The 50,603-nt window shown below is 39.5% G+C and overlaps 1 protein-coding gene across 2 annotated transcripts; it reads right to left on the bottom strand.

Annotated features, from left to right (window-relative positions):
• Nucleotides 1–4,720: 4,720 nt before the first annotated feature.
• Nucleotides 4,721–50,264, bottom strand: LOC124120183 (transmembrane protein 145-like). 2 transcript variants are annotated; one of them, XM_046482934.2, is made up of 14 exons: nucleotides 50,079–50,264; nucleotides 45,122–45,196; nucleotides 39,247–39,321; nucleotides 33,240–33,455; nucleotides 30,284–30,295; nucleotides 16,025–16,115; nucleotides 15,528–15,599; nucleotides 14,800–14,949; nucleotides 13,431–13,603; nucleotides 12,482–12,654; nucleotides 11,610–11,730; nucleotides 9,842–9,901; nucleotides 6,457–6,633; nucleotides 4,721–5,378 (listed from the first exon to the last, which is right to left on the bottom strand). In XM_046482934.2, exons 1-14 carry the CDS (start codon nucleotides 50,175–50,177, stop codon nucleotides 5,220–5,222), a joined length of 1,653 nt encoding a protein of 550 aa, XP_046338890.1. In that variant the 5' UTR covers nucleotides 50,178–50,264; the 3' UTR covers nucleotides 4,721–5,219. The 2 variants fall into 2 exon arrangements, with proteins under 2 accessions (XP_046338890.1, XP_046338891.1); XM_046482935.2 differs by lacking the exon at nucleotides 30,284–30,295 and having other exon boundaries at nucleotides 50,079–50,263.
• Nucleotides 50,265–50,603: the final 339 nt, after the last annotated feature.

Here is a 50,603-nt window from a genome sequence, read left to right on the forward strand (position 1 = left end):
TGTTTTTTGTTTTTTTCCTTGAAATTTCAACTTATTATCTTATAAATTCAACTAATGGATCTTGAAATTTCAACTTCGCATCTTGAAATTTCAACATCAATTATAATAAAATAATTAAAAAATCAAATGGCCCTAAAAGGCTGCCATAGTTTATAACACAGCTTTCATAAATCTGTTACAGCCAATTTTTCACATTTCTGACATGGTCAGAGCCAACTTAGGGAATGGTCATTATTACAGAGGAGGGTGGTCCAGAGGATTCTGATGCATTAAAGCACTGAAAATAATGACCCTTCCCTAATACTCGTCATATTTTTGGATGACCTCCCAATAGCCTTGTAAATGTTTTCATGACCCTCCGTGAAAATAAAATATGCAAAAGAACTTTATATTTTATCATAAAATGTGCATTTCTACACGACCCTCCCCAACAAGGTGTATTATTTCTGATCCTCCCCTAGAGATTAAGGTCTAAATGACCAGTCCTTTATATCGTCACAATTACGGACTTGGATATATCCCACTTTTCCCTACTTCTGACCTTGCTACAGTTTTGTTACATGTGACGTCATTGTATCTTCTCCTATCTGTATGATGTATGTATGATCATTTAACCCAACCATGATGTTAACCCTGTTGAAGGTCTCCCAAAGCATGTACGAAAAGATTAGCAAAAACCCCTTCCATGAAGCAGATGTATTGTCAAATGCATCAGTTAAGCAAAAATAACATTAAAAAAAAGTCATCTTACAAAGTGTACATCACACATTGAAATAAATGTGTAAGAGCAGAACCACCTGACTTCAAAATAATTTTGGACGGGAATAAAACAATCACAAATTGCTTAAGAAGATGTAAAAAAGCTCGAATATATGAAAAACTGCAAAAAGGACGGTTAAATTCACATATTAAAACCTGGACGGAATTCATAAAAGTGTTTTACATTTACAGAAACATTAAAAAAGTAAAATACTTTCATTCAGCTTTTTAATTGAAATTAAAAACTGCCGTCAGCCATGATTGAGACGACACCTGACCTTAAACCTGATAATATTTTGATTGAGTTATCATCACATATAATCAGTATTGCCTACTTTTATACTTATCATGCTTACATATCACATGCATCTCATCACATATATATGCTCATTATATTCACATCAAAGAGCACTTAAAGTTTAAAAATATTTCCATATATTCAGCATATGAAAATGTCATATAAAAATTCAATATAAGAAAAATAATGATATTCATATTTACAGATAAATACACAATAATCACTAACAACCTTTTGAGAGGATCCCTCGTGCACTCATGTCTATCAGTGTATGAGTGAGTGAGTGAGGTGGGTTTAAAGCCGCTTTGAATAGTATACCTGTTACATCACAGTGTGTCAGCTTGATGTTGAAGGAAAGACCGAAGCAAATGAGGCCTAAGCCGTTTACCAATTTGGTAAAACCCATTTGCCTTCAACTCTTCTCACAAGAACTCCTGATAACTCTTACTGGTACTCCAGTTACAATACTCTTTGTAAGATCATGTGGCAGCCGACCTGTGAAGATCCGGGGTACGATAGGTCTTCAACAACCCATGCTTGCCATAAGGCCACTATGCTTGTCGTAAAAGGCGACTATGCTTGTCCTAAGAGGCGACTAATGGGATCAGGTGGTCAGGCTCGCTGACTTGGTTGATGTATGTCATCGATCCCAATAGCATGGATTGATGCTCATGATGTCAATCATTGGATTGTGAGGTCCAGACTCGATAATATACAGATCGTCGTCATATAGCTTGAATATTGCTGAGTGCGGCATTAAACATACAAACAAACAAACAAACAAACAAACACTGATGCGGGAGAAAAGCCCAAAGTGATGCAGGTCACAGATGTTACAGCTTTGGTGAAACCCACGAGCACGGGAATGGTGCTGACAAACCAAGGATCATATTCAATCCGAATCTGGGATTCGAACCAATGATTACAGGATCCTGGCACACCAAAGGGACACAACTCTGCACAGGGTCATTATCAGGACCGACCTGGATATAAACCCAAACTGTCTTCAGTTAAGCTGATCATGTTAAATGAAGCATATATATCTACAATGATCACACTAGTATACCCCCGGACCATCACATAAAACTCTTTATATACAGCAGAAAACTTAACAAGCAAATACCGGAACAAACAAAGCCTACTTCTAGCGCTGCTGGAGATTTTATGAGTGCTTCAAGCTAATACTGATTTCGAACAAGGAAATCACAGTCATAATTATGTTGATTATTATGCATGTTACTACCCTATAAATAACCAACATGGTGGAACAGTCATTAATTATATAACATTATTGTAAAAAGAAAATATTGAGATTTCACAAACATGTAACAACTGTTAGTATAATTTTTTGGGCAATAAATATTTCAAGGTTATCATAAGAGTGTTTCAAAGTAATAAAGTATGATTTAAAAAAAATGAGGTTTCCAAAAATGACAAGAAATTGATTAGAGATCTAGTGGGATTAAGAAGAGCCATTTCCCTCTTAGTCGCCCGTTGGGATTCTGGGTAAGAATATACCCCCCCCCCCATATGCTGGTTGCACAAGGCGACTAACGGGATCGGGTGGTCAGACTCGCCGACATGGCTGATGCATGTCATCATATCCCAACTGCGTGGATTGATGCTCATGATGTCAATCACAGGATTGTCCGTTCCAGATTCTGTTATTTACAGACCACCATCACATAGCTTGAATATTGAGTGTGGCTCTACAAAAATAATTAAAAATCTAAGAATTATTAAAAAAAATAATGAACCTCTTTGTAAGTTTCAGTCAACAGTATATGAACTAACACCACTACACAACCCATTTCCACACACACATAGTGTATATAGTTACTAGCAGTTCAGTTCAACCTTGTTGCCTGTGTACATCATGCATATATACAGCAAGTTCAAACTTCAAACAACTTGTTACAAAATAACATCTACAGTAAAGTCATTATAGAAAATAGGGCTGGCACGAGTCCAAATTTACTACCCGGGTACCCTCCACTTTATTACCCGACCCTACCCGGGTACCGGCTGTAGATATTTAGAGATAGGTACAAACTGTCCGATTTGGAAAAGTTTGACCGTAGCCATGGCAAAATGTATTTAGATACACGTGTAAAACAATCTGGTCATGCATACACTGAAGTTTACTGCATGAAGTTTTATCTTTATTCAAACATATAAAAGTCTGAAGGGATGGGTGGATTATCAGAAAGAAATGGGAACATTAGTGACTTATAGTGTAACCACAGAGTTTTTGTCATTAAAGAATATATCACATGACTAACCACGGGTCCGGGTAGTCCTGTGTACCCGGGTCCTACTCAGGAGCAACCCGACCCGAGTACCCGAGTTACCCGTCCCAGCCTTAATAGAAAACTAAACACACGTTAAAAGCGAGGACAAATATTTTCTCAAAACTCACCTGCATCTAAACAAGCAGGGAAGGTGTAGTTTGAGTGAGTGAGTGAGTGAGTGAGTGAGTGAGTGAGTGAGTGAGTGAGTTTTGTTTAACGCCGCTTTTAACAGTATTCCAGTTATATCACAGCGTGTCAGCTTGATGTGGGAGGAAATCCCGAAGTGATGCAGGTCTCAGACCTTTACCACTTCAGTGAAACCCACGAGCACGGGTATGGTGCTGACAAACCTAGAAACATAATCGGGGCGAACCGGGATTCAAACCCACAATCATAGGTTTCTGGCGTACCCAAGGGACGCAACTCTGCACAGCGAATCGTGATGCCTTAGACGACTGGGCCACCCGTGCCCCCTGGTGTAGTTTGAACTTCCAACTCACCTAAAAATACTTTCCCATTAGGTTATTGCTTATTTTCCCCAAATTAGTGAACATTTCAAGATCATAAAAAAAATGAAATAATGTTTTAGATGCATATAACTGATCTAAATATTTCGGCTTGAGTTGGGAAAGTAAATTAGCTCATAATTGTGTTTCGGAAATTAGCTCCTATGCACGCATGCTGACAAAGCTTCACTGGGTATTAACGCAAGCTGTTTTTATACATTTGAGTATTTCATTTAATGCATGTATTTCTGTACGCAAGTAAATTGAAAGTAATTCCGTTTCTGTAGCTCTGATATTGTAAATCATCATGCCCAGTAAGCTCTTATCTCAATATTTACATTTACAGTGACGTATGTTATCTCCTTGTTAGTTGACGATTTGGTGCACTTTTTGACCGCACGTTATACGAGTGCGCAGTTTTTCCTGAAACTTGTACCCAAGAGTGACTGAGTGGTTTTGCAACACATTTAGCAATATTCCAGCAATATCATGGCAGGAGACACCAGAAATGGGCTTCACACATTGTACCCATGTCGGGAATCGAACCCGGGTCCTCGGTGAACACTTTAACCGCTAGACTACCCACCGCCCCCGTACCCAAAAGGGGTGCACTTAACACTCCAGGAGCACATGAAACACATCAAAATTGTAAAACGGACATTTGCATCCATAATCTGAAAACAAGAAGGCACAGGACAGAGGACACAAGTACACAAGGATCAACGGACCCGTGAAGATTCCGGGGTAGAATAGGTCTTCAGCAATCCATGCTTGCCATAAAAGGTGACTATGCTTGTCGTAAAAGGCGACTGACGGGATCGGGTGGTCAGGCTCGCTGACTTGGTTGATGCATGTCATCGATTCCAATTGCGTGGATCGATGCTCATGATATCAATCACTGGATTGTCTGGTCCGGACTCGATTATTTACAGACCGCCGTCATATAGCTGGAATATTGCTGAGTGCGGCGTTAAACAACAAACCAACAAGGATCAACGTGTGAACAGTTGAAACTCTCCTCAATCACATCATTGCTTCGGCTTACACCGACCAAATGTTTGGGCTTACACTGACCAAATATCCTTCCAGGAACTGATATTAAAACATCATTATCCTTACATGCATTATTTCCAAACACCAAAATTGAGGGCGAAAATACCAAAAAATATAATCCCACCTTATTCGGAAACATTTCTCAATCAAGACTTCGCTTATCGTAGTATCACATTATTCACATCAGCATTTAAAACCATTTGTTGTACATAAAAAATAAAATTTCAATTGTTCAACAAAATACTGATAATTCATAAGAACTTTTGAATAAATATTCAAAATATATGATCAAAACATAGCCAGATCACACAATTATGCATTTTTGGCCGTGAAGAGGGCTTCGTAGGAAGGTGGCGCGGATGGTGTGTTTTGTTCACTTTGTATTGGCGGCAAAGTTTCATTTCTGCCAAGGTTGCTTCCAAGAGGAGGCAAAGATTTTGCATCAGCAGCCAGGGGTGGTAGATGTCCATTCTGAAATGAAACGAGGAAAGTGTAATAATTAATAAAGCATTTGTTGGGGAAAACAGAAGTATTACTATAACAAATCTCATTAAAATCAGATCTTAGTTCTCGCTGCCGCTTAACAAAGATCTGAGGTTATCCCATTACGGGTCACGTCAGACCGACCTTTCGCGAACTCTGACTGACCAATGGAATTACTGACAAGAAGTCGACATTAGCCAATCAGAAGGGAGCTTTCCTGGCTTTACGGCACTAATTTCAAATTGGCGACTACGCTTCGAAACATATTTTGACAAATTCTTGCTTAAAAATTTGAAACCTGAACAAAAGAACATTCTCGAATGGCTAATATATGTTCTAGATTGCATAGATTCAGTCGTTAAGCCCGTAACTATTGTTCGGAATACCCGGTTTTAAAGTTTTCAAGGCTGCATGATGAGAAATCACATTCCGAGTGTCACTTTCATGAACTGGTAAGCGACGCTCTGATTGGTCGGATGAAAGGTCGTTCTGCCATGGGATGTCCTCAGATCTTTGTTTAGCGGTAGCGACAACTAAGATCTGATTTTAAATGAGATTGTACTACAACGGAATATTTGTTCTTATTTTCCCATATAAGGAGATGAAACCTTTCACAGTAGAACAAGATAACCTGTAGATTTAACCATGCTAAATTGAATCTGGTACTGAGTGCACAGTTCTGCATTTTGTAACCTATAATTGTATTCATAATTATATAAATAATATCTGTGTATAAAATATTAGCTTCCAGTGATGCGACAGTCAAATCGTCTGTTTCAACCACAGCTGGGCCCCGTTCCTCAAAGCGATCTTAGCGCTACGATGATCGTAAGCCTATGTTAAAGAATGAGACTTATGATCACCTTAGCGCTAAGATCGCTTCGGGGAACAGGGCCCAGGTTCTTGTGATTTGATACCACTGATTGACCATAAGAATCAGAATTTCCAATATATATTAAGGTGAATGGGTGTATATGAAAACCTTTTTAGTTTTCTTAATGGTAATTTGTAAGATGAAAAAAAATACAAAAAATACAGATGGACAAAATTGTGATGCAATACTGACCCTCTTCTCTGTGTGAGTTTGTGACACAATGAAAAGTCCAGAGAAGTCTGGCGCCGTGCCATTGTAGGAGGACGTGGTTGCATAGGGGAATCCACCCCCCATATTGTCTGTGTCCCCCATTGCCACGCCCCCCTGTCCAGAGTCTGTCTCTCCCTCTTCCCCGGTCAAGATCCCAATCTGGAGGTAGACGATGGTTTGAGCACATTTAGATTTCCAGAAGCTTCAGAATCCAGAGAGAAAGGTTTACCATTTCCAATAATAATTAATTTTAGCTAAAATGGATAGAATTATCATTAAACATTTAGATTTTCAGAAGCTTCAGAATCCAGAGAGAAAAGTTTACCATTTCCAATAATAATTAATTTTAGCTAAAATGGATAGAATTATCATTAAACATTTAGATTTCCAGAAGCTTCAGAATCCAGAGAGAAAAGTTTACCATTTCCAATAATAATTAATTTTAGCTAAAATGGATAGAATTATCATTAAACATTTAGATTTCCAGAAGCTTCAGAATCCAGAGAGAAAAGTTTACCATTTCCAATGATAATTAATTTTAGCTAAAATGGATAGAATTATAATTAAACATTTAGATTTCCAGAAGCTTCAGAATCCAGAGAGAAAAGTTTACCATTCCCAATAATAATTAATTTGAGCTAAAATGGATAGAATTATCATTAAACATTTAGATTTCCAGAAGCTTCAGAATCCAGAGAGAAAAGTTTACCATTTCCAATAATAATTAATTTTAGCTAAAATGGATAGAATTATCATTAAACATTTAGATTTCCAGAAGCTTCAGAATCCAGAGAGAAAAGTTTACCATTTCCAATAATAATTAATTTTAGCTAAAATGGATAGAATTATCATTAAACCGCCCGCATGTTATCAGAAATGAGCGGGCCACTGTAACTTGATTATGCTCTCATATTGCTTGACGACGGGCCATTATCATTAGGTGACGTCATAGGGTAGGGAAAGTGATGTCACGTTCAATAGTGACGCCATCTGGTTTGTTTTATAACGTTTCCATATTTGTAAAAGTGGGTCAGTGACATTCTTGTTGATGGCAGTAAATGTTTCAAAACCGATATTGTTGTTTCTTTTTATTTGATAACAAATTCCATCCATTTTAGCTAAAATAACAGTAACGCTATTTTTCAGGGCATTATCATTTGCAGCAGCCCTCGGTCTTTTCAACTGCCCTCCTTCATCGGGCAGTTAATGGAAGACCTCGGGCTTGGGTTGTGAATAATAAAATCTGGACCAGTCAAACCAGTGAGTTAGTATGGTTTTACGACGCTTTTAGCAATACTCCAGCAATATCACGGCGGGGGACACCAGAAATGGGCATCACACATTGTACCCATGTCGGGAATCGAACCCGGGTCTTCAGCGTGACGAGCGAACGCTTTAACCACTGGGCTACCCAACTGCCCCCGCTGCTTTTAGAAATATTCTAGCAATACGATGGTAGGGTACACCAGAAATGGGCTTCACACAATGTACCCATGTGGGGAATCGAACCTAGGTCTTCGGCGTGATGAGCAAACGCTTTAACCACTAGGCTACCCCACCACCCCACATTTCATCAGTGATCATCCCACGAGACAGGAACCCAGGTCATCGGCTTGACAAGCAAACGCTTTAACCATTAGGCTACCCCACCACTCCACATTTCATCAGTGATCATCCCACGAGACAGGAACCCAGGTCATCGGCGTGACAAGCAAACACTTTAACCACTAGGCTACCCCACCACCCCACATTTCATCAGAGATCATCCCACGAGACAGGAACCCAGGTCATCGGCGTGACAAGCAAACGCTTTAACCACTAGGCTACCCCACCGCCCCACATTTCATCAGTGATCATACCACGAGACAGGAACCCAGGAACTGTTTTGTTTTTGTTTGTTTAACGCCGCACTCAGCAATATGACGGCGGTCTGTAAATAATCGAGTCTGGACCAGTCAATCCCCTGATTAATATCATGAGCATCGATCCACGCAATTGGGATACGATGACATGCATCAACCAAGTCAGCGAGCCAGCAGTCCCGTTAGTCGCCTCTTACGGCAAGCATAGTCGCCTGATACGGCAAGCATGGGTTGCTGAAGACCTATTCTACCCCGGATCTTCACAGGGTCCCCGGGAACTGATACATTTTATACTTTACTACTCCTCACTTGCTAGGGTCATTTCAATCTTCCCATGATACACCGAACTAGTTCACATAATATGTCAGGTGTATTCTTAAGTAGAGTAAACTACGTATGTAACGAACACGCTCAGTGTTCCTGTTTACCGGTAATTACCAGTTTTTACCGGTAAAATTAGTCTTGGACCGGTAATTCATGTGACTGCCAGTCCCTGTGGACTGGCAAATAAAGTTTTTTATAAATCTGTGATATTCATATAAGTATTTATTTTGGAGCAAAGTCAGCTTGTCTGTTACCATCAGATTTTCCCCCCTTGTCGGGTTTTAGTGCAAGGAAATAACATTTGCTTCGAGGTTATAAGTATATTTGTAGTGACTTCGTCTTGAAATATTAAAAAAAAAGAGAATATTATGACTGAACTTTGTAAGAATGATGTGTAGATCTAACTAAGTATTCTTCAGAGATGACGTCATTGCATTGAACATGATGTTGAAAGAATTATAACAAGGTTTTTTTCATACGCTTTTATATTTGTTGAAGTTGTGACTGATAAAAGTTAGGGGGGACTGGTAGTTGTTAGAGTGGCCAGTCCACCAGGACTAGCAGTTTCAAAAGCCAGCGGGGACACTGCAGGCTTATAACAAACTTGCGAATATAATGAACCAGTTGTTTGGTCCCAGCCATTTACTGTATATATGCTGTATATATGTTTATAATGAGTCCAGGTGAAATTGGGTTTAACATTGCGTCCAAGATTATTACACTTATATAGCGACGTGCATGCACATGTGTGTGTGTGTGTGTGTGTGTCTGTGTGTGTGTCTGTGTCTGCTTGTACTAGTCCGGACTGATGCCGATTTATAGTGCTAGCTCACTAAGATACCATGCCGCAGTTTAACATGAATACCCCACTCAGACACAGTATACTGACTCCGAGCCGACCAGTCCTTGTTTTAGCCCCTTAATGCCGAGCGCCAGACAGGGTAACAACAAGTACCATCTTTTAACGTCTTTTGTATGACGCGGCCGGGGTTAGAACCCCGGACCTTCCGCTCTCCGGGCGGACGCTCTACCACTAGACCACGGAGGCAGTCTGTTTATAATGAACTAAAACTAGCGGTCCCTTCAAGTCTGTTATAACCGTAGTTTACTGTACATGTATATCTGACATGTTTCATTATCCCTATCTTACCTTGAGTAGTATACTTTAATCTGTTGCTTACCTGGGATGTTCTGATGTGGTAGGGGAAATTGGTATTGGCTGCCGAGGGACGAGTCAGTATCTGGAAACATGATTCATGTGTTGTGATTATCAAGTAATTAATATTAAAGCAATGAAATTGTTAAACTCAAATTTTCATCAACTGACATGTTTATCTCACTGAGACATCCATTTGATTTCTATGGGGTGGGGGAGGCTCTGGGGGTGGGGTTTGGGGGTGGAGGAAAAGATTTTTAAAATGAACACTTTGTTCTGAAATAGTTTGTTGACAGCGGTGAAAAAAAGGAAAACGAGAGTGCTCCCCCGCATGAATTTTTTTAATGAGTTTATATTTTCTTTGTATTTTATGAAATAACAACAGTAGATGGCACTGCATTTGAAACAAACTGTGCAGAACATTTTGTTGTGAGTAATCCAGTCTGAATGCTAATGCCATAAGGATGTAGCTCAGCCACAAAAGCTTTATACAAGGAAATCAACTCCTCCTACAGTTAAAATGTGCACATGTTTAATATATCCATATCACAGTCACGTTTCATTTCTTTTCATGTTGAGAGAGTTACTGCCCTTGGTTTATGAAGCTCTATTTGCACAACTGTGAGAGAGGGTACTGGTTTTGGGGAATATCCCTGACGCTCAAATGAAGCTCCGTAAAACAGGGGCAGTAACTCTGTCAAAATTTGTCAAAATTAAACGGGACTGCGATATGCGTTTCATCAACATGTCGACATCTTGTGTGTAGAGTGTCAGGGATATTCTCTAAAAGCTGGAGGAGGAGTTGATTTCACAAGCATAGTACCTCTCTCACAAATAGGCAAATGAAGCTCTGTAAAACAGGGGCAGTAACTCGAAATGAAACGGGACTGCGATATGCGTATCATCAACATGTTGACATGTCGACAGACAGACAGACAGACGGACAGACTGCGCCACTACATAATCCCCCTACGTCCATTCTGGCCCGGCGGGGGATAAAAAGGAAGAGTTTGTCTTCTTAAAACTACGTAAACATGAAAAACGTAAATCGATTGTTTGATGCTGCTCAGTAAATAAAAAGTCTCTTGGATACAGTTGGGAAAAAAGAAGACTGTTCTCCGAAAAAATCCCACCCATCCCAAACAAATCACATTGAGGCTCTCTAGGTTAATATTCAACAGGATGAAATAGAATCTATATTTGATGAGAAAGGCTAGAGTGAAATATGATTGTATTTTCAAATATAATATTTTCAAACTTAAAACATGGCATAAGAAGGACATTAACATGTTTTTCACTTTTCAAGGACAATCTACGTAAGATTACAACTGAATCATACCAAACTTAATTTTTCAGTCAACAAATTTATCATATTCCAGTATAAATCCATTAAGCTTATGCTGACTTTTCAGTACTTGCAGTAAGGACTCTACTAACGCAATGTCCTTTTAAAATGATCAGCCATCCTAAGTTCCAGAAATGTTTACTTTTATTTATTCTGGTCATTGTCTACTATTAACTATCAATGCCATGTTAAAACCCTATAAACAAGACATGTAGCCATGTGCAACCCTGTTCAAAAATGGATAAAAATAAAAAAACACAACATATAACATCATAATACTATTTTGAACATTTTCAACAAGTTGCTGTTAATATTTGCCCCAAAATGGACAAATTCATCAAAACACCAAAACTTGAATAACAAAATTCACTTAGTTGTACCACAATGTCAATGTGAGACGGAATCTTGACATGAAGTTACTGTACAATACTATCAATGGACTGCCTACCAAGAAGAAGAGATGGCCGACGAGCGACACAAACTGCTCGACACCGTTCACCGTCTTTTCTCGAGTCCACTGTTTCATCACATGCATTGCGATGAGGATCACGATTGGTCCAGCCCAGAACCTGAAACAACCAATAGAATGTCAGCATCTCCGAACGGTATAATGAGGACGATGATTGGCCAAGCTGATGATCAGAAACAACTAATGGTTTGTTTGTCTGTTTGTTGTTTAACGCCGCACTCAACAATAATCCAGCTGTAAGACGATGGTCTGTAAATAATCGAATCTGGACCACACAATCCTGTGATTGATATCATGAACATCAACGCAATTAGGATACGATGACATGCATCAACTAAGTCAATGAGCCTGACCACCCGATCCCGTAAGTAGCTCTTACGACAAGCATAGTTGCCTTTAACAGCAAGCATGGGTTTCTGAAGACCTATTCTAACCCAGATCTTCACGGGGAGAGTAATATATAGAATGACCTCCTCAAAACTCAGAATTATGGAAATCTGTCCCTCAGCACTGAGTGCTGTAAGTCCCTCGCCAAGGACTTGGGATGAGTGAGTGAGGGAGTATGGTTTTAGGCCGCTTTTAGCAATAATCCAGCAATATCAGGGCGGGGGACACCAGAAATGGGCTTCACACATTGTACCCATGTCGGGAATCGAACCCGGGTCTTCGGCGTGACTAGCTAACGCTTTAACCACTAGGCTACCCGACCGCCCCGACTAGGGATTAACTCTGTTCTTTCACTCGGGAAAGATCATCCATAATTCCTCGCAGCTCGTGGTTATTCTGTTCATGTGTGGCGGCCATTGTGACCACTAAATCCACCTACAAGAGTCAAGGATTCTTATTCTCACCACAATGTGAAGAAAATGAAGAAAGGGTAGAAGAATGCCCCTTTGGCGGGATGGTTCTTCAGCGTGAAGAAAATGGAGTACAGGAACCAGACCCATCCAATCAGACGCATAGCAACCAGACCGTATCCAGGGGGGCTCTCATAGATGTACAGAACCAGTCCGGGGTCAAAGAACTGGAACAAGATGAGAACGGAATCTAGTGACATGAAATCATTTTGAAATATTATAATACTGCTACGCACTTTCTTCTTAATATACCTCTGTGTGAGGTGAGGTGAGGTGAGGTGAGGTGAGGTGAGGTGAGGTGAGGTGAGGTGAGGTGAGTGAGTGAGTGAGGTGAGTGAGGTGAGTGAGTGAGTGAGTGAGTGAGTGAGTGAGTGAGTGAGTGAGTGAGTATGGTTCACGCCGCTTCTAGCAATATTCCAGCAATATCACGGCGGGGGACACCAGAAATGGGCTTCACACATTGTACCCATGTCGGGAATCGAACCCGGGTCTTCGGCGTGACTAGCTAACGCTTTAACCACTAGGGTACCAGACCGCCACAGTAATAACTTTAATACAGAGCTTTGACCACGCTTCAGGGTGTGGATTTGCTGTATTATCAAATTGTTCATTATCATTATCACTTACTTCACAAAATACACAATATTAATTGTAATAAAATAATGTTGAAAATGTATGAGTACTGTGAAAAAGGAACCGTTGTGGGAACATGACGATATTGGTATAAAAAGGAACTGTTGTGGGAACATGACAATATTGGGATAAAAAGGAACCGTTGTGGGAACATGACAATATTGGGATAAAAAGGAACTGTTGTGGGAACATGACAATATTGGGAAAAAAAGGAACTGTTGCTGAGTGGTGTCATTCTTACAGCTGCATCTCTATATATTGATAAAGTCACATGTACTTTTTCAAAACAAAACATGTTGAGAAGACCTACGTTAGCTTCCCAAACCAGGAGAACGGAGTACACGACACCGTAGATGCAGACGAAGACGGTGAGCTTGATGGTTCCGGACGTGCTGAGTCTGCCGCGGGTGATGGTGAAGCCTTTGGCCATCAAGATCAGCATCAGCAGGTAGATGATGTCACTGGCCGACGAGAACACTCGCGCTGCAGAAACACGTAACATAGTGTTGGAGACAACAATGTATATTGCTATGTTAATTGTGTTTGAAACCATGATTTTTGTACCAAAATATTATTTTGTGGTGAAATGTAGACCTACAACTGATTGTAATAAACAGGAACATGTTGCCATAATGTCAAAATAGTGAAAATAGTAGAATGAACATATCTCAATTCCTGCCAGAACTTCTACCCCAACAAGACCTCCAAAACCAACTATACAACCTAGACAAAACACGCCACCAACAGACCTTCCACACCTACCAGACCTCCCAAACCCACTATACAACCCAGCCGGACAAGACACCCCACCATCAGACCTCAAACAACCATCAGACCTCTCAAACCCACTGCACCCACTGACTGAAACCATGTTAAGGTTGATGTATAGTTTCTCTATAATTTTGCCTAATGACCTATAGTTGAGTCAGTTTTGTTAAGGTTGATGTATAGTTTCTCTATAATTTTGCCTAATGACCTATAGTTGAGTCAGTTTTACTTGTTTCAAATGCACGTTCAGAATGACCAATTTGTTTGTTTGTTTGTTGTTTAAACAATATTCAGCAATATTCCAGCTATATGACAGCGGTCTGTAAATAATCGAGTCTGGACCAGACAATCCAGTGATTGACATCATGAGCATCGATCCACGCAATTGGGATACGATGACATGCATCAACCAAGTCAGCGAGCCTGACCACCCTATCCTGTTAGTCGCCTCTTACGACAAGCATAGTCGCCTTTTAAGACAAGCATAGTTTGCTGAAGACCTATTCTACCCCGGATCTTCACGGGCTCAGAATGACCAGTAAATTCCTGGCTCAGAATCAACTACAAGAACAACAGCATCATCATAATGGTTTAAACTGTAGAAAGTCGACCACTGACAAGTGGAACTTTAAGTGTAAACCCGAAAAAATAAATAAATAAAAAATCACAACAACAAAAATATTGATAAAAATAAAAATAAAAAATAAATCAGAAAAAAAAAAAAATAATTAGAAAAAAATAAACAAATAAATAATAAATCAGAAAAAAACACATCTATTTTGACAATTTCATTATTCAAACAGCCTTCCTTTTTCAATAAGGGCTTGCAGCGTAAACTATCTGCATCCAGTCTCAATTTGTATTCACCCAGAACACAATATTTTTGTAAAACAACTGTTACTGAAGCTCACCTGTCACCTTGGTGCCCCTCTCCTCCCGGCCGGTGTCGGAGTACTTCCCGTAAGCAATACACATGAGGAACACATGGAACGTCCACAGGGCCACCGCCACCATGTACATCTTGTAGGTGGTGTGAAACAGCTGACGGTTCCGCAGCACGACTGTCAACATAGTCAAAACAGGATTAGGATGCTATCAATTCCCTCTGAAAGAGGGTCTACGCTCCTAGCCACTTGAATAGAATCACACGATTATTAATTAAGTAACGAATGCTGCATGTGTTCTAATACTTATATTCAGGTTACCATGTAACTATGTAACATGCTCATAACGAACTTACGGATATAACGTTTAAAATCAACATGCTTATAACGAACTTACGAAAAAAAACAACTATTTCTCGGTCCCATTCATTTGCTGTATATATGCCGTACTAATGCTTATAAAGAACTCAGTAATAACAAACTAAACTTAGCGGTCCCTTGAGTTTGTTATAACCGCAGTTTACTGTTGTTCAAACAAGCAGATAGCTCGAGATTGTAAATAGAGTGACCTCCCTTTCCTGGAACGCAGCACAGGCAATGAAAATGTGGAACCTGCACAAATGAATGCTTTAACCACTATGCTACCCTACCGCCCCCACCCTGAAAGAAGGACTTGATCTGGCAAATTGGGCATTTATCATCATTACCTGGACTTATCATGATTAAATAAAACAAAACAAAAATGCATGGCTTACCCGCACACACAATGGAGACAAACAGTAGGCACATGTACGCCAGGAGGAATGCAATGTTGATTGGCAGAATATCTGGAACAGATCATCATCATCATCATCATCATAGTGATCATCATCATCATCATAGTGATCATCATCATCATCATAGTGATCATCATCATCATCATAGTGATCATCATCATCATCATAGTGATCATCATCATCATCATCATCATCATCCTCATAGTGATCATCATCATCGTTGATGATAAACATAATAATTAATCGCACAGGTAAAAACATGTTGCAACAATATAACATAAATTTGAAATCCACCATATTGTCTTTGTCTAGAAATAGACATCCACATATATAGCAATCCTCATGACGCTCAAGGGGATTGAACCCCCGACCATCCACTCTCCGGGCAGACACTTCATCCACTAAGCCACGGAGACGGTCTTTAGGTTTGGAAGACTGTTACAAGCAATAGGAACATCATGGCGACGACTACTTACAGAACTCATCAGCAGAAAACTCATACGTCAACTTGTCTTCAGGCTCTCCGTTCGTCATGTGCATGGAATACTCCAGTTTCATTCCCTCCACCTGCAACCCACAATGCATCTGTTACTGACAAGGGTCCTGATGGGGTCTATCAGTGTTTAAAATACCCGCCTGCCCGACTGTCCGAGACTGACAGAAGATCAGTTTTTAAACGTTACACACCCGATGGTTGGTAGTTACAGTGACAAAGTTGACAATCCACCAGTTTTTTACCTTCTAAGGACTAACATAAAACAGTACTATTCTTATGTTTACCCTTTTGTTACTGTTGTTTGTTAGTTGAGAACATTCTGGACTGGCAACATTTCATCTGGGCCCACTTGCACAAAGCGATCTTAGCGCTAAGACTATTGTAAGCCTATGTTGAAGTATGGGAGTTACGATCATCTTAGCGCTAAGACTATTGTAAGCCTATGTTGAAGTATGGGAGTTACGATCATCTTAGCGCTAAGACTATTGTAAGCCTATGTTGAAGTATGGGAGTTACGATCATCTTAGCGCTAAGACTATTGTAAGCCTATGTTGAAGTATGGGAGTTACGATCATCTTAGCGCTAAGATCGCTTTGTGCAAGTTGGCCCTAGTCTGGTCCGGTTGTCTGACTGAAATTTTGGGGAATCTAATACCCTGGGTATACTTTTTAGCAAAAAAAACTAAAAAAGACAACTATTGTAGTGTAGCGTGAGTGAAATATTTTATCGTAAATTAATGTAAAATGTCCATAACTTAATACTATATCATAATCATTTTAAAATATCATAAAAGTCGTATATAATGTATCTAATGACACAACAAAACCATTCTGTGTTCGTGTTTAGTCGAACCAGTAGTCCTCATTCACTCCAGTGAGGTGAGGTGAAATGGGGTTTAACATCGCGTCCTAGATTATTGGACTTATATAGTGATGTGTGAGTGTGAGTGTGAGTGTGAGTGTGTGTGTGTGTGTGTGTACTAGACTGGACTGATGCCGATTTCTAGTGCTAACCCAATGAGATACCATACTGCAGTTTAACATGAATACCCCAATTAAAGGTACACAAATTAAAATAAATGTAATTTTCACATAATATTCATGATTGTTGCTTTTAGCTCGTGTCAATCGAATCAGGAAAAACAAAACAATTTAAAAAAAAGTGATTTCTTAGACAAATTAGTGAAAGGAGGTATTGAGTAAGCTTGTCTCCTTTGTCTTCAGTGACTTTCTTGTCTTATAAACTGACGGGCAAAAGAAAGACCTGCTCCTGACTGAATGTGTCTTCAAATATTTTCAGCTCGCTAAAGCTTGATCAACTAGCAGTAACATGTGAGATATGCTGTTATTTCAAATCCACACTTGATGTTTTCACTGCAGCTTAAAACCAAACATCTGAAGAATGGTAAACCTGGTTTCTTTTTATTGTTTGTTTGTTGTTGAGCAATATTCTAACTATATAAAGTGACCAGTAAATAATCCAGTCTGGACCACACAATCCAGTGACTGATATAATGAGAAAACTATGAACCAAGTCATCGAAATATATCACAACTGTGTGTGTCAACAAAAAAGAAGCAGTTCCATTTTTCCAAATATTTTTTTTTTATATAAATTTGAATATTAATATTATTATCTCGGGACTGGCAATTTATTATAGGGAGGATACACTCCCACCTCCCACCCCATTCGCTGTGACCAGTTCCTGAATTCAATGTACATTTGGCGCTAAAGAAACCTATCAATTACGCAATAACTGCAAGATCTGAGTAATCAGTATCAGCGATTGAAATCTATTGATTTTGTATTCTCTGTCAACCAATCGATATCTTCTGTCAACATGTCAGCACAATAACACTACACTTGCACTCAAGACATCGACTGGCCAACTTGTCCAGGGCTGACTGTTCAGCTAGGATTGATGAGGTGCACAGTCTCAGAGGAATAAGCAGTAAAATTATCAATATTCTCTGGTAAAATTACCAAAATTCCAAAAAAATACAAAATTGCCAAAATTCCGGAAAAATACAAAATTACCAAAATTCGAGGTACAAAGATAACCATTTCCCAAAATTTTCAAAATGTTAATCTCTTGCATTTCTGGTTAGATGTAAACAAAGTTTATGTGGTAATTATACAACAATTTACAAATATTTATTTCAAATTTACTTTTATTGTAGGATTAATATTACCGTATTCGATGTAATAAGCGCCTAGGGCGCTCTCAAAATTAGAAATAGGGGGCTCTTATTAGAATGTTATTTTGGTGAAAAAAACAGAGTTGAACGATAAATTTTGTGGTTTATGCTGACAGTCTGAAATGTTTATGTACGACAGATATATTTTTCCAGAATTTAATTGCCCATAATTAAGGGTGCATATAACACACGAGTGTGTATTATATGCGAATAAATAAGTCTTGTGTACATTGATCAGTTGGAAGGGGTGCTAATTGGGATTGTTCACTAGCCAATATCTTAGCAAATGTCGCCGTGGGCGCTTATTAGAGCGGGGCGCTTATTAAGTCGAATACGGTATGTATGTTAGAATCGCATAGTAAATGTTTGGGCATCATTCGAGTCTTTTGATAGAAAAGGTTAGAAATAATTAAATTAGTGTACTGATTGATTAAAAGAAAGGCAAATTCCATGATTTTTCTGCAATTCTGTGATAAGTTCCATTTTCTGCAGAATTCAAATACTATATGTCCGAGGTCCATGCTACAATTGTGTATTATCGTGTATACTCATGTATTATAACTCCCACACAATGAAAACACATACTCAAGTTATCAAGCATCTGACATGCTGTGTTTTTGTGCTTAAGTCCATCTCGAAACACATCAAATGAGATTTGAACCCAAACGACAACACTGTTGTTTGATTACATCATGCAAATACACAAAACAACTTAATTTGATTCCTGAGGTCAGTTCACAAAATTTGAGGATGAATTTTTGAAGTGTCTCAATGTTTTTTGGACTTGGCACCTTTTAATAGTTCACTGGGGGGGAGTAGGGGATATTTTGTTTGCGAAATACTTTTTTGGTCAGTATGTCAAAACTTTCAGGAAATCTAGAATGTCCAGTGAACATTTTGTTTCAAGGTGAATTGTGTTTAAACAAACGGATTTGGGGAATAGAAATTCTAGTGCCGCAATTTAAACCAGCAATACTGAACATGATGTCTTGTGGAAAGGTCTGCATGGCATTGACAATGATGACCCTAGATGATCTGATACTGTAACCCAACCCTGGATGAAGACAAGTCCCTGGCCAAGGTGCATCTTGCTGCAGAAGGTGAGCTAGTAGTTGTCTCTTGTCATATACTATAAGTATCATATACTATTTTCTTGCCACAAAAAAACTTGTGTGTGCATTCTCAATCTCATCAACTGAAACATGTTTGATTGATTGATTGTTTGTTGTTTAACGCCGCACTCAGCAATATTCCAGCTTTTTGACGGCAGTCTGTAAATAATCGAGTCTGGATCACACAATCCCGTGATTGACATCATGAGCATTGATCCACGCAATAGGGATACGATGACATGCATCAACCAAGTCAGCAAGCCTGACCACCCGATCCTGTTAGTCACCTCTTACGACAAGCGTAGTGGCCTTTTACGGCAAGCTGGGTTGCTGAAGACCTATTGTACCCCAGATCTTCACGGGTATTGTAGGTATTTTGGTGTCTCATAATAACCTTGGGTGAGGTACTACATGTACTTCAAGTGAGACCTACTGAGTAGGACCTGCTTTGATGTTTTACACTTGGAATCATATTTACAGCCTTAAATATGCACCTAATGTTCATTTTTGACGGGTTAAAATTCACAATTGTTTAAACTTCCATGACATGAATTGAACGAGCAATGAAACATATCATGTTTAGTAAAACCCACTGTTTTCCCACTGAACCACTGCGGCAGGTGATGAAAGGGTGTTCAATCTAACATGTCATGACTTCAGTTGTGCGCATGCTGCACATGATCCTTCTCTCTCCCGGTGTCATTTAATTCGTTTTATACCCCAGCTATGTATATTTTCGGTCACAGCATGGAAACATATTAAGGATAACGGGGCAGTCTAGTGGTTAAAGTGTTTGCTTGTCACACCAAAATCCAAAGTTTGATTCCCCAGATATTGCTGGAATATTGCCTAAAGCAGCGTAAAACCATGGTTACTTATTCAAAACATGACAGTATTTGTTTCTCTTAAGGAAGTTCCTACAGTGTTTTGTTCTTTTGTTGTTTTAGTTCCCATTCACCAGTCATCAAAGAGATCAAATAAATGGAACAGCAATTTGAAACACGCTTATCCCAAGAAAGCATCATTGATTCCAAACACAAGGATTCTGATTCCTAAACAGAATAATCAGCATTGTTTGGAAATAATCAATGAAGATTTTATGCCAGGCGTCTCTGTCAACATGATGGGAGGAACTATCGACCAGTGATATATATTTGCCACGCCATCTATCTAGAAATTCATCATCTGCAGGTAAGCGAGGACAGATCTTTTGCCCACAAGACAATGTCGGTTGGCAAGATGGATTTGTCATGTAGCAACATTTGTTCATCGAGCACAGACATGGGTTTCCAGGAGTCGGAAGATGGAGGAGAAGCTTGATCCATTGATCTCTGGCTGTTTGTCCGACGTGGACCAGGTGACGTTTGTTTCAACAGGGTTTTCTTATAGCTCATTGACAATCTTTGGTTGTCATGGCAGAGACGCAACTTTGTGTCATGCAGTTCACAAGCGCGAAAGATAGAATTAAAGAAAGCCAGTAAAGAAGTGACACGTACAGACAGACAGACAGACAGACAGACAGATGAAGATGAACCCAATAGACTTTATAAAAAATTAAAATTTAAAATTGTCAACAACTATAAACAAATACAAATTTTGATTCTGCATAGCAATTTCTGTTCTGTACACAACTTACAGTGAAATGTCTGTTTATTTACATGACCAATTCCAGATGAACCACAGTTTCAAGGGGGCGGTCGGGTAGCCTAGTGGTTAAAGCGTTCGCTCGTCACGCCGTAGACCCGGGTTCGATTCCCGACATGGGTACAATGTGTGAAGCCCATTTCTGGTGTCCCCCGCTGTGATATTGCTGGAATATTGCTAAAAGCGGCGTAAAACCAAACTCACTCACTCACAGTTTCAAGGGGACATCAACTGACTTTCTTGTTTGACCCACATACACATCAAAATGTCCACACTTGTTTATCTTGACATGTGGTCTGTAGTTAACACAGTTGGGTTCAAAGACTGATCAATTTGTCAAGCCATCAAGGTCACACAATCATTGGTTTAACCATATTCGGCGTAATAAGCGTCCCACTCTAATAAGCGCCCACGGCGATATTTGCTAATATATTGGCTAGTGAACAAACCCAATTAGCACCCCTTCCGACTGATCAATGTACACAAGACTTATTTATTCGTGTATAATACGCACTTGTGTGTTATATGCCCTTAATTATGGGCGATTAAATTCTTGAAAATATATCTGTCGTGTATAATACGCACAGACTTTTCCTTTGTATCATTTCAGGCTGTCAGCATTTACAATCTTTCAACTCTGTTTTTTCTACTCACCAGGGTTAGAAATTGGCACTAGTCCTATAGTCCTTGCCAAACTGCCCAATAGTAAAGGTATCCTAAGGACTAGTAGAATTTTGACATTTTTAAAGGTTCTGCTATATGCTATCATTATAAGGACTAGTGGACTGAAACTGTTAGTTTCTACCGCTGCTCACCGAAATTATATTCTAATAAGAGCCCCCTATTTCTAATTTTGAGAGCGCCCTGTGAAGGGCTACTACTGCTACGCAAGTCACAAACTGAACCACAATGCAGGAGTGACACGTAAGATATCTCTCAATCAGCACCCTGCCCCTCCCTCCCTGGACCCACAGCGCTGTGACGTACTTGGCACACTTACAAGCCCACACATTTCAAACTCATCTCTTTATCTGGCATTTCTTGAAGCCTACATGCATGAACCCTGCCTTTCAGTCCTGTGTATTGAAGAGCTTTATATAGAACCTGGGCATTGGGATCTATGAGACATTGATCAATCGCTTCTATCGGGGTGTTATGACTGTATATTAATTTGTCCTATTGATATTTCTGTGCTGGGCAGAAAATAATAAAACGTGTTCCAAGTCTTCAAGTACCGGCATATCTCAGCAATCACAATAACAAACAAAAATAATGACATGTCATATCCTGACATGTGGTTTGTAGTGAACACAGTTGGGTTCAAAGATTGATCAATTTGTCAAGCCATCAAGTTCACACAATCATTGTTATTTAACTTTTTCAGGACCTTTTGTTGATTATTAATTAAAATATATGAAATAATGTAAAAAGAGAGGCACAAAATAGATATCCTTGCCAAACACCTTTGATAAACATTTCTCAAGAAATGTATCTTGACATGTGGTTTGAAGTGAACACAGTTGGGTTCAAAAACTGATGAATTTGTCAATTGCAACTGACAAATATTAAGATAAGAATTATTCCAACCTAATTCTAACAGAGTCTGATTTTAAGTCTGTTTTTAAGAGTATTATTAACATGGCAACATGGAGGAGGGGGTGAGTAGTGGTTACAATGTAAAATAATAATAAATGATTTGGAAATATTGTTTGCTAGCTAAAATATATTTACTGTTGAAAACATGTCACCAAATGATTTAGATAAGTTTTTTTAGATATAAACATGTTAAGTATGCTTCACCCCCAGCTAGTATGGTTTTACGCCGCTTTTAGCAATATTCCAGCAATATCACGACGGGGGACACCAGAAATTGGCTTCACATATTGTACCCATGTCGGGAATCGAACGCGGGTCTTCAGCTTGATGAGTGTTTGATGAATGCTTTAACCACAAGGCTTACCCCACCTACTCTAGAACTGCATATAGTCGTAAATGATTAATGAGAACCCCTCTCACAAGCAGCTTCAAACAGTATAGCTGGTGAATAACCCTTCATATCACCTGTCTAGCTAGTGTAACCTATATACATGATAAAAATGTTATGGTCATCACAGAGATTGTAAAAATGTTTCGTCTCTATGCAAGCTCACAACCTTCATTGTATGGTCTGACCTTACAGCCGGTCTCACACGCTCAGACAGAATAAATTCTTCTTATGAAAGAAATCATACAATTGTGGCCTTCATTTATTAATTATGTAAAATTCTCAATTTTATTTTTATCATTATTATGAATTTATTATTGAAAAAAAATCACATATTTCAATATGCAATGGTCTTGCATGTTTCATTTGAGATAGGGCATATGATTGCAGTTTCTTGGAGATAGGACATATATTTGCAGGGGTTTCATTTGAAGCACATTAAATAACAATGTAAATATTTTATTATACTGAAACTAATTGATTGTCCATGAAATCAATAAATCAATAAATTGGAACATGGTGAACATGACCCGGTTCTAGTCCCAGTGTTTCAATTTCATTTTCAGAATACACATGCATGGATTTAGTTGGATCATCAATACTTCACGAATTAAACACAATGTTCTTCCATCACCCGTGAATAAATAAAGTAGTCCCAGTGTTTCAATTTCATTTTCAGAATACACATGCATGGATTTAGTTGGATCATCAATACTTCACGAATTATACACAATGTTCTTCCATCACCCGTGAATAAATAAAGTAGTCCCAGTGTTTCAATTTCATTTTCAGAATACACATGCACGCATTTAGTTGGATCATCAATACTTCACGAATTAAACACAATGTTCTTCCATCACCCGTGAATAAATAAAGTAGTCCCAGTGTTTCAATTTCATTTTCAGAAGACACATGCATGGATTTAGTTGGATCATCAATACTTCACGAATTATACATAATGTTCCTCCATCACCCATGAATAAATAAAGTAGTCCCAGTGTTTCAATTTCATTTTCAGAATACACATGCATGGATTTAGTTGGATCATCAATACTTCACGAATTAAACACAATGTTCTTCCATCACCCGTGAATAAATAAAGTAGCTATTTGTGTCATCGTGATGCATGACTATTCCTGCAAGCTAATGGCATGGAGCTGTTAATAACTAACGCAAGTAAGCCCTACTTTGTGCATGAACTTTGTGTGAACCTACCATTGCTTGACATAAACACACAAGGATATGACCCATGCCGTCGTGTGAGAAACAATGCTGTTTGAGCGATGCATGTCTTCCCTCCCCTAGGAACAAGGCCTTTGCTTCATTGGCATAGCGGGGGCACGGGTGGCCCAGTCGTCTAAGGCGCCGCGATTCGCTGTGCAGAGTTGCGTCCCTTGGGCACGCCAGAAACCTATAATTGTGGGTTCGAATCCCGGTTCGCCCCGATTATGTTTCTAGGTTTGTCAGCACCATACCCGTGCTCGTGGGTTTCACCAAAGTGGTAAACGTCTGAGACCTGCATCACTTCGGGCTTTCCTTCCACATTAAGCTGACACGCCGCGATATAACTGGAATACTGTTAAAAGCGGCGTTAAACCCAACTCACTCACTCACTCATTGGCATAGCATCCGTAGAGTGTCTGATACAACTATCTGCCCTGCCTGTGGCTGGTAACTTTTCTGTCGGGCTTCTTAAAATTCACCCAACCTGCCCGACTGTCTGGCAGACAATTTTACTACTACTTACATATTCAGTTTTATCATAACTCCTCACAGATTCTCAAGTAATTGTTTGCATTATTTCTATTGAATCAAGATGCAATTTGTCTCTTACTTTTTGCAACTTTCCAATATTGATAATGTCTTAGTGAGTGAGTGAGTATGGTTTTACGCCGCCTTTAGCAATATTCCACCAGAAATGGGCTTCACACATTGTACCCATGTCGGGAATCGAACCCGGGTCTTCGGCGTGATGAGCGACGCTTTAACCACTGATAATGTCTGAATGCAGGCAGGTAACTTTGAAGCTAGCTAAATCTATGGGGAACAACTCACTGGACGATTCGCTATCTAAAATAACACCAGTGTTTTATCGTGAAATAAACCACGCTTTGCTCTTCATTGTATAAATAAATATAATATAAATATTTGGAAATTTTTTTAACTTGTGTGGTTCCACCTTTCATAATGACTGAAAAACATGCCTCTACCAAAAGTCTCACACATGAACCCCTTTCTCAGTAACTAATGGTCTGTCCCAAACACTTAGTGGCTTACGTACAGGCCAAGTTACAAGAACAAAACTAGCACTAAATCAATCACTGTAGGACCCTTTGAATATAGAAATTATGAACATTTTCATGTACTGATAAAGTCTGTTGCTGATAAGAAATCTGACAAGCAAAGCAATTTATTTACAGGCCCTGTATTGATCTGTGAGCTAATGTGCACAAGAACGTGGGTTACATTAGATCTAGGTGTATATCATTTCACCATGACCTCCATAATAAAATGTGTTCGCTTCCTTTCATTGAGATTGATAAGACACTATGAGTATTAATACAAATTATACTATCCATTCAGTACATTCATCAGCAGTCTAAATTTGTTATATTTATGAATACATTAGGAGCCAAACCTAGATGTTTAAAAGGTAAACTTCCTTTCCAAGAAGGTCAGACAGAGTCTGAGAGAGAATTATGTTACCACCAGTTTCATTTGAGATAGGACATGTGTTCGTGCAGGTTTCATTTCAGATAGGACATACGATCACAGCGTTTCATTTGAAATAGGGCAATGGTTGTGCAGGTTTCATTTGAGATAGGACATGTGTTCGTGCAGGTTTCATTTGAGATAGGGCAATGGTCGTGCAGGTTTCATTTCAGATAGGACATACAATCACAGCGTTTCATTTGAAATAGGGCAATGGTCCTGCAGGTTTCATTTGAGATTGGACATGTGTTCGTGCAGGTTTCAATTGGGATAGGACATATGTTTGTGCAGGTTTCATTTGAGACAGGACATGTGATTGCAGGGGTTTCATTTGAGATAGGACATGTGATTGCAGGGGTTTCATTTGAGATAGGACATGTGATTGCAGGGGTTTCATTTGAGATAGGGCAATGGTCATGCAGGTTTCATTTGCGATAGGACATATCATTGCAGGAGTTTTCATTTGAAATTGGGCAATGGTCGTGCAGGTTTTATTTGAGATAGGACATACATTCACAGGGGTTTTATTTGAAGCACATTAAATAATAATGTAAATATTTCCTTTTGGTAAAATATCACTTCAGTACAAAATACCTGAAACCCCTGTAACTGTGTTAACTGTCATCATGGTCATGTTGTATAAAGTGACAATTCTACACGTTATACAGACACGTAAATAACAAGTAATCTCACCACAGACCCGTGAAGATTCCGGGGTAGAATAGGTCTTCAGCAACCCATGCTTGCCATAGTAAAAGGCGACTATGCTTGTCGAAAGAGGCGACTAACGGGATCGGGTGGTCAGACTCGCTGACTTGGTTGATGCATGTCACCGATCCCAATTGCGCGGATCGATGCTCATGATGTCAATCACTGGATTGTCTGGTCCAGACTCGATTATTTACAGACCGCCGTCATATAGCTGGAATATTGCTGAGTGCGGCGTTAAACAACAAACCAACAAACAAACAATCTCACCACACTTTCATACTGCATGGTTCACATTAGTTGGATGGGCAGATCCCTGAATAATATTGACCGCCTCCGTGGTCTTGTGGTAGAGCGTCCACCTGGAGAACGGAAGGTCCGGGGTTCGATCCCCGGCCGCGTCATACCAAAAGAAGTTAAAAGATGGTACTTGTTGTTACCCTGTCTGGCGCTCGACATTAAAAGGCTAAAACAAGGAGTGGTTGGCTCGGAGTCAGTATACTGTGTCTGAGTGGGGTATTCATGTTAAACTGCGGCATGGTATCTCAGCGGGCTAGCACTATAAATCGGCATCAGTCTGGACTAGTACAAGCAGCCACACACACACACACACGTGCATGCACGTCGCTATATAAGTGCAATGATCTTGGACGTGATGTTAAACCAAATTTCACCTGACCTGACCTGAATATTATTCACAGGTGTGACCCTCAAATAAATCCCTGTCACACATATACTGTCAATACTTCACACTTTCATATTGCATGGTTTACATTAGTTGGATGGGCAGATCCCTGAATATTATTCACAGGTGTGACCCTCAAATAAATCCCTGTCACACACATACTGTCAATACTTCACGTGCTTGTATACACTATACAGGTAAGTAGTGTACACAAGCCTGTGATGTATTGACAGTGTCAGGGGTATTGTATGGAGGGTGTTGCTATCAGCGTGCTCTGCACAAACCAAGGTTTCGGTGACTGATATGTATCTATGTAGGTATACGACACCCTCAAGGAGGTCATAAAAACCCTCCATCAAAGAACAATAATGTTGTATTTCATACCTCTACCAGGAAGTCTTGAGTGAAGAGACCAGACATGCCTTTCTATAAGGTTTGCTCTTATGGGGCTTGTTTGTTTGTTTGTTTGTCTGTCTGTTTGTTTGCTTGTTGAAGCAATATTCAAGTTATAGGATGGCTGCATGTAAATAACAGAATCCAGCAGTTTGTGGGTTGGGGCACATATATTATCAAGTTTGGACCAGGCAATCTAGTGATCGACATCATGAGCATCGATCTATGCAATTGGGATACAATGACCAAGTCAGCGAGCCTGACCACCCGATCCCATTTGTCGCCTCTTATGACAAGCATGGTCACCTCTTACGACAAGCATGGGTTGCTGAAGATCAATTCTTACCCGGATCTTCACCGGTAAATCCACTGTGAGAAAACCTTAGTGACACCGTATCTACGAGAGACGGGATCATCCTTAAAACACACAGCTTCCCAGGCTTCAGGTTGTTATCAGAGGAGTTGAAAATGTAAAACGTTTACGACAGACTGGTGGACAATGCACAACATGCCCTGCTTATGAACGCACAATGACATTTAGAAATTTGTCAAATGTAAGAAATGTTATATTTGGGACTTCACTTTCTTAGTAAAGTACAGATTCTGAGTGGGTTAGATCGCTGTAATGTTCACACATCTATGTTTCAACTTGGATAAATTCATGATACCAGCTAGTGATCTAAACTACCAGTTGTCGAAGTTTCATTTTCGTGGAAGCATCGGTGGCTGCGTGGGTTAGATCGCTGAATTTGTGTGCTGGCGATTAGGTGCCTCGAATCCTGGATAGGACTCAACCATAAAAAGTACGAGAATCTCTACTTTACTAAGAAACTGTTATCCCAAACATAACATGTGTTATGCCTGCTTATATATTAGCTCAGTTGACTTTCGGTCAGGAGAGCTGGAAAAATGCTTTGCTGCGGTATAATGAAGACACTTATAGTTGAGTGAGTGAGTGAGTATGGTTTTACGCCGCTTTTAGCAATATTCCAGCAATATCACGGCGGGGGACACCAGAAATGGGCTTCACACATTGTACCCATGTCGGGAATTGAACCCGGGTCTTCGGTGTGACGAGCCAACGCTTTAACCACTAGGCTACCCGACCGCCCCGACTTATAGTTGAAAAACATATGCTACTCAAAACAAGTTAAGGAACACCCATAAGTGGAAGGTTGTGTGTTGCAATGGCCATGACAGGTAGACTATAGTCATATAAAAAAATCGGGCGTTTTTTAACTTCTTTTGAGTAGTATGGATGCTCATATCAACAGGTAAGGAGCTCATGCCATAAAGTTGTTTTTTTAATTAGTTGGTTTACAGATTTCCCCCCCAAAATAATCTATTCAGCTAGGGGTATATGTGTTTGTGTGCGTTTGTGTGTGTGTGAGTGTGTGTGTGTGCGTGCGTGTGTGATTGTGTGATTGTGTGTGTGTGTGAGAGAGATTGTGTGTGTGTGTGAGATTTTGTGTGTGTGTGTGTGTGTGTGTGTGTGTGTGTGTGTGTGTGTGTGTGTGTGATTTTTTTTGTGCGTGTGTGTGTGTGTAATTCTCACATAACATATATCTGTATCTGCCATTTAAAAGTGTAACAATGGAACTTGTTCTTTCAAACTGTGACTTAATATTAAAAAGGTACAACATATATTCTCTCTGTACTGCATATTACTCTGAATTGCATTTTGAAATACAAAGAGGAGTGAGAAACATGTGGATAACAAAGTCGTGTCATTACGGCATTGCAAGATTCTAGAATTGTATTTTAGCTTCTTTTTCTTTGGTTGTGTCAGCAGTGATAAAATATCACCGGTATTAAACAATTATTTTTATTGTTATTTTTCCCATTTTCTCCGAATTTTAAGTCGAGGGATCTGTGAACTAACTGAAAAAACATAGACGCCTATATATAAAGAAGTAGCATTCACATCAAAAGCTGTGCATTATTCCGTCAGGTGTTGAGTGAGAAGAGACATAACGGTTCATCGGCTGTTGATTGCATCCCAATGCACCGGACCACGATACGAGTATCATAATATTGTGTACCATGACCTCATTATTGAGATATGTTGACATTCAGTGATAGAAACTCAGGTCCACTAGTCCAGGTAATGATAACTTATAGCAAAACCCTTAAAAAGGGCAAATTTCTACCAGTCCTTATGATAACTATTGGGCAGTTAGGCAAGGACTACAGGAGTAGTGCCAATTTCTAACACTGGACATTGTCATAAATCATATCCTTACAGCCCAATGAATGAGATGTGCGTAACTCTAATGTAACAGTATTCCAGTTATATCACGGCGTGTCAGCTTAATGTGGGAGGTCAGCCTGAAGTGATGCAGGTCTTTGCTATTTACCACTTTCATGAGTGAGTGAGTGGGGTTTAACGCCGCTTTTAACAGTATCCCAGTTATATCACTGCGTGTCAGCTTAATGTGGGAGGAAAGCCCGAAGTGATGCAGGTCTCAGACGTTTACCACTTTGGTGTAACCCCCGAGTATGGTTACGGTACCGACAAACCTAGAAACATAATTGGGGCGAACCGGGATCCAAACCCACAATCATAGGTTTCTGGTGTGCCCAAGAGACACAACTCCGCACAGCGCATTGCGGCGCCTTAGACGACTGGGCCACCCGTGCCCCCAACACTTTGATGAAGCCCCCAAGCGAGGGCACAATGCACATGACAATCTACAACAGTGTGTGCAGAAGTACGATGTGCAAAATAATGTTTTTTATCCGTGTAAATAATAACAGCATAGAAAATGAGGAAGAAAAACAACAGTTACTGTCAAGTTACTTACGTATCTTACAGCCTTGCAGGGTGAAAAAAATAAATAAATAAATTTGAACGTGATTTTTAAATCCATTTAGTTTTAATTGTGAATATATAAACTAAGAATGTCGGCAGTGACTGAATCCCGACAGTCCCATAAATAATGTGAACAGAATTACTTTGTGATGGGAGGCGAAATGGAGTTTAATGTTACACTCAAGTTTACTGCACTTATAGCAACATGTATACACGTGAGTGTGCATGTGCGTGTGTGTGCATGTGCATGTGCGTGTGTGTGCATGTGCGTGTGTGGCTGCTTGTATTACCCCAAATTTATGTTGGTTTGATATTGCCAAAACCATGAGATACCATGCCACAGTTTAACATGGTTGGTTTGTTGTTTAACGCCGCACTCAGCAATATTCCAGCTATATGACGGCGGTCTGTAAAAAATCGAGTCTGGACAAGACAATCCAGTGATGAATATCATGAGCATCGATCCACGCAATTGGGATCGATGACATGCATCAACTAAGTCAGCGAGCCTGACCACCCAATCCTATTAGTCGCCTCTTACGACAAGCTTAGTCACCTTTTACAGCAAGCATGGGTTGCTGAAGACCTGTTCTACCTTGAATCTTCACAGGTCTAGTTTAACATGGATACGATGCACATTACAAATGTCAATTCAAGTCTTCCATCTGTGGGGCAATTAAAAGGGATAAACTTATTTCACAGATCTACCTACAAACAGAACTACAGATAAGCTGCGTATTTGCGTAACATACCCCTAAAAAATATTCAAAACCCAATTACTTTCAATCAGCTTACATTCAGAAACGCCTGCAATAAATGGAAAACTGAATTCTTTAAAAACAGCACACATAAAAAGCATGCGTACAAAGGAGCTAATTTCAAAAACACAATTACGAGCTAACTTACTTTCCGTGTCAAACCTATATTTAGAACCATTATATACATTTAAAACATCATTTCATTTTTTTATAATCTCAAACATGTCAAAATGCACAGTTATATGCATCTAAAACATCATTTCATTTTTTTATAATCTCAAACATGTCAAAATGCACAGTTATATGCATCTAAAACATCATTTCATTTTTTTATAATCTCAAAATGCACAGTTATATTCATCTAAAACATCATTTCATTTTTTTATAATCTCAAAATGCACAGTTATATGCATCTAAAACATTATTTCATTTTTTTATAATCTCAAAATACTTACTCATTTGGGGAAAAACCAAATAGAGTGATGAATAGATGAGTGAAAAAATATTGGTTACCCAATGAAAAATGTAAGAACCCAACTAAAATAGAAACCTTTTTAGTAAAAACTCAATTGCTCAAAAAGTTATCTGGAGCTCTGTACAAACAAACAAAATCTCTGAAAGAAATATATCATACCACTGGGATGTTGCACATAACTTTTATCATTAATCATTCTTTTCAGCTAATGTGACATGTTCAAATCACATAACTTGAAAATATTAAATCCAAACAACTAGGAATGAAACAATACATCAAACTCTAATTTCATTCTCAACTTCCTGGGATGTATACCCGGTACATGAGATAGCTGTTGGGCAATTACATGATAAATCATGGTCGCCAAACGGACAACAGTCTAAACTAGTTGTCAAACAGATGTCAGCAATGGAGGTTACTTGGTCGTAGCCAAACAACCCTTAATGCCAAATTTGTTTGTTAATAATCAAGTCTGGACCACACAATCCAGAGATTGACATCATGAGCATCGATCCACGCAATTGGGATATGATGACATGCATCAACCAAGTCAGCGAGCCTTACCACCAAATCCCGTTAGTCGCCTCTCACGACAAGCATGGTCACCTTTTACGGCAAGCATGGGTTGCTGATGACCTATCTAACCCCAATCTTCACGGGTCTGGTGATAGCTAAACACTGCTCACTGCCAAAGTACACACCTAGAAAGTGAAGCATGTTGACAAGTTCAGTGCTAACACTGTCTTTGTCATGTTTGAGATATCAGATATCTTTTGAATATTTGCAACCATGCCCACACTGCTGCAAACACCAAACTACTTTTACAGATCCACCTGACAACCAAAATATCCCAAACATGGTATAATAGTGTCCGGTCTCTATTTGTCAGGGGTGGTGGGTAGCCTAGCGGTTAAAGCATTCGCTTTTCACGGCGAAGACCCGGGTTCGATTCCCGACATGGGTACAATGTGTGAAGCCCATTTCTTGTGTCCCCTGCCGTGATATTGCTGGAACATTGCTAAAAGTGGCGTAAAACCCTACTCACTGACTCAAGGTTAACGGTTACACAAAAATTGTGACTTTGCCTGTTTCCGCCCATGTGTTCTCACAGAGACTATACCTGACTTGAAAAGACAACAATCCCCCCTAAAAGACAGATGAGTGAGTGAGTGAGTATGGTTTTACGCCGCTTTTAGCAATATTCCAGCAATATCACGGCAGGGGGCCCCAGAAATGGGCTTTCACACATTGTACCCATGTCGGGAATCGAAAAGACAGATGAGTATATTACATCGGTAAGTACTTTTCATAGGAGCTAGACAGTAACCATGGTAACAAACTTAGTCTGATTCTATTTCTAAAATTGATTTTGACCTTTTTCTCCATCCTTCAGGGATTTTTTTAACAAAAAATCTGTAAAATATTTGTTATTTTTTTGTTTGTTCTTTAATGCCACACTCAGCAAACAATAATCTGTAAATAACCGAATTTGGACCAGACTATCCAGTGATTGTCATGAGTATCAATCTATGCGATGACATGCATCAACCAAGACAAGCCTGACCACCCAAACAGGTTGGTCGCCTCTTACGACAATCATGGGTTTCTGAAGACAAGTTCAACCCTGGATGTTTCCTGGTAAGAAAGGACGGGGTAGACAAGGATTAAAAATAGTTTGGTGTAACATGGCGACCGATGAACACTGTTCCACTTACATTTCCTTGGGACTTCCCACATCGTGCCACGGCGACGTACCACCATCGCTCCCGCATAGACCTGAAGGTTCGACTCCCAGTGCAGTTGTACCAGTTCTTGCCATCACGCTGGGCGAAGCGACACCCTGAGTACCGGGATGTCAGGGTGCTGCTAGTGTTCAAGGCAATAATTTGATGGTTTTCTGGCTTCAATACAGACACTTTTGAAGAGCAGTTCTGAAATGAAGAAAATTGAAAATAAACAATCACAAGGACTCCAGCAGTCTGGGCTAAAAAAATATGAGACCTCTAGCCCGAATATGTCTCCAAGCGTCATTTTGGATTTTTATTAACAGGCAGAGCTTCAGATAAGCTGCGTATCTGCGTGAAATACGCATCAGAAATGCAGAAAAACACAGTAAAATAAAATCCAAGCGTATCAAATACGCAACGAACATTACAGATACGCTACAAAAATAAAACTTGTGCGTATCATCAAAATATTGTGAAGTAACCCTGCGTATTCGATTAGCAAATCAGCAACTTATTTTGAAATTATAAACGGGCATTCCGTCAACCTTGCCAAACTCCACGATGACAGTTACATCATGATCATTTGCATCACACTTTCTTGTGAAGTATCGTGGTATTTTTGAGTCCGATAAAGCTCTCGAACCCACACAACACCAGTTTGCAGGGACTGGATGAATAGTGTTTTTAAATATTTAACTTAAATACCCACATGTGTAAAAACTAGTGGGTAACAGAAATTTGAATACCCGGATAGAATTACTGATACCCAATGATTATAAAACGCATGGGTAAAATACCGACAACACCAAAAGCTTATCTGGAGCTCTGAACAGGGTTTACTAGACCGAACAGAATTTTACTAGACTCGGGCTCAGGACTAGTGGTGACAAAAATTGTCCGAAAATAATCCTAATGTTTACACATAGAGCAAGATTTTCATTTTTTCAGCAATGTGGTTAGTCAGGCTAAAATGATTCCTCTAATATTTGAGTGCCTGTAGGCTATATCAGGGATAGCACTTCGACACAGTTCTTTCTAATTACATTTACTCTCCAAAATGAACATATTTTCTGATCTGTTTTGTTAAAATTGTCCAATATATAATAGTGAATCTTAAGAGCCCTAATGTATATAGCATTTAGAATGAACAAAAAAACAAACCAAACCATTCTACCCACTAGAGCTCCATATTTCATTCAGCGAACAGTAAAGAAATGACTTGTGTACAAAAATTAAATTGCAATAAATATTCATGATGACATTCCGCAATCGCTTCCTTTGATGGTGATGAACGGAACCTGTTTGCACTCAGAACAAACTCAACAATGCCAACCAACAGTTACTCTCACAACAATGGATGACTGATGTGTTGCCGTGGTGACAATACAATAATGATTTGCTTCATAGGTCAACAGGTACTTTGGAAGTGGTAGAGGTCAATAGATTATGACCAAGAGGTTTCATTACTAAAGGCACTGAACACTTCTTGCTAGTATTAAGCAGGGTCGATTTTAGACTAAAACTTAACTTAAAGGGACAACTACCGGTAGTACATAAACGGTTCTGTGTGTTCTTAAATCATGCATGAAAAAACTTCCAAGTGTGATTATGCCCGATTAGTTCTCAAACCAAAACAAAAGAGCTCCGCACAGTGAAGCCAACAACGCAAGTGATGTGCAGAGTAAACTAGCTTCAATCTTGTTTTTTAATAGAAGCAAATTGAAAGGGAGCTTGTGTGCTTTTCTTATTGCTGTGGTAAAAAATACCAATTGCCAGCTGGATTAGATCAGAAGCCAGTTTTTATCAAATCTTAGACAATCACTTGCCTACACAGTCCATGCATGTTTTCATCTGTTTCATTTAGGACGAGTTTACACATTTTGATAAACATGTCATGAAAATATCCTAAAACATGAAAAACTATTTCCATTTGCATATTTGTCCTTCAAGTCCTGTCATCGAAGCACTACAGAGAGCTAATGAAATGGTCACTTTGATGCTCACTGTCACAGTCGTAGTAGTATGTCTATATAATTATGCAAAACAATACTGTAAATCTTGAAATTAACGCGAGCGTGAATTAATGCAAAAATTGCGAGTGGGCTTGCATTGGGCCAATCTGTTCTTATTTCAGAGTGCGTGGGGCCGCCTCCGTGGTCTTGTGGTAGAGCATCCGCCCGGAGAGCGGAAGGTCCGGGGTTCGATTCCCGGCCGCGTCATACCAAAAGACGTTAAAAGATGGTACTTGTTGTTACCCCGTCTGGCGCTCGGCATAAAGGGGCTAAAACAAGGACTGGTCGGCTTGGAGTCAGTATACTGTGTCTGAGTGGGGTATTCATGTTAAACTGTGGCATGGTATCTCAGTGAGCTAGCACTATAAATCGGCATCAGTCTGGACTAGTACAAGCAGCCACGCAAACACGTGCATGCACGTCGCTATATAAGTGCAATAATCTTGGACGTGACGTTAAACCCCATTTCACCTCACCTCAGAGTGCGTGGCTTTTTTAACACACAAAAGTAAAGTCTGGTCACGTGATAAGCCTAGACCGGTGTGGTCACTGGAGCAGAAATGGAATAAGGAGAGCAGTACCTAGTAAGCTCGGGGATTATCGGCTATTGTTGACAAAGCTTTCGATTGGACGACGTCCTGTCCTTTCAACTCACACCGGGTGCGAGCTGACATAAAAAGCTAGTTGCACCTGCTGTAACAAATATCATATTTGGGACAACACTTTCTTAGTAAAGTACAGATTCTAGTACCTTTTTGGTTTGAGTCCAATCCGGATTTGAACCCACACCGCCAGAGTGAGGCACCTAATCGCCAGCACACAAAGTCAGCGATCTAACCCACTCAGCCACTGAGGCTTCCATGTAAATGAAACTGGATTCTGTTAAAAGCGGTGTTAAACCCAACTCACTCACTCACTCACTCCAGACATGATAAGAGCTTCAGAGAAGCTTACAGACGCATAAACTAGCCTACAAAAGTACAATCTCGGATCTCTGACAACTATGTCATGACGCACATTCCACAGGGTCCAGTAATGTAGTATGGGACATAAAGCTTAGAGTGAGTGAGTTGGGTTTAACGCTGTTTTTAACAGTATTCCAGTGATATCACGACGTGTCAGCTTAATGTGGGAGGAAAGCCTGAAGTGATGCAGGCCTCAGATGTTTACCACTTCGGTGAAACCCACAAGCACGGGTATGAAGCTGACAAACCTAGAAACATAATCGGGGTGAACCGAGAATCGAACCCACAATCCTAGGTTTCTGGCGTGCCCAAGGGACGCAACTCTGCACAGCGATTCACTGCGCCTTAGACGACTGGGCCACCCATGCCCCCCATAAAGCTTAGAGGTACCGCATGTGTTCAAAGCTTCTTGTTGTGTGGACAAGTAAGGGTTAGTCGTACACAATTTTGAATTTGGCTCCACATGTGCTTGCTGCATGTAGACATAAATATTAGGTTGCATTTGTCAATAATAGGATGCAATGGTGCATGTTTTATATACTAGTAGCTAAATCTTTGTAGTGTTTATTGTAAGATTTTAAAAGAAATACTGCCAATGAAAGTATAACAATCACCTTGAACTCATAGCAGGGCTGTGTATTGTCAAAAAGATTGTATTGCAATATCTTGTGATACAGGTTGGTTGGCTTGTTGTTTAACGCCGCACTCAGCAATATTCCAGCTATATGACGGCGGTCTGTAAATAATTGAGTCTGGACCAGACAATCCAGTGATTGACATCATGAGCAACGATCCACGCAATTGGGATCGATGACATGCATCAACCAAGTCAGCAAGCCTGACCACCCGATCCCGTTAGTCGCTTTTTACGACAAGCTCAGTCGCCTTTTACGGCAAGCAGGGGTTGCTGAAGACCTATTTTACCTCAGATCTTCACGGGTCTGTGATACAGGTACCTGTATTGGGATACATTTAAGAGTTATTTGGGAGCTAAAGTGTTTGACAGAGATTGACACTGCTTGAAGATGCAGATCCTATTTTCCATGTACTGAAGTAAATATTACTCATGGACAGATGCCACCATTTTGTAGTCATGGATACAAGGGAGATAACAATGTGATGAAAAAACCAAATGGTGTTTCCACCATTTTGTCCATCAATTTCGAAAGGAAACATCATTTGTGAATGAATTTCTGCAGATTTTAGGTTAAACGATACAAATAATAACAAAACCTATATTTTTTAACCAATATACCGGAACACAGAAACATTATTGTAACAGGTTTTGTTTGTATACCTGTAATACTATGAAATCCTAACTCCAAGCCAAGAGTCTGGAGAGATGCAGAAAAAGTTGGTTTGTTTGTTGTTTCACGCCGCACTCAGCAACATTCCAGCCATATGACGGCAGTCTGTAAATAATGGAGTCTGGACCAGACAATCCAGTGATTGATATCATGAGCATCAATCCACGCAATTGGGATCGATGACATGCTTCAACCAAGTCAGCGAGCCTGACCACCCGATCATGTTAGTCGCCTCTAACGACAAGCAGAGTCGCCTTTTACAGCAAGCATGGGTTGCTGAAGACCTATTTTACCCCGGATCTTCAAGGGGGGAGACAAGTTGCTTTAACCTCTTACAGCAAGCACGGGTTGCTGAAAACCTGCAGAAAAAGACAAAGGGTTGGTACTGACGTACTGACCCCCTTCAAAAATATTTTTCATTAGTGAAATTAGTTTAATATGGCAGGATGAATTAAGGGCTGTTATCTTATCGGAGCCTGCTTATTCGAATTTTGTTAAATTTTGGGTGAATGAATCCTTAACCTTTTACCTAAACAAAACACAAATTATTTAATCCCAGTCTCTGAAATCATATGCCTCGCAAGTGTGTAAAAAGCAAAAACAAAATTATGGCCTATTTTGTTAAAATAATGATTGAACATTTAATTCCAGTCTCTGAGACCATCTGTTTCAGAAGTCTGTAAACAGCAAAAGCAATATGGCCTACTACGTTAAAATAATGATAGAACATTCCTGTGGACTGGTCTTTTAACAACGAGGACACATCTGTCCCACCAGACTATGATTGGTTACATGATAACCCTATTCCTGGGTCAGATGTTAAATCATTTCCATGTTTTAACAGAGAAATTGAGACTGGTTGCAAGCCACTGTTACCAAGGACATTGCCAATATTATCCAGATTTTAGATAAAGGGTGTAATATCATCACGGCAAGCTTGACATTTGGGGGTTAAAATCAATAGACATTTGACTTGTTCTGCAACGGGTAGACGGCTGAAATCTACTTGTATGGAGTAAACACAACTGTGTTTGGAATTTTATGGCATAATGGCTGTCCCCATTATTTTGTCGTACTCACATATAAATTGTTTGTTATTTAAAGCCGTACTCTGCAATATTTCAGCTATATGGCCGCGGTCTGTAAATAATCAAGTCTGGACCAGACAATCCAGTTATTGACATTGTGAACATCAATCTACACAATTGGGATATGATGACATGCATTAGGGCTGGGACGGGTAACTCGGGTACCCGGTTCGGGTGGGTACTGAGTAGGACCCGGGTACCCACAGGACTACCCGGACCCGTGATTAGTCACGTGATATATTGTTTAATGACAAAGATGATCTATAACTCTATGGTTACACTACAAGTCACTAATGTTCGCATTTCTTTCTGACTATGCACCCTTTCCTTCTGATTTTTCCTATGGTGGATATGACTTAATTCAACTTCAGTGTATGAATGACCAGATTGTTTCATACATGTATCTAAATACGTTTTGCTAGGGCTATGCTAAAAATGTTCCCAATCGGACATTTTGAGACATCCCCTGAGACCAACAGTGGGTACCCGGGTAGGGTCGGGTTATAGGGTGGTGGGTACCCGGGTAGTAAATTTGGACTCGTCCTGGCCCTAACATTCATGAACCAAGTCAGTGAGCCTGCCCGCCTGCCCGATCCCGAGCCAGCCAACAAAGAGATCCTTACCTTGCTCGTTTTGTAGACTGCACTCCACTGGGATTCAGCGTCATAGTAAAGTAAAATTTCCTGTGTTCCGTAGTCCTGCAACAGAGGGAAACACATAAAGCCTTTCTTAATGTCTGTGTGCACGATCTTTTACGTCCTACGTAGCAAAGAAATGGTCAACTTGAGAATCCAAAGTCACAGTGTCAGCCTGCAGTCATGCTTGAATGGCTTGTTGTTTGTTTGTTTGTTTGTTTGTTGTTTAACTCACACTCAGCAATATTCCAGCTGTAAGATGGCGGTCTGTACCGCAAATAATCAAACCTGGACCAGACAATCCAGTGATTGAGATGATGCATCGATATTTGCAATTGCAATATGATGACATGCATCAACCAAATTGGCGAGACTGACCACCCAATCCTGTTAGTTTCCTCTTACGACAAGCAAAGTCGCCTTTTACGGAAAGCATCGGTTGCTGAAGACCTATTCTACCCCTGATCTTCAGGGGTAGTCATGCATTTTGGATATATTTGCAACTTAAAGGTTTTTCTTTATATCAGTTATGGGAACAAGCCATTAAAACATTTGCTTCAGAGGTCTTTGAAAGGCATTTAGAAGTGATTCACATAAGGAAGAGAATATATGGATGTCAACTTCTTTATTATGAGGAACACAACGTATGTCCATTCTTACACCTATCAGTGCTAATTAATCTCTGCCTCATGGCATTTATTCACCTGATGAAGGAGTAAGCATATACTCCGAAATGTTGTGTTCCTCATAACATGCATAATAAAGAATTGACAGCCATAAATTCTCTTCCTTATTTCCATCAGACTTTAAAGACTTTCACAACGGAATTTGATTTTGAAGAATGTCATTAAATGAAATATGCACCTTTACCACCAGGTTTCAGATCGATTCATTAGCTGAATGTCATCCAAATATCCTACATTATTTTCTGATTTGGAAGAGATATGGCATAGGGTTGCAACGGGTACTCGAGTACCCGATAACGGGTCAGGTAGCTTGGGACTCGAGTCCAATTTTCTGGACTCAAGTACCCGTTCAGGGGAGATAACTCTAATCGCCTTTCGTAACTCATAAGTCACTTCGAAAAGGACGACAAAGCGGACAAACGTTCAAATGTTTTAGGTAAGCCATGCAGGCATTTAATAAAAAAACCCATAATACCTTAGAATAGATCAATAGATGTTTGATGACCTTTTATTCGCAGAAGCATTACAAACAAGTAGGACAACATTGAACTACGGGTACTCGAGTCCGGTTCGGGTATTGTCTGCCGGGTACTCGAGTTCTGTTTTCGTACCTGGTCGCAACCCTAATATGGCAGAAATCCTGTACAAAATCACAAACATTTCCCAATATCATATGTTCCTAGCAAAATCACAGAAACACATACAAAAGTCTATTTTCTCATTATTGACTGACCTCAAATCAGCCATAAATTTTAGCATACTAAATTTGGTTCTGGTTCAATCTCATTAAAATCAGATCTTAGTTCTCGCTACCGCTAAACAAAGCTTTGTTTAGCGGTAGCGAGAACTAAGATCTGATTTTAATGAGATTGGTTCTGGTTGTGTGTTTATTTTCTAAATTATTTTCTAAATTATTTTCCTTTCAAAACACAATGCCAGAGTTGCACTTTTTGATGTAACCCAAGATGGTTGTTTGTGATAATGTGAATCAGGAAGGCAAGAAAGGAACATATTCAGCTACAATGCTGAATTTAGTGGGAGGAAACTGGAAAAAAACCCCATCAAATTCAAAATGTACCTAAATCAGGCCATGATCTAAATATATCATGCTACAGTGTGTATAAATTACAGACAGTGTTTGAAATAAAATAAATTGCCCGGTGCCTTCTGGACCCACAGACTTCAGAAGCTGCTGGTGAGGTGAGGTGAGGTGAGGTGAGGTGAGGTGAAATGGGGTTTAACGTCGCGTCCAAGATTATTGCACTTATATAGCGACGTGCATGTACGTGTGTGTGTTTGTGTGGCTGCTTGTACTAGTCCAGACTGATGCCGATTTATAGTGCTAGCTCACTGAGATACCATTGCCGCAGTTTAACATGAATACCCCACTCATACACAGTATAATGACTCCGAGCCGACCAGTCCTTGTTTTAGCCCCTTACGGTCGAGCGCCAGACAGGGTAACAACAAGTACCATCTTTTAACGTCTTTTGGTATGACGCGGCTGGGGATCGAACCCCGGACCTTCCGCTCTCCGGGCGGACGCTCTACCAGTAGACTACGGAGGCAGTCCCAGAAGCTGCAGGCCCTGACTAACCTGTTCAGACTCTCAAATAATTTTTTTTTAAACTGCAGCTTATTGTGACAAAAAAATCGACACATAAATTCACCATAAGGACCCATACAAGTTTGATATATGGGCCCAAAATGAGATCTACCTACTACGGGCAGGCGCTTATTTCAAACACTGAGGTAATGTTTGACAAATAAACACCAGTTTGTAAAATATTCCTGCCGTAATAACGTTGCCCATAAATCTTTTATTTGACATGAATATTGATTCATGAACAACTTGCATTGCGTCCTTGTCGTGTACACATCTACATTTAATCAGCACTTGCACCTAGTAGCCTGATAAATACCCTATATGACGGTGGTCTGAAAATAATTGAGTCTGGACCAAACTATCCAATGATTGACATCATGAGCATCGACCCACACGATTGGGATACGATGACATACGTCAACCAAGTCAGCGAGCCTGAGCACCCGATCCCGATAGTCGCCTTTTACGACAAGCATAGTCGCCTTTTACAGCAAGCATGGGTTGCTGGAGACCTATTCTTCACGGGTCATGGAATATTTCAAATTTTTGTAGTAGCCTGATAAATACCCATGTGACAATGGTGTTTTCACAGTTGATGTATGTACCTGGGTAAAATAAAACTTATAGAGTGTTCAGGAGAATTATGGTAAGGAACTCAGAATGTTCGCGTTTGTTTGTGTATGTAAAAACGTGGAGGATTCGCGGGAATTTATGTGGTCACTATGAAGTGCATTACTCAAGCAATTTGTTTGTTGTTTAACGCCGCACTCAGCAATATTCCAGCTATATGACGGCGGTCTGTAAATAATCGAGTCCGAACCAGACAATCCAGTGATTGATATCATGAGCATCGACCCACGCAATTGGGATACGATGATATGCATCAACCAAGTCAATGAGTCAGACCACCCAATCCTGTTGTCTTTCTCCTCTTACGACAAGCATAGTCGCCTTTTACGGCAAGCATTGGTTGCTGAAGACCTATTCTATCTCGAATCTTCACGGGTGAGACACAGTCTACAGCTGACGTGTTTGAGTGAGGTGGGTTTAACACCGCTTTGAACAGCATCCATCTATGTTGTGATGTGCGGAGGAAAACACAAAGAGATTCTCCGATGTTAACCACCGTGTGAAACTCATGAATATGGGTATGACCTGGGTTTGAACTCGAGATGATAGATTTCTGGCATACCCAAGGGACGCAACTCTGCACAGCGGACTGAGAACCTCAGACGATATCTCGAGGACCCTGACCCCTTACAACCGATGACTTTCCTACCTGTACGATGATAAATTTTGTGTATGCAAATATATCGTAAGGATTTTCCTTATCTTGCTGTGTGCTGTATCATAAAGTCAGTGCTAGAAATTGGCACTAAAGTACTCACGGAAATGAAAAAAACCTGTTTTTCTCAATTTAAAAATCGACACAAAGTGTTACGTAGCTGTAAATACGAAATAACAAAACAACTCGAAAAGTACTAGTCTGGATTTGCTAGTTTGATCTCAGTGAACAATACAAAATGTACTTTACAGGAGGTAATTTGTCGGCACTTTCAACATTCAATAATAAAGTCCAAATTGACATAGCAGAAACAGACTATAGGCATTATGCACCTGTTCTCACCTGTCGTCAAGGTGTCATAGGTCACCTTGATCTACTTACACCTGGTTATGCCCTGTTTCACAATAGTCTGTTTTATTCACATTTTTACACACTGTTATGTGTAAAAAGGCATTAAAACATTTGATACGCTGTATTTGTGCCACGGCCCAATTAGTACTAATTTAGTTGTTTGAATATTTACATATTTTGTATATTAACTGCATTTATTTAAGATCTGAGGTAGAAAAAACAGTTTTTTTTCATTTCCGTGAGTACTTTAGTCCTGTAGTCCTTACAAAACGGCCCAATAGTTAAGGTATCATAAGGACTAGTAGAAATTTGCCATTTTTAAGGGTTTTGCTATATGTCATCATTATAAGGAGTAGTGGACTAAAACCGTTAGTTACTACTGCTGGAAGTATGTACAAATGACTAGCGACCCAGAATTACAATTTAACATTCAATTGTTTCAAAATGCACAATTCGGGACAGTGAGTGAGTGAGTGAGGTTTTACACTGCTTTTAGCAATACTCCAGCATTATCACAGCGGGGGACACCAGAAATGAGCTTCACACATTGTACCCATGTGGGGAATCGAACCCGGGTCTTCGGTGTGATGAGTGAATGCTTTAACCACTAGGCCACCCCACCGCCCCAAATTCAGGACATGGTTAAACTGATTCTGAATGAATTGAAACCAGGGTCAAACAGGACAGGCAGCCTGTGTATCGTTGTCGTGATACCAATACATTATGTGTTCCAGTTCAATCAACTGTACTTACAATAAGAAGTCCTTTTAAACTTTCTGTTATAAGATTGGTGTATTATGAATAAAATTAAAATATGAATAGCGAAAAACATTGAACAGTTAATCTGCAGTTAATCACACCTATGATTATGGGTTCGAATCCCGGTTCGTCCCAATTATGTTTCCAGGTTTGTCAACACCATACCCGTGCTCGTGGGTTTCACCAAAGTGGTAAACGTCTGAGACCTGCATCACTTCGGGCTTTCCCCATACATTAAGCTGACACGCCGTGATATGACTGGAATACTGTTAAAAGCGGCGTTAAACCCAACTCACCTCTCACTCAAATCTATGGCCTTGCATGAGTGATAACTTTATACATTTTATCGAAACAGAATTGAGTCGAGAACTTGTGATATCAAACCATGAAAGAACGGGGTGATTTGATGGCTATTTTCAGCATCATTCATTGAAATCAGACTCAACGCAAAGCTCTGCAAATCTATTAACCAAGATATAGATAGACAGCAGACAATAGTGTATGACAAATATATGGAATCAGAGTTCCAGATAACTTTTTGAGCAATTGAGATTTTACTCAAAGGTTTCTATTTTAACGTGGTTATTACATTTTTCATTGGGTAACCAATATTTTTTCACTCATCTATTCATCACTAAATTGGGTTTTTCCCCAAATGAGTCAACATTTTGAGATTAAAAAAAAATGACATAATGTTTAAGATGCATTTAACGGTTCTATATATGGGCTTGATTTGGAAAATAAATTAGCTCATAATTGTGTTTCGGAAATTAGCTCCGTTGTATGCATGCTGAAAAAGCTTCATTGGGTATTTACTCTTTCTGTTTTTATACATTTGAGTTTTTCATTTAATGCATGCGTTTCTGTATGCAAGTTAATTGAAAGTGATTGGGTTTTAAATATTTGGGGGGGGTATTTTATCTGTAGCTCTGCAAGGAATTTTCGGAAATTAGCTTCGTTGTACGCATGCTGAAAAAGCTTCATTTGGTATTTACGCCTTCTGTTTTTTTATACATTTGAGTTTTTCATTTAATGCATGCATTTCTGTATGCAAGTTTATTGAAAGTGATTGGGTTTTTAATATTTGGGGGGGGGGGTATTTTTTCTGTAGCTCTGCATGGAATTTTAAACCCTGTGATGCAGTATTTTGGAGAGAAGAAACGGTTGTGTTCTCACCACTGGGTACATGAAGCTGTATACAAGGGAGCCTTTGGAGGACAGGAAACAGAATCGGCCAAGGAACTCCCAGTTCTGAAATGAAAGAAAAATTGAAATGATTTCACACCAACAAACGCCACATAGTACGAGTGCAAAATAACCTGTGGATTTGTATAAAATTCACACATTAAATCACTATAAGGTCTGGTCATTTGGCATAGGGTGGGTGGGGTGTGTGTGGCAGGGTGGGGGGAGGAGATTGGTCTTCGGTCTGTATATATTTTTGTGACCCTTCCCATTCTGTAACATATTTTCATCCTCCTCCCCCCCACCCCCACCTTAAACCTATCCATTTTTACTCCCCTCCCCTAAAGAAAATGACCATTCCTTAAACGATGACATGCATCAACCAAGTCAGCGAGCCTGACCACCCACCTGTTCCTGTTAGTCGCCTCTTACAACAAGTATAGTCACCTTTTATGGCAAGCATGGGTTGCTGAAGACCTGTTCTACCCCGGATCTTCATGGGTCCAAGGAAGTTAAACTATATTGAATACCCACAGAAAACTATCAATACCTAATGTGAATTATAATATGTGAGCACTGTGTGGGGCATTCTGTGCCCAACTCCTCATGTCTCCCAGCTGAACGTGGCTCTCATTGTGTTATTAGATGGACTTATTTTTAGCTATAGAACTAATCAGCCATTCAAGCAGGCTAGACTCCTTTGATAATATTCAACTAATCCTGATCGTCTCGGACTAGATGCCGTGTCTAGCCCTGATCGTCTCGGACTAGATGCCGTGTCTAGCCCTGATCGACCGCTCCTGTGGTCTAGTGCGTCTGCTAGGAGAGCACTAGGTCCGGGTTCGATCCCCGGCCGTGTCATACCAAAAGACGTTAAAAGATGGTACTTGTTGTTATCCTGCCTGATGCTCGGCATTAAGGGGCCAAAACAAGGACTGGTTGGCTCGGAGTCAGTACACTGTGTCTGAGTGGGGTATTCATGTTAAACTGGGGCATGGTATGTCAGTGAGCTAGTGAACAATCCCAGTTAGCACCCCTTCCGATTGATCAATGTACAAAAGACTTATTTATTCGTGTATAATACACACTCGCATGTTATATGCACCCTTAATTATGGGCAATTAAATTATGGAAAAATATATCTGTCGTATATAAACATTTCTGGCTGTCAGCATAAACCACGAAATTTATCTTTCAACTCCACCAAAATGATATTCTGACAAGAGCCCCCTATTTCTAATTTTGAGAGCGCCCAGGGCGCTTATTATGTCAAATACGGTATCCACAAATTCATCATTTTGGAGCACTGACACAAAGTTAGACATAAGTTTAACAAAAGTAGCACAAATTCTACTCCAATGACAACTTAATAACACAATGACAACTTAATAACACAATGACAACTTAATAACACAATGACAACTTAATAACACAGTCTCTCACATTAACTTGTTAAGGCCATGGCCTAACTATGAACAAATATTTTTTATAAGACCTTGGTAAAATATCATCATTATTTGCAGCGCAAGATGATAAATACTGGGTACAGAGACAAGATTTATCAATAATGTGGTTTGTGATGGCCGAACGTCTTCACAAGGTTTCTTAATTAATGGGTAAAAATATTGGCTGTTCAATACCTCATAACCAAGAATAACCAACTAATAGGTTTTATATACGACTCAAAAGAATTTAAGGACCACCCGATCCTTTCATATTACTCTAGTTACTATCATGTCATGACAGATAAGGTGAGGTGAGGTGAGGTGAGGTGAGGTTTGATGGGGTTTAACGTCGCGTCCAAGATTATTGCACTTATATAGCGACGTGCATGCACATGATGCATGTGTGTGTGTGTTAAAGCCTATGTTAAAGCATGGGAGTTACAATCATCTTAGCGCTAGGATCGCTTTGTGCAAGTGGGCCCAGGTGTATCGTATACGACGTAATAAGCGCCCAGGGCGCTCTCAAAATTAGAAATAGGGGGCTCTTATTAGAATATTGATTTGGTTAAAAAAACACAGTGTTGAAAGATAAACTTTTTGGTTTATGCTGATTACAGATTTATCTAGAAGATGGTCACTGCCATGGCGCTTACCATATGCTTTCTGCAGCTGGTCGCTGACTATGGTAATGTCCAATCAATCAGTATATGTGAATAATTAATAACTGATAACAATTTGACAAAATTCCCAAGGATTCTACTAGTTTAGGTTTTGAGGATACCGTATTCTATGTAATAAGCGCCCAAGGCCCTCTCAAAATTAGAAATATGGAATATTATTTTGGTGAAAAAAAACAGAGTTGAAAGGTCGTAACTTTTTGTGGTTTATGCTGACAGCCTGAAATGTTTATATACGACAGATATATATTTCCAGAATTTAATTGCCCATAATTAAGGATGCATATAACACATGAGTGCGTATTATACGCAAATAAATAAGTCTTGTGTACATTAATCAATCTGAAGGGGTGCTAATTAGGATTGTTTACTAGCAGTGGGCGCTTATTAGAGCAGGGCGCTAATTACGGTGAATATGGTATCCTAATACTGACACTGAAGCAAATGTGCAAAACATATTGCTTACAATGAGTCTTGAAAGTATTTAAAAAAAAGTTAGTTTTCAGCATTCAACCATTTATCAATTCCTACATAATTACTTTACCTTAGTTAATCTGCAGTTAATCCGTCATTTTGTATTGTAAAATTTCAAATTATTAATAATGTTATAGATCTAAACAGATACTTAATCAAAAACAATTGTATATATAAATTACACAAATTATATCATCATGACTATTAGTATTAAATCTATCAATTCTAAAATTAAAACAAGTCTAATTTGAAAAAAACCCAACACTTTTACATTTAATTCAAATTAATAAATTTTGATAGATCTACACGTATAAACCGATCTGGTCATTCATAGGGGAGACTGGGGTGCTTTGGGACAAAATTTGTATTATCCAGTCTACATCCCACATGAAATGGATTCCTAAAGAAATAGACACTTCTTCTAATCAACACTTCTAATCAACACTGAACAAAAAATGTATTTCACAAACATGAAGTTAACTGAAACACAGTGTTTAAAAAAATTATTTTTTTCGTCCCAATGCACTCCAGGCTGGGGTGCACTGGGACACATACTGGAGTGGATTGGGACATTAACAAAGACATGGCGATAGAACTTTGAAATTTGGATAGATCTTGTCTGTATATAACTACCGTATTCGACGTAATAAGCGCCCAGGGCACTCTCAAAATTAGAAAAAGGGGGCTCAACTAGGGTATTATTTTAGTGAAAGAAACGAGTTAAAAGATAAATTCTGTGGTTTATGCTGACAGCCTGAAATGTTTATGTACGACAGATCTATTTTTCCAGAATTTAATTGCCCATAATTAAGTGTGCATATAACACATGAGTGCGTATTATACGCGAATATATAAGTCTTGTGTACATTGATCAATCGGAAGGGGTGCTTATTAGGATTGTTCACTGGCCAATATATTATTATTAGCAACAAAAAAACAATATCGCCGTGGGCGCTTATTAGAGCGGGGCACTTATTACGTCGACTACGGTAGTTCTTTTTCAGGACGCTAACTTCACAAAGAAACAACAAATTAAACGTCAGAATGTAACTAATTCTTTGACCGGAAGATATCTGTTTATCAGCTCAATAAGCTCCACTTGAAGGCCAAGGAGACCAGTTATTGAACCTACTAGCAAAGTAGCTTTCATTGATATTTCATCAAAGTTCAAGAAACAAATCCAAAGCAAATGTCAAATTAATTACATTTTGAATTCATAATAATGATTACATGCTGGTCATTTAGAATCACATGTTTGGGGTGCATTGGGACATGTCCCAATGCGCCCCGGGCACGGTGTCCCAATGCGCCCTGACGCTACCCTTGCATTTTTTTAATGGCTGCATGACATAACCATGACAAAATGAAATTCATCTCATGGCAGAATACTTTTAAGATATCACTGTTTTGAATAAAACTCATACATCAACTGAAAGATGGAACACTTTGGCCTATAAAGCTTCAACAATAGGGGTCTGAATTTTACAATGAAGTGCAAAAATTACATGTAACTTACCAAACTTCTGTCAAAGGGTGCTGCTTCCACCCTTGCTACAAAAAGTGCTACGGTGTATGATGTCACTTCCTTTAGTGTAAATAATTATGTGATTGTACACCTATAAATAGCAGTTTTGGAGGGTGTCCGAAAGCACCCCGTGACCCAAAGCACCCCGGTCTCCCCTACACTGAAGTTGACTGATGTTTTAACATTATGCAAACATATAAAGTCGGAAGGAATGTGTGCAAAGTCAGAAAGAAATGTGAACAATTATCCCTTGTAGCGTAACCATAGAGTTCTAGATAATTTTTGCCCTTGAACAATATCATCCCGTGACTAACCACATGTCTGGGTAGTCCTGTGGGTACCTTGGTCCTACTCAATACCCACCCGACCCGGGTACCCGAGTTATCCGTCCCAGCCCTTGTAGAAATTTAACTGGACTGTACTTAATGAGATCTTATTTTCATCCAAAATGTATATCATTGATCGGTTTATGAAATCAAATGTAAGAATTTATCACAACTAATGATCAATAGTTGGCCTAGGGCGTATTGGCAGTATGCCAGAGTTGTCGATCATAACTTTCAACATTGTGAGGTAAGATATTTCATCTTAATGGTTAGAATTTCTATGTATTTCGCAATCATAACCGCATGTATTTGATAGATTATTCTTCATACATGTGACACAGACATGTAGACATCTACGTAAGTACATAGTCTGCTATTACACTTGGTAAACAAACCATCTCATTCCAACTCGTGATAGCATTCGCTTCTAAGTTCTAACGACAATGATACACGAAGGGTCGCACTTACACTCGTTCTGAAACATGATCTTGAGTTACTTACGTTATTTGACTGTAAATTCCCTTCAACCCATTTAGCTTCGGAGGATGTAAACGCCAAAGAAAGAAGGCAAACAATTCCTAAACACACGCGTAAATCCATCTTTCGTCTGATGTCAACTGTTCCCTCTGCGATGTCTATAATCCGCCATTACAGTGTACAACGTCACGTGATCACCTCCATGGCAACAAATATACAGGTGCGCGTCAATTGTTAACAAGCCACTAATGCCGTATCCTGGATCATCGGTTTGCTTTACATGAGTGACCCTGCGTTACATGGTGCGTTTTAGATCCTTTAACTGGTCATAAGATTACAAACAGACTTCTCAACAATCACAGCTCAATACAAGATCTGTGCTGACGAGATTACTCGTCGCTATATGGCTGAAATAATGCCGAAGCGACCCGTATTGCAAGCCGTTTTCACATTTATTACGGAATTACAGATGTCTTCAATTGTTTTAAGGATATCGGTATTTTGTTTAAAGATATCAATAATGTTTTAAAGATATCAAAAAATAATTGA

This window comes from Haliotis rufescens, unplaced genomic scaffold (assembly GCF_023055435.1).
Source record: "Haliotis rufescens isolate VD_foot unplaced genomic scaffold, xgHalRufe1.0.p SCAF_18, whole genome shotgun sequence".
In the NCBI taxonomy this organism is placed as follows: Eukaryota; Metazoa; Mollusca; class Gastropoda; order Lepetellida; family Haliotidae; genus Haliotis; species Haliotis rufescens.

What these genes read in the sequence shown, in the direction of transcription:
- LOC124120183 (XM_046482934.2), bottom strand. Translation starts at nt 50,177, where the DNA reads ATGGATTTACGCGTGTGTTTAGGAATTGTTTGCCTTCTTTCTTTGGCG. An exon ending in TCGGCCATCTCTTCTTCTTG is followed by an intron (nt 9,902 to 11,609) that starts GTAGGCAGTCCA and finishes TCATGTTTCCAG; the next exon opens with ATACTGACTCGTCCCTCGGC. An exon ending in ACCACATCAGAACATCCCAG is followed by an intron (nt 6,634 to 9,841) that starts GTAAGCAACAGA and finishes GTCTACCTCCAG; the next exon opens with ATTGGGATCTTGACCGGGGA.